This window comes from Lactuca virosa, chromosome 7 (assembly GCF_052849685.1).
Source record: "Lactuca virosa cultivar CGN04683 chromosome 7, Lactuca_virosa_CGN04683_v6, whole genome shotgun sequence".
NCBI classification, from domain to species: Eukaryota; Viridiplantae; Streptophyta; class Magnoliopsida; order Asterales; family Asteraceae; genus Lactuca; species Lactuca virosa.
The window spans coordinates 9,945,452-10,017,148 of NC_136432.1; the positions used below are offsets into that span (position 1 = coordinate 9,945,452).

Genomic DNA, 71,697 nt, shown 5'->3' on the forward strand with positions numbered 1-71,697 from the left:
ATGAGTTTCATTGTTATCTTTGAGTATCTACATACAAATAAATTGACTTGACTGGTCTACAAATCCAATCTTCCAAATCCAATATAAGTAGGGATATAATAGATTCCAATGAAATAAATGTTGTCGCACAAACTACATAATTATCAATTAGGCTCAATTCATTTTAAACTACATAGTTATCAATTAGGCTCAATTCATTGTGGGTGGGGGTATAATTAGAACTGTCAATAGGGCGGGTTTGGAGCAAATCGACCTTGATCCAAACCCATTTAACAAATTTCAAAATCCAATCCAAACCCGCTTCGTAACCCGCATGGTTTTGAATAATCAAACCCATACCCTTATCCACCGAATCAATAGACATCCAAACCCGCTCCATAACCCGTAGGTCTTTTGAATAATCAAACAAAAATGTTTATTTAGAAAACGCATTACATACTCGAGGACTTTCTATTGGAATTAAATTCACTATTGTAGTAACTTCCGATTGATTTTTGAATGTCGAATGCGGTGATAGAGAATAACAATTACAAACTTTCTTCCGGTTGATAATGACTTTATTGATTTATAAATGAAATTGGTGATTGCTTCATGAACTATTAATGAAATGATACCATGATTCTTGTTAATAGACCATCTAGAAGTTGTCTCCTCGAATCCTATAAAAAATAGTTTGGCATTTGGCTTTTTCCCTTTGGACTTTTGATTATAATTAAAATTAAACTTTAGACATGATAAAATATAAACATATATTTCTAAAATTTATACGAAGCGGGTTATAAACGGATCGGATCGGTGATGATCCATACCCGACCCTTGTAATAAAAGGGTTAGCGGGTACGGGTCGTTAACGGGTAAACGAATCAAAAAGTATGCTCCAAACCCATATAATTCTTAAGGATTTGGATCGGATCAGGGTCAAAACCTGCTCCATTGCCAGGCCTAGGTATAATTGGTTAAAACCAAACTATTTAAAAAAAATGTTTTCTTTTTTATTGGTTTTTTTTTTTGCAATTAAAAGATAACCGGTTTTTATCAGTATTTTTAGGCTTCAAGGGGATAATATGTCTAACCAGTTTCGGTTATAGATTAACTGGGTTTTTTAAAAACCAGTTTCCTTTAAAGTTGATAAAAGGTTGGTTCAGGTCAATGGGTTTAGAAACTTGATAATAAAAAGAGGCAAATGTATCAGATACACTAAGATACACTATACACTAACTGGAAAATTGAAAATATATCAGAAGTAAACACATCTCATCTTGGAAAATCAAATTCAAATGAAGATCTTCAAATTTAATATCATATATCTAAAATATCCAAAGGGTTTACATAAATTAAGCTTCTTATAACTTGACACCACTGTTATTGATAAAAGGCTCGATTCTGCAAGTTTAGAATAAGACAAAGGGATGAAATCTGCATGTTCAGAATCATACAAAGGGTATGATACTAATTTCATATAATTTTTTTTTATAAAATCAATTGCATTTTAGACATAAATATCATTTTTATATAAAATGTCAAAGGGGTCAGATCACTCTTACCATGAAATAGAAAAACTCATATTTAAGGTGTGTGGTGTCCAAACCATCTTCATTTAATCTCATAACCTGATGACACATGTATATTATTCTGGTTAACAAATTTAAATCTCCAAATGAAATGATCAAATTACATAAAAAATCCTACAAATTAACAAAAAAACCATGAAATCTTTTATTGAAAACACAAGAATGTATGTAATTATTTGGTGGGGGTTGTTCAAGGAGCCATCTTCCTCTTTTCTTTCATGTGCTTTATCTGCACAATAAGAGCAAACCAATATTAGTATGATTATTCTATAATACAAAGTATGATACCATGATGCAAAGTAGGATGAAATTCACAACATAGATAACCATATACATACATATAGCCATAGCCACAGCCAAATACAGAACCACATACACAATTACACACACACAACCATGACCATAACCACACACATACACATATATAATATGAAATAGTAATGTTTAAAAGTAGGATGGAATATTTTTTTAAGTGTTATAAGAAAAAAAGTGATCTTAACTTCTTAACGGTGGATGGTGGTGTTTACCATAATAGACTTTAGGATAGTGGTGTTTAGCGGGAATGGATTTTGGGTTTATTTGGGTCAATTATACATAAATAAACATGGACCAGGTTTTGAATGGATAACAGATGGTGGGAGGGAGAAACAACTGATGATGATGGTTGTGTGTGTGTGTGTGTGTGATAAGAAGCTACCCAGCCCACACTTTCATCCCACCTCGCACAAAAGACAAATACACCAATATCATGAATTCTTTTAGCAATTATTGAGAACCAGTTTTAAACATTTCTAATTTTTAGTGTTTTGATTATAATACGTGTTCCTGGCCATGGTTTTCTTCTAAAACCAATCAAATGCAGCAAAACACATAAAGCATATACACATAAGAGAACCATAACCAAATATCATATTGGTAGCATGTGTGAAGGTGATATTTTTTCCATTTGCAGAAAAATACTGAAAATAAAGGAGCACAGTTTGAGAATTTGACCATCCATTTATGTTATGAACATATATGAGATAACAAAAAAAAAAAAAAAAAAAACCGAGTTTTTTTGAGCAAATCAGGGATGATGGAGCATAACATTTTGATGTTTTTAGCATGATCTCCTGCTGTTTTTTATACCTAAACTAAAAAATTATAGTTGACAAGAAGATGACACAAATCAGTAGAAAATAATAAGAGAAGATAATGAAGGGAACTTACTTTTTTTATTGGAATCAGAACTAAACTTACAGAACCTATAGAAATTCATTACTCTGATAAACAAATCGAGTTTCTTCTAAAAACTCCCCAAATCAAATCAAACACCTAGCAGTCTAAACCTAATGGAATCAAAAAGACAAAACGAACATGTGAGAATGAGACATGAATAAGAAGCGACAACAACAGCAGCGAGTGGAAAATAAGATTAGATGCGAGGAGAGAGAGCCAAGATTCTTGTTGTACTTACCTATGTTCAAATGTTAAAGAAGTTTTTTTCACTTACTTCTGTAAATCAAAAGAGGAACATAGATGGTTATGTGGTTTTCTGGTGACGGTGAAAGTGGTCCGACCAGCCGCAGTCAGCAGGGTGGGGCTAGGGTTTTCAGTAGGATGAAGGAGGCAAATTGTAGACTTCATGAATGATACATATAAAAAATTAGAAGCATGATTATTAAGAGAAAAAAGAAGACAAACCCGGTAAATTGGAAGGTACTTTGAACCTGGTTGGGATGATTCTGCTGATTTCTCCACCAATCACACTTTCAACTCTAAAAAAAAAAAACACAAAGTGAAATCAGAAACAGATATCCACATAGATGGAAGAAGATTAACTTTTTAAGTGGATCGAGAGTAAAAGCGATGGAACTGCAATGAGAACAGGGTTTCTTTCTCTGTGATTTAACGACCACACATACATAAAAGAAGAATAAGGTTCTCGTGTCACTTCTCCAATGAGAAATGTCGACACTTGTGCAAGAATCCAAAAATCGAGACAAAACTTAAAAAAAAAAATATAAACTTAGGGCTAGAAAACATAAATTGATTAGGGCTCTTACCTTGTACTACCGAACATGACATTGTTGTCGATATTTCAACCACAACCACCTGAAGTGACGCAGAGGACGATGCTGGAGTGGCATGGCGGCGCTAGAGTGGGTGTCGCTGACTTGGTTCCGGTGGCGCTTAGTGGTGGTCGTGGTAGCGGTGGTGGGTTGCGCTTAATGGTATGGAGATGGAGTCGGAGAGAGAGTTGAGGGGTAGGAGAGAAACAAGTGGTCATATTGAAGGGTGTGCGGTAACCCAGTTCGTCGTGAATTCGAAAGTACAAAGGAGATAGGCGGAGGTATAACACTATAGAGCAAAGGAAATGACAACATAATGGGGAGTTTGTTGGACGGGATAGGAAATGGCGACCAAGTAAAAAAGCTAAGTCAAACAACGGATTATGTTCCTTGACTTTTTCAACACCAAATAAGGTTTTATATGATGTTTTAAGGATAGTACCTCTTAAAATTCAGCAAAACATGCTAAATGCTTATTAAGCTATATATATATATATATATATATATATATATATATATATATATATATATATATTTCAGCAAATTGTTTACGTTATGATCTATGATAGGTGATTTATTTTGTTAAACAAAATATAAGAAATTGACATGTGAAATTGACAAAAAGCAACGTTGTGCTGATTTATTTGCAAATATTAAAAAAACGATTTTTTTTAAAAAAGCAAATGGGTTATTAATTAGGGAGAGTAGAAGAATGGAAGAATTGGCATGTGGTTAACCCACCCTCACCAAAAAAAGCGCGTCGCATACTGAAAAACAGCACCCATTCTTTTTAAAGTCAATAAACACAGACTCGCTTCAATAATCGAATAGAGATTAATCTGTGGATCACTCTACACCTTTGAGTGCTACTTCACCAATCTCTCCTAACTTTTCCCCTCTTCATATCCCCCAAACCTCCCCACGCAGCTTAATATCCAGCATTGCATTTGGGTTGGGAGATTTGAAGCACGACAGCAGGATACATATTCATCATCAATTCAATTCAATTTGTGCGGTAAGCTTATGTTTTGAACTATTTTCTAGCATTGATCTAGTATTTGGTACACTTGATTAGGGTTTTACCATTAATTTTATCAACTAAGTTCCGATCCTGTATATATGTACCTGTTTATGTTTGTGAAATCAGGGACAAGTTTCTAGCATTTTGAACAGATCATGGAATTTGGAGTAAAATTTTGAATTGTTTGGGCTCTTGCGAACAATTTGATTGTGCTATAGATCTATTGATACCTAATGGTTGTGGGGGTTATGAATCGAAATGTGAGCTACCAAATTTGAATCACTAACTATGTTTCATAAGAAACTTATCTAATCCATATACGTAGTAAAAGTGAGAGATCTCTATCATTAATTAGGTAAGGAATTTGAAAATTCTAGTAAAGTTATGTAATTTAGGGCTTTTGTTCGTCTTCTCGATTGATTTGATTGTGGATTCATGGTGTAGATCTCTATAAAACACCTAAGCTCGGGCTAGTAGGAATTGAAATGTCAAGATCTAGATGAGATTGGGCTTGCATTCATATGGGCTCATGAATGAAAATCCAATGTCCTATAGGCTATAGGGAAACTTGTATCATTTGGTTTGCTGATCCAAAGATAGATATAGAAGCATAGATAAGTTACCTTCTTTTTGTAGATGCCATACCACTGGTATTAAATTTAAAACCATCAATGTTGACAGATGGCTTTCGGTGGTTTTGTATTCTACTGCCTAGTGTCACGTTTTATCGGTTGTGCTTGTATTATATATATTGAGTTGGATCTAAAAACATAGCACCATAGAGGCAAAATTCAGAAGGTTTGATACAACTCATGATTGTTGCATACTCTTTGATTTTACTGATATTACATATCTTGATAATCTGTGTACATTACATTATATATGGTTGTTGTTGTCTTTATTTTATTGTATTTCTTTTATGATGTTTGGTGGCAGTAAGAGATAGATAGAGGATGGCTTTGAATTTGAGAAAACCTGGTTTGATTGCTTTGTTTGATGTTGATGGCACTCTTACTGCTGCACGCAAGGTACACCTTACTATTTCTTACTATCTTAACTGCATTTAAAGACTCTAATAAGTTTTATTTTCCTTATGGAGATTGTTATTTTGTTGAAATTAGTTTAGATTATAGAATTATTGTTTCTTTGGCTTTACTTGTAATTAGTTTACAGTTTTTGCTTCAAAATTGCAGGGGATTACTCCAAATATGTTGAAATTCATGCAGGATTTGCGCAAGGTACATGAGTTTTATTGTTTGATTGATATGTTCTTTCTCTCACATTATTTCATTGTCTTGAGTTTTTTTTTTATTTTTTAATTTTTTTTTACAGGTTGTTACTGTTGGGATTGTTGGAGGATCTGACCTCGTTAAGATATCAGAACAGCTAGGGTCAACAGGTCAACTACAATATCTTTCTCTACATATATGTTTTCCCTCATTCCATATAGGCAGCTTATAAAAATATGGGTATTTGGTGCATAGATTGAAGAGGCTCTTAGATTCGAGTTCTTGAAGTCAACCTTTATAAAAATCTTTGATACGATGTTTATTCAACAATTCATTCTTTATTATGAAAAAATTCGTTTACTCTTTTGATGGCTGCTTTTAGTAACATATTTTTAATTTTTAATTTTTTTTTTGTTCCATATGAATTAAAAATGTAGCTCCAATGTGTATGCAGTAATTAATGACTATGATTATGTGTTTGCTGAGAACGGGCTTGTGGCCTACAAGGAAGGAAAGCTACTTGGAAAACAGGTGGTATTATATTCAATCGTCAGAATTTCAGTTGAAATATTATACAAATTACATTATTTAGACATAAGTTTCCCTCACTAACCCTTGAAAAGCTGAGGAGCTTTGGTTCTCCTTATGTACCTTTTTGTAATTTAACTGATCAATTTTCCCTGACGTGTTTTCTCTTTACAGAGCTTGAAGACTCATCTAGGGGATGAAAATATCAAGGTAAAAAAGAGTTTTTTTTTTATGGATCCACAAAGTGTTTTTAGCAATTTAGGGGGTGTTTGGATTATTGCCTTTTGAAGAATCAAAATTAGATAATTAGATGCTCAGTTAATCACTTGATTGAAGATTACATGTTTTTTTTTTTTTTTTACTTGCCTCTCCAAATATGATATTTTGACCTTAAATAATTAAAAAAAAAACACTTAAATCTAAGTATTGTGATTTCAAGGTGTAATGTAATCAGTTTCAACACACATCTAAAATCTAAAGTCTATATTGTTAATAACTAAACATACATGGTATGAATATGATGCAGGAGTTTGTCAATTTTACCCTTCATTACCTTGCTGATTTAGATATCCCGATAAAAAGGTGAGTTAAAACCTAAAATCTTGCAACAAATTGTCATCTTTTTATAGCATCTTTATAGAGACTCTTAATTTTAGGGGAACTTTTATCGAGTTTCGAAGTGGGATGATCAATGTGTCGCCAATTGGCCGAAACTGCAGTCAAGAAGAACGTGATGAATTTGAGAAGTATGATAAGGTACAAAATCTTCTTATTCCTTTCCAACAATAATCTATATTTTCAAAATTGGTTGTTATTTCCCGATTATGCTTTTGATAATAAATTAAATATTGTAATTTAGGTTCATAATATACGTGCAAAAATGGTGGAAGTTCTTCGAGAGAAGTTTGCTCATCTTAACTTAACCTTTTCAATTGGTGGCCAAATTAGCTTTGATGTAAGTAGCTTCTTTCTTACACATGAAGACATTATTTATTTATATCTTTATTTAATAAATTTTTTTTTTTTTTTGAAAAATGCTTTTGATATAGGCTTTCCCTCAAGGTTGGGACAAAACTTATTGCTTGAAATACTTGGATGAATTTGAAGAGATTCACTTCTTTGGAGATAAGACTTACAAGGTATATAAAAAATAATCTCTTTTTTTTTTTTTTTTTGGTGTTTTAGAGTACTACTATACATTTCACGTATAATCTTCATTAACTTTTTGGATTAGGGGGGAAATGATCATGAGATTTATGAATCTGCACGAACTCTTGGTCACACAGGTTAGCTTCATTTACAATTTTTAATTTTTAATATATCATATATAGTTTAAAGAAAGTGTTTGACTAGTGAAATATCTAAAACACCCTTAGTTTTTCAAACTTAAAGATTCTTGTGAAGTCAACTCAAATGATACAATTAATTTACTTCTACTACCAATGATGGGCAAATAAGTAATTTAACTTATCAAACCGTTTGTTCTTTGCTTTTTTCAGTTACGAGCCCTGATGATACTGTTAAACAATGTACTAGCCTATTTGTCAACAACAAAGTTTGAGTGAAGGGGACAAACATGTAATTTTGGTTTTTGTGAAGCTGTTTTAGGAAGCCAAGTCCTAATATGTTGTAATCTTTTTGCTTCATAGAGATCTTCTACATTTTATATATTTGGTTTTCGTAATTATATATGAAATTTAAAATATGATGAATGCATTTGGTATTAAAGAGATGTTTGGTTTGCAGAATGTTTTTGAAGTTTAAAATTCAAGTGTCATTATTTAATGATGATATAAAATATGATTTTGATTATTGAATATTCGATATATGATATTGTAACAAAAGCACATATTACATTTCATTTTCACTTGCTATTTAGGATTTAAGATGACAAATATATCAAGTCCATCATGTTCACCTGTTATATGATCTTGTAAAAAACTAAAAACCCATAATTTTTTTATCCATCAATTTTATATACCTATTTTGTTACATCAGACTCTATATGCAAGAATAAATAATTTATCAAATCCATCATATTCGTTGGAAGTTTTTTTTTTACACATTTTGACGTACTATATTAAATTTGAGAGCGGGTTTTTGTTTCATTAATTGTTAAATAAAAATTAATAATTAGAGTTGGAAAAAGATTTTTAGATTTGCAAAAATACATCATGAACATATTATGACCATTTGTTCAATAAGTGAAAAGTATTGAAAATGAAATTTATTTTCGTAACACTGAGATTTACTTTTTTTTTTAACGGAAAAATTATATTAATAAAACAACAATGGAAAGCTTGCAGAATATGTTAAACTATATTTTTATTAAATAAATGGCTAAACATATATTAGTTGATATTTAATATCATTACCTTTCTTATTATTATATATACATAAACATTGTAATTCAACTTTTAAAAAGCGAAAAAAAAAACTTTGTGAAATAGAAGTTTATATATAAAAATAACATGTTTTTCTTATTGATTTGTTTTTTACATGACCACTCTCATTTTTCCTATTACAGAATATTGCACTTTACGGCCCAATTAAAGCAATATAGTTCAAATGCAAAGCAAGTTTAATTACTACAACTTGGTATACTTTTAATTATGTCCTAATAACATAAAATTTTGAAAATATAATTTTATAATTAACTAGATGTTTTAGAAATACAATGTTTTAATAAAAAAAAAATTAAAAGTACAATATACAAATAAATGAAAGTAGATTGCTAATTTTTGCATTTAGCCAAAAAATAAATTAAAGAAAACATCATAAATGGTCCCTGTGGTTTCCCAAAATCTGAAGTTTAATCCCCATGGTTTAAAAACATCATAGATGGTCCTTGTGGTTTCAAAACTTTTGACGATTGGTCCTTATTGCTAACTCTGTTAAGTTTTGTCTGTTAACTAAAGGGCATTTTCGTCATTTCACTACCACAAACCTGATGTTTTTGGTTATTTAAAAAAAACTAAATATAATTATTTAATATATAAATGCGTCTCTCTCTCTCTCTCTGCAACTCGATTCCTTCCCCAAACCATGTTGCTGCCATTTCCGATAAACCATTTCTTTCCGTCAATGGCAAATTGAAACTTCAGTGGTCATCAGATAAACCTTACTCTTTAATCACCACTGCCCCTGATTTCTCCTCCTCCCACGAACCAAGAAAGTTCCAAATAATGATCATGGAAACGAAGATATGTGAAAGTTTTCATAACCTAAAGTTTATTGATTACAATCAACCCAGAACCAGATACGAGAAATAAAGAGAAGAAAATAAGCAAAAAATTGACTTTCTTTAATGCCTGCTTGTACCAGTCTTGCTTGCAATCAAACACGTAATGGGAACGAGACTCAACCTCTTCACCAACGAAGATGGATGCGAAGCAATATGGGAAATACGTCAGAGATGTAGAATCAATTTGAGTTCTGATTTTAGGGTTCTAGATTCGATTTCAGTTCTGATTTTAGGGTTCTAGAATCGACTTCAACCTCATAACACACATAGATGTAGCGTTAGATATGGAGGTCTTCATACTCAAAAACCCTTTTGTACATGTTCGTTTATGGTCGTCGGAATCCAATCGAAACCCTAGCAGCTTCTCGCACCAGAGATAGGGGTTTAAAGGGTACGGTGCAAATGGTTTTTGGAGTATTTTCTGCTGGTATATAAACAAGCTACATGATGATGAAGATGGTGGCATGTAACCGAAGAAGTCGGAGATGAAGACGATTTTGAAGATGCAACAATATATGGTTATGTTCTTGATTTTTTGGGACAAACAAACATCGGGAGGTGGGGGATTTCATAGGAAAAGATGAAATGGTCGACATTCCTGGTCTCACACACACAGAGAGACACAGAGAGAGAGAGGGCATTTATATATTAAATATTTATATTTAGTTTTTTTTTAAATAACCAAAAACACCGTAAATGGTCCTGTGGTAGTGAAATGACGAAAATGCCATTTAATTAGCGGACAAAACTTAACGGAGTTAGCAATAAGGACCAATTGTTAAAAGTTTTGAAACCACAGGGACCATCTATGACGTTTTTAAACCACGGGGATTAAACTTCAGATTTTGGGAAACCATAAGGACCATTTATGATGTTTTTTCTAAATTAAATATGATTAAATTCCATAAAAACTATTATAATTTGTTTTTTTTAACCACCATTTTTTTGTTTACGTATTAACCTCTAAGAATTTGTTTATTTTTTATTCACAGTAAAATGTTTTTCAACAATGAATTGCAAAAAAAACCATTGAAACACTGTTTATTTATTTATTTAAATAGAAATTAAAGTTTTATACACTGATTTTCAGAGAAAAAAAATCAATATATAATTGTTCAAATAAGAAAATATTTAATACCTAAGAGTATCTACATGGCATCTTGCAAATGCATTGCAAGTAAATTTTGAAAGTGGAACCAATTTTGTTTTCATGGCAAAACTTTTCTTTATTTTCTTTTTTATGTTTAGCATAATAACTATACATTATATCATAATATTAAATTCATTAAATTTATTAAATTTAAAACGATATACTTTTATGTTTAACTATTAGCTTATTTTAGATTTTTAATTAAAATATTTATAATTAATTTTTATATTATAAAATGAATTAAAACAAGTTAGTGGCATAGTATTAAAATGTATATAAAATATTTCATAATAAATTGACATTATTTGTTTGTACAATAAGACATTAATTTTTTTTTCTATCTAAATTAATATATTTATAATATTTTATTGAATATATATTAAATATATTTATAATATTTTATTGAATATATATTAAATATAAACTAGTAATTAATATATTGTTAAAATGTGTAGGTTAATATTTAAGATGTATGTTAAAATGGAAATGAGGTCCTACAAGACTTTTTGACATCCCTAGATGTAGAAGTAATTGTAAAAGTTACGTGACAAATTTAAAAGATGAATGATAGTTAAGATTATATTTGACATTCCATTAGGATAGATGACCTAAAAGTTACAAACTAATGTTGTTATTGGAAATATACGACTCTCTCGATTAAAAATTAAAAAGTCATAGTTTCAAGTATCGTTTGAAATAATAGTTAAGATATATTAGTTTACCTTTAAAAAAAACAAAACATGTTGTCATTGGAATTTGGCGTAAAAAATCGTTAATCGTTAATTAGCAATAAATTCAGGGGTGAAAACTTTCATGTAATTTTTGTTAATTTTCATTAAGAGACTATAAATAGTGTTCTAGTTAGAGTGTTGATCATAGCCTTGATTCTGCTTGATCATCGGTCGGAGACTGTGAAGTAGAAAGCAGAATCTCACTGCAACCGAAATCTATGGGCGACGATTATAAACCAGTAACTATTCTCCTTGATTTTATTTTAATCAGCCTCCTTCTTCTGGAATCCCTCAGTTTTTCCATTTGTTCCACTTTTATCATGATTTATGCATTAATCAGTGATTACAGTTTCCAGAATGGATTCCAGTTCTTCTTTATATTCAGTACGGTGTAGATTTGGGAAAATTTAGTTGAATCCATGTATGTCTGTAGTTATCTATATATGTTTTGATTCTACAATCCTATGTGTACGTCTCAGTTTAGATTGTAATTTACGAATGGAAACTATTTGTTTGTGATTCTCTGTGGAAGCGTTTGTATGTACTTCATCTGAATTTTTGCAGAATTGAACAAAATCCGATCAACTAAGAGCAATATTGTTTGGAAACAGTTGCTATAGATTCCATGACTTGCAATCTATGTAAATTTAGATATCATTACCTATAATACTCAATTGATTACTTCTTTAAATAATCACTACCTCGTATACCATGATCTAATACAGCTGAAATATCTATAATCACTTTCAAAACGCATTTACCTCCTTTTAAGTAATACAAGTCCACTTGGATATTGCAGTTGTCTGAGGAATACATCAATATTGGTGAGCCAGAGACTCATAACTGTGTGATCAAGCTGGTTAGTAGACTTCATAAACCCTTTCCTTGTTCTTGTATTTATTTTTGTTGGTGATTTAGGTAAAATATGATCTTAATTATAATTTGTTTGAATAAGTTCATATGAACCAATGGATAAACTCTATGGTATTATTGTACTGCAGAGAGTAAGCCCTACGAAGCGTAGGGACAAAGTTTTTGTTGGGTGTGGTGCTGGTTTTGGTGGTGATAGACCATTGGCAGCTCTTAAATTACTTCAAAAAGTCAAACATCTCAACTATCTTGTCCTTGAATGTTTAGCAGAACGCACCCTTGCTGACCGCTACCAAGCGGTGAAGTCAGGCGGTGATGGTTATGACCCTCACAGTAAGTTTTCACATAGAGGGGGGCATTTACGTCTTTTTCATAGAAGAAAGGTCGAGAGTGAGTCCGTGTCCCACCTTTTTGGGTGGGACAAAAGTCAAAAAGTTGAACTTTTGTCGGTTGACATCGGTCTCAGTCCCAGTCCAATGCATGCCAAACACAGTACAACCTGTTCTGTTCTGTCTTGTCTTGCATAACAAATGGGGACTTATTGATCTGTGTATATGCAGTTTCAGAGTGGATGGAGTTGCTCCTTCCATTGGCTGTTGAGAGAGGAGTCTGCATTATTACCAACATGGGTGCAAGTAAGCAACATATTCTTAACATCTTTTTATGCAGGGTCCTCATATTTTCGCTTGTTTAAATGTATTGTTTTTTTGGAAGCAAATGCATTGGGTGCTCAGGAAAAGGTTTTGGAAATTGCAAGCAGAATGGGAATCAGGGTTACTGTGGGTGTAGCTCACCAATTTGACATTGCCAAAGCAGGTATCAATCATGTTATTCTTATAACTAAATTTATGAAGTTGACCTCATTTTTAGCTGTGTCAAACTTTGACCTTGTGTTTTGGTTTTCCATACATATCCAGGTCTTGGTGCTAATCTGAGAAATTTGAATGATGTAAGCATGTGCTTTTCTGTATTTCCATAACTGTTTAGTAGCTAGATTGATAAAATGGTATCAGCATATTAAACTTTAGCAATGATTTTTTCATTTTTAGGGTGTAAGTATATATCTAGGAGCAGCTCCAATTGTGGAGTGTCTTGAGAAGTACAATCCCAATGTTGTCATCACTTCCCGTGTTGCTGATGCTGCCTTATTTCTAGCTCCGATGGTAAAAACTCATCTTTTCTTCTATTTCTATATATAAAAATAAAATCCCTATCTAGAAACTTCCAACAAAGTGTAAAATCATTGATCTTTAATCTTTATTGGTGTACTATTATTACAAGGTTTATGAACTAGGTTGGAACTGGGATGAATACATGTTATTAGCCCAGGGCTCTTTAGCTGGACACCTTCTAGAATGTGGGTGTCAACTCACTGGAGGGTACTTTATGCATCCAGGTGATATAATTATATTAATAAATACAACTTTGGCTTTTTTGGTCATGGTCAAACCTAATAGTATTTTTTATTATTTTGTGATTGCAGGAGACAAATATAGAGACATGCCTTTAGAGAAGCTTCTAGATTTGTCCCTTCCTTTTGCTGAAGTTAGTTATGAAGGTAAAGTGTGTGTAGCAAAGGCAGAAGGGAGTGGTGGGGTGTTAAATTTCAGTACTTGTGCTCAACAGCTTCTTTATGAGATTGGGGATCCAAGTGCTTATATTACCCCAGATGTGGTGAGTCACTCAGTGCTTAAAATTCATAATTACGATTTTGGTCCCTGAGTAGAGCAGTTGATTTTTGCAATTTTTGTCCCAAAAACTTATCTCTTGCAGCTTCAGTTTTTGTCCCTGTTCCAAGAAAATGACTGTATATTTCATATTTAGGATCAAATTTGTAAAAATCGGCTATACTCAGGGACCAGAAATAGTCATTTTACTCGGATCAATGATAAAAAAAACGTTACAAGAACTTCAAATAAGGACAAAAGTTGCAAGTGAAAACTTTTTAGAATCAGAATTTCAAAAATAAAAAACTATACTCACGAGACCAAAAATGTAAATTAATCTAATTTCAAAAATATTAAGATTAGTTTTACACTATTTTAAAGCAGGGGCGGACCCAAGAATTTTCCGAAGAGGGGGCAATTTTTTTTATAAATTTTTTATGGGGGGAAAATTTTTTTGATGAGTCAAAATATATAATTTTGAAGGGTTAAAAAATATTTTTTTTGAAGAAAAAACTCTATTTTTTTTTTGTTGTGGGGGCAATTGCCCCCACTCTAGGACCGCCCATGTTTTAAAGTATGGTTTTTTTTTAATCAGGTGATAGATTTTCGAGACGTTTCATTCCAGCCATTGTCAACCAATAAAATTGGTTGTGATGGAGCAAAACCTGATGCAATATCTGCACCTGATAATCTTTTAGCATTAGGTTCAAAGGTATTACTATTTATTTCACGATGTAAATTTAGTTTCATGTTGAAAATTTAATCTTTTATTTGTTCTAATGAAGCACTGTGGATGGAAAGGATGGGGAGAGATATCGTATGGTGGATATAAATGTATTGAACGAGCTAAGGCTGCTGAATTTTTGGTAACAATCCTGTATTTATTATTAGAGTAAATTACACTTTTGATCCTTGAGTATAGCTGCTCTTTGCAATTTTCGTCCCAACAAGTTTTCTCTTGCAAATTTGGTCCTCATTTGAGGTCTTGTAATGCATTTGGTCCCTCTTCCAGGTTAAATGACTATTTTTGGTCCTTGAGTATAGCTTATTTTTGTAATTTTGATCAACATAGCAAGAGAAAAAAAAATTGGGACCAAAATTGCAAAAATTCAGATATACTCAGGGACCAAAAATGTAATTTAATCTAAGCATGTGTTATCATTTTGATTTGATAGGTGAGATCATGGATGGAAGAAGTACATCCTGGTAGTAGTAAGTGTATAATGTCTTATATAATCGGAGTTGACAGCCTCAAGGCAAAGGCAATTAGGCTTGAAAATATTCCAAGGGCTTTTGATTGTGAAGACATACGGTTGAGAATGGATGGATTATTTGATGAAGAGAAACATGCTATTCAATTCACCAAAGACTTCATAGCTTTGTACACAAATGGGCCCGCAGGTGGCGGTGGTATTAGGTCTGTCTGGATAAAGTGTTGTCTGTCTGCTTGAATAAATGATTTTTATAAAAATAAAATAGAAAATGACCGCATACCTACTTGGGGAAATAAAAGGAAAGAAATAAACGAGGGCAAATTTGTAAAAAAGTTAGGACTTATATTAATACCCTTTCTGCTTAGCTTACAATCTTGTATTTTGAAATGCAGCACCGAACACAAGAAAGAGATCATTCTTGACAAAGGATTGGTATGTAACAGCTTGTTCTTATCTAACAATAAGTTGTCACAATATTTTATTTTAAGTGATCTAAATTTTGGTTCCTGAGTATAGCTGATTTTTGCAATTTTGATCCTTGTTACAAGTAAAATGACTATATATTTGGGACCAAATTTGCAAAAATCAGCTAAACTCAGGTTCTCCTTGGAATAGGGACTAAAAAAGTAAAAGGAACCTCATTTTGAGGACCAAAATCACAAAAAAAAAAGTTATACTTAGGGATCAAAATTGTAATCTTTTATTTATACGAGAGTAAGGTTGTGTTTGGCGCGTCACAGCTAGCTGAAATGCTAGCTTATTTTTCAAGCTTTTTTAAGTTATCGTGTTTGGCAAGTCAAAAAGTAGCTTATAAGTAGCTTTTTAAAAAGCTACTTAGGCTATGTTTGGCGTACTAGCTGAAAAGCTAACTGTTAACTGAAAAGCTAGCTGATAGTTGAAAATCTATCTGTTATATGAAAAGCTAGCTGGTAGCTGAAAAGCTAGTCTAAGTAGTTTTTTTAAAACGCTAGCTTATAAGCTACTTTTTGGCTTGCCAAACATGACAACTTAGAAAAGCTCGAAAAATAAGCTAGCTTATCAGCTAACTGTGGCGTGCCAAACACAACCTTAGACTAGCTTTTTAAGAGCTTTTTTAAAATTTTCCAAATATACCCCTTTAATTAATAATAATACCACATCCTTTTAAATGTCTTTTTATGTCATTTCATATTTTTCAGCTAGTTTTACCAAACATCATTTTTTATCAGCTATCAGCTAGCTTTTTATTTAACAACTAGCTTTTCAGCTAAGAGCTTGCTTTTCAGCTCGTACACCAAACATAGCCTAAGTTATATTTTTTGTCCCGTTTTTTCATTTTTGATCCCAATGTTGGTCCTTATTTGAGATATTTTATAATGTTTTTGGGCCCGGATCCAAGTAAAATGACTACTTTTGGTCCCCAAGTATAAGCTAATTTTTCAATTTTGGTCTGAAAAATATATTCCTCCTACTTGGAGTTAGGATAGAAAAACGTTACAAAAACCTCGCATAAGGAACAAAATTGCAAAAATCAGCTATACTCAGAGACCAAAAATGTAATTTACCCTTTATTTATTTTTAGGTTGGGCGTGAACATATCTATTGGAAAATCTCCGCAAAGCAAAACCAACCAACAAACTCAAAGAAACGAATCGCCATAATCTCTGAAGAAACAACGCCTTCGAATAATCTAAACGAGTTGGTACCAATATCATCTCTTGGGACCGGGACCCACCTCTCCCCGGCCCCATCAAACCAAAAGGTCCGTTTGTATGACGTGGCACATAGTAGAGCCGGAGACAAAGGTAACGATATAAACTTTTCCATCATCCCACATTTCACAGCGGATATTGAGCGTCTGAAAAACATCATAACGCCAGACTGGGTCAAAACAGTCATCTCGCCTCTTACAAATCGGACGACTGATTTGACCTGGTCAGATGATGACATGGAACTGAGAGACAAATGGGTGGATGAAAATGTTAAGGTGGAGGTCTATGAAGTACGAGGTGTACATTCGTTGAATGTTGTTGTGAGGAATATTCTAGATGGTGGTGTTAATTGTTCAAGGAGAATTGATAGGCATGGTAAAACTATATCGGATCTTATATTGTGTCAAGAAGTTGTTGTGCCACCTTGATGCGACAATGATGTATGTATGTAACTGTAAAATTATCAACATTTATTTTTCATGAGTTTGAGAATATGTATGGGAGTACATTATTTTATATATATCTAAATATTTTATAAAACTCATCTTATATTAATCAAAATCAAAATCATGATACCTAAAATATAATACCAAAAAATATGGTTTTATTTTGTGGCTTAGTTAAATAAAAAATTGATATACAATAATACAAAACAAATATATACAATTTTAAATAATATTTAAATGAAAATGACAGACTCAATTTGATTTAAGAGTTGAGTGATCATTAAAAACATCTTTTATTCAGCCTCAATGTGACGATGGCTTTAAGTCAGAGGGGTGGGGATGTTAATTAGACAGAATTAAGGGATTTGGTGGACAATCACTTCAACAAAATATAATTATGTTCAAGAATACAATTTTGTGATCATTTTGGTTTAATACGATAGATATTAGAGAAAAAAAAAACTCAAATTGTTAATCATAAAGATATATCACACATACCTTTTACTAATAATATTAATTTAAAAGCAATAAAAGCTAGCCACCCTTTTTTATTGCATCAAAATGGAATATTATCCGTGTTTTTCTCAAAATTATGAAAATGTCCAATCACGTGTTAGTGTTTTATGAATTCGATTAGAGTTTAACCCTTGTACCGTTGTAAAAAAATAAAAACAAAACGAATTTTGTGTGATTTGTATTAGTTTTTTGTCTATTCAAAAGGAAAAGAGTCTATTCAATTATTTGACATGGATATTTAAGTGTTTGGTAACCCATTTTTGTTGGGTTGCTTTCTTCTTAATTGTTAAGGTTTTTGATCATTCATTTCGAAAGCAAACCGAAGAAGAAAACACACAAAAGAGAGAGAGAGAGAAGAATCAAAAATGTCATTCACAGGAACTTTAGACAAATGCAAAGCTTGTGACAAGACTGTCTATTTTGTTGATTTATTGAATGTAGATGGAATGACATATCATAAATCATGTTTCAAATGTACCCATTGCAAAGGAACGCTTGTGGTTTGTGTCTTCCATCCTTTAATTTCTTCTTAATTTGTTGTCGAATATTCGGATGACTCGTTTTGTAATGATTTACAACGCATATGGCCCGTTTTAACCTTCATGGAGAATCAATGATTATATATCTCATTATGTTGACACGAGATTGATATAGCTCGTATATATTCGTTGTCATTGAGTAACACGTTTTTATATTGATTTCACATGCGCAACTCATTTCCTCTATCCCTTTAGGAATAACATTTTGTAATGTTAATACAAAATGCGGGTGTTCATATTTTATTAGTATCTAGCTAGTCTTTATGATGAAATTTAGTGTCTTTTAAAAAATACCGTTTGTGGATGCTTGTTTTTATCACTTTTTACCGTTATCATCCGAAGAGTTCTTATTACTACGCTTGTCTTGAAATCAGTAATGGAGTTTGAAATCTATGAAAAGACCAAGTTTATAGATAACTTATTGGAAGGATGAAGATTATTTTTCATAAAAAAGAAAAAGCATATCTTTGGCAGAAAGTTATTAGCGCGTTTATTTTCATTATTTTCATTATTTACCCTATGTTGTATGCTTGCATGAAATGTGTTTTCATGCAAAAAAGGTCATGTATAGTAGAAAGTTATTATGAAATTATAAAAAAAAACATTATTTTTGTATTAATTAATGAATTAATATAACTTGTTTTGGCAGATGAGCAACTACTCCTCCATGGATGGAGTCCTCTATTGCAGGACTCATTTTGAACAACTTTTCAAGGAATCGGGAAATTTTAGCAAGAATTTTCAAACGTGTAAGGTTTTTTCAATATATCTATTTACAAGATTTTTCAATGATCTAACAAAATAGCATGATAAAACCATAAGACCGGACATCTCATAATATATCATCCATAAAAGAGATTGTTTGTTCTATATTGTTATTAGCGACACAAAAACATTTTAAAAAGTCACATTTTAGTTTGAGTTTCTGATGCATAACTCTTATGTGACGCTTTTGGAGGATGTTATATGGGGCTAAACTAATCACTTTGCTTCAATTTTTGCAGCAAAAGCGGAAAAAGATTCACAGGTATATATGTTTAAATATTTTATGGGTACATAAGTTTCTTGTCCTTTTATATATTGTTTTTCAAATAACATTACTGTTGTGATGCAGCCAAAGGCACCACCAAGTAAAGTTTCATCTATGTTCTCTGGAACTATAGACAAATGTAGAGCTTGTAACAAAACCGTTTATCCTCTGGAAAAGGTTTGGACATTATTATTTGTTATTAGTTATGAATTTAAATAGAACATAAGGAATATAGTTACTTTTATTTATGCATTAAAAGTTGCATATTTTATTCGATTTGAATCTTTAATAGAAGGGCATGCATGCAGAGATCAATATTGCTTTACATCATAGGAAAAAATAACCACTATATAACTCGAAAGCTGTATACAACTTTTTTTTGCTAGGGATGATCGAACGATACCATCATACTATATTGATTTGAATCTTATGCATTAAAAGTTGTACATCCGACGACTTTTGTGTAAAGAATATTTACGTCGCATTGGATTTAACTATATTTTAATGTTGGATAAACGACACAACATAGGCCATTTGTAAGAAAACATATACCTGTATATATGTACGTATATAACATTGGAGTTTTAGAAGCATAGGAGAATTACATATCCAAGTTAAGCATAATCATGTTATAATGACTTGTATTTTAAGCATGAAAAATTTGTGCCTTATTCATCACAAACATTATATATAATAAGTTGTACTTCATGCATGCAAAAGGTGACCATGGAAGGAGAACCATACCACAAGTTATGCTTCAAATGTGCTCATGGAGGTTGTCCTCTTACACATGCATCATATGCTGCCCTTGATGGTGTCTTATATTGTAAGCACCATTTTGCTCAACTTTTCATGGAAAAGGGAAATTACTCTCATGTCCTTCAAGCCGCAAACCAAAAACATACTGCTTCCTCATCCGAAGAGCAACCACCAGTAGAAGAAGGTGAACACACCGATGATACCCAATCTGAACCACCACCGGAGGCTGAAGAAGAAAAAGAAGAAGAAAAAGAAAAAGAAAAAGAAAAAGAAGAAGAAGAATCCTAAACAATACATCAAATCATACAACCATACACAACCACGTTTTGGCTAATTTTTGTCATATTGATTGTATATTTAAGAAAAATGTTTCACATTAATTCCTATAGAGGAAATACGAAAAACCCCGAAATTATTTCTTATTTTGTGATTTATTTGATTGTCAAATCTATCATGAGTGTCAATGTATGTATGTTTATACAAACGAATGTGTAAATGTTTTGGAGTTCATGAATTTATGACTTATTTTTAAGAATTCACGTGAATTGGAGCAAAATGTGTATTTTTATACATAAATGTGTAAATGTTTTTACAGTTCTTGATCTTACAACTTATTTTCAAGAATTCATATACATTAGAGTGATGTAGTGCAAATTGCAAAACAATGAACGTACAACAACAATACCTAAGAGTCTCGGGCAAATGCAATAAAGAGGCTTTAGCATTACACCCTCAACAAATGAGTATTTATACATAAATGTGTAAATGTTTTTACAGTTCTTGATCTTACACATGCATATGAACGTTCTTAAGTGCCTTTAAACATTCAAATAAGTCCCTTCAATTTTTTTCATACGAATTCTTTTAAATATGTAAACAAATTTCTCCAAACCTCTAGCTAATTGTTTCCAAACTTTGAAATGCATGTGAACTTATATATCCCTCTCTCTCTCTCTCTCTCTTTTTTTTTTTGGACAACCATATGTAATTGTTGCCAAAACTTATTTCAAAATAATAAAAATGGATACAAGGGAGGAGGGAGTCATTCACATCCAACCCACTCAACCCACTATCACATCAAATTTTTTTTTCTCCATTTTCCCAACCCACTCATACACACGAAAACCCTATATTTTTCAACCCATTCAACCCGCTCAATTAAAAAAATACAAAAAAACTAAGGTACAAGTCTTAATTAGCAATAGAGCTACCGGTGGTACCTCCAAGATACCACTCCATCTTCAGTGTGGTTGGGAGTGGTGGGTTGTTTAATTGGTTTCACTAACCCGTTTCATCCTCTCTCTCTCTCTCTCTCTACTTTTTCTTTCTCATTTTCTCTTGTGTCATGTGTTTTAAGACTTGTACCTTAGTTGATTTGTATTTTTTTAATTGAGTGGGTTGAAAAAGATAGGATTTTCATTTGTTGTGGGTTGAGAAAGATGAAGAAAAAAATAGAGACAAAAAGTGATGTGAAAGTGGGTTGAGTGGGTTGGGAGAGAATGACTCCCTCCTCCCTAATGGGCTAATACGAAGCATACCCAAAATGGTATAACTATACATTAACACAAACCCCATATTTTTATGGAAAGGAATGGTTCTAACATTTAATCTAGACTTAAACTCATGAAAACCCCCAATTTGTATTGGAAGGAATTATCTAACATTTAAAATGGACTTAAACTCATGAAACAGAGACAGACGGGATCTATTTGGTGATGATATTGATATACTCAGATCCATTATGTACATGAAGAACTAGAACCCTTCCCAAGGCATCGTGATCACGAACAAGATGCATATTCATTTCTTTCTGTTGTAATTAGGGATGTAAATGAGTCAAACTACTTGTGAACTACCCAAGCTCGGATTGTTAAAAGATCGAAACGAGCCGAGCCCAAGCTCGAGCTTAGAATAAGACCCATTTAATAAACAAGTCCGATATTAAGCCTACAAGTAAAGGCTCATTTAAGCTTGCGAGCTTAAACGAGCTTTCATATAATATAATTTTATTTTATATATTATTATTTATAAATAAAATAAGAAAAAGTAATGAGTTGATCAGGATCTTTAACTAGATTCACGGACAAACGAGCCTTAACGAGCTTCATATATGCTTCACGAGCCTAGATCAAGCTCGAGCTTGTATAACTTTAAACAAACCTGCTCAATTAGTTTAAAGCTCGGCTCGGCTCATTTTCATTTCTAGTTGCAATCATGAATCGAATGATAGTGTTCGTAGGTTTCACTTTTTTGAATCACACAAAGCAAAAAAAAAAACAATAATTCAAAAGTAAACGTTTTGATTCGGTTCATGGTTTTATTTGTTTTCTGAATAATGATAAATTAACTAAATTAGCAAGCAATACAATATAAATCAATGAAAAAACATCACAAATCACATGATATGGAGATATGCCTTTTGGGGCTACTTACATAAGTGAATGGTGAGACGTAAGGGACGTTTGGAGTGCTTGAAGGGTTGGGGCTATTTGCATAAGCGAATGGGGAGACTTACGTCAGTTCATCATTGTTTGTTTCATTATTTTGTCAAAGATAAACATATGACATTTATTAAGGACTTTTTTTTGTTAAATTTTATAAACAAATATTGGACTGGACAAGCAATTTTATGACTATCCATTAAATTCATTAAGCAACAAACAAACACCATGCACCTAAATATATCGATAAAATTATCACACATTAAAAACTAAATTAATCGAAAATAATATAAAACACAAAATCACGTCATATTACCAAACAATGAATCCGAATGTTTATACATTTTATCATACCTTTGATATATGTCGACTAAGTGAACTTTAGATATCTAAAAGCTACACTAACAGAATTTACCAAGTGTTTCTAAAATCATAGCATGATAACATGATGATTAACAAAACAATAAAACATCATTATAATATACTATATTATATTTGTTATACATAATAATAATAATAATAATAATAATAATCAAATACTTAAATTTGTGTATATTTTGTGTACGCCTACATACTAAGAAAATTGTATACACTTATAAATTGATGTATATTATTTTCTTTTGAAATAAATGACATTATCATTGTTTTAAAAACCAATTAAGACCGGTTGGACTGGAAAATAGATCGGTTCAACTAGCAACGATTTTATTTTTATTTTTGGACTTAAACATTTTTTTTAGATTTGTTGGTTTTTTCATATCTATTTAGGTAGTGTTTGTTTTTTGTCTGCAGATCTGCGTGACCTCTTCTGTCTGCGCCGTGCAGACCACTCGCAGACATTAGCCTTCGCAGACTGTTTGTTTTTTTGAAGACTGCAGACCTAAAAATGTCTGTGCGCCCTCTTCTTGGCGCAGATGTGGACCAGAGTCTTCTAACATCTTCAGACATCTTTTAGCCTAAAAAAACATATATATCTTTATTTTTTTTAAGTTTTTTTTTAATTTATTTTTTTTTCAACTTTATTAATGATAAATAATTTGAAAAAAAAATTACAAAACTTAAAAAAAAAAACGTTCGACGATACAAACATGATATTTTTGACAAATTTATAAATAAAGATTTATTACAATAATAGTCGTTGAAATTGTTTATATAAATATGAAAAAAAAATCATAATATATTCTTATATTTTTTTGCCAAATTTTGTAAAACATTATTTAATACAGTATCGTCAATTTCTCGAAAAAAAATATTTATGGTACGTTTTTAATGGATTTAATTGAAAAAATTAAAGTTTATTTCCATCCATTTATGTATCAAATTCTTTGACCACTAATTATAATGTTTAGTTATAACTTTGCAACCAAAGTTGTTGGTTTTTATCAAATATATACGTTAATTAATACCATTTTTATTTTTATTTTTTATACAATAATACATAAAAGTTGACTAGATTCGTTAATTATTTATAACAAAGTCATAAAAATATTAAAAAATCACTTTGAAGTTTAAAAAAATGAGTTTATTTAGATTTCAGTTTATTTTAGTAGCCCGCAGATGTTAAAAAAACAAACAGTTTTCTTTTTTCATACTGCAGACGTTTGGTACACCTCTTCTACTGAAGAGGTCTACAGATGTGGTCCGCAGACTGCAGACATTTTGCCTCAGAAAAAACAAACAACACCTTAGACTTCTGTGTACATCTTTCAGCTTTATTCTTTACAATTCCAAAAAATGACTTTGAGAACCTTTTGAATATGAGATAATCATATTTGAATTGATTTATAATATCCATATTGGCTGAGTTTGTAGACATTTAAAATGACAAAGAACTCCTTGTATTGGATCTTTAATAAGCTTTTCCCTAGCTTAAGTGGTTAGATGTTATGTAACTTTTTGGTACATAAATTATGTAAATTCTGTTTGTTGTTGAAATTATGTAAATTCTAAAAATCGGATTTACCACGATTGAACCGATCGAACTAGAAACTAATAATCAAACCGCTCCAACTAAAAACCCAATATTTAAAAGATTGGTCACTATTAAATCAATCTATTTTAGATTCGGTTTTTGATTCTATTTTGATTCTACCGTTATTTAGACTCCAGTTCGTAGGGGCATTTTGGTACATACACTTCTCTTACTTCCTTCCCTACCACCCAAAGATTTTCCTTTCCATTTTCAACATCGTTTCATCAACCAATCAACGAAATTCGGTTTTCTTTTCTATAAATATCAAAACAGTAGAAGAAGACGGGTTAAGATTTCTCTTTGTTGCAGACAAGCAACAAACTCCGCTAACTGACACTCTTTCGCTCTTACGTTATCAACCGTTCGTCTTTTTCCACTTCTAACCTAATTTCTCCTGGAATAATCCGCCATTGACTGTTCTTAAAGCTTCAGATTGTACTCCTCATCGGTAAGTTTCAATGTCCACCACTTCATCTGCACAAACTCCTAGACAAGTAGTATCACATCGATGTGCATACAATATACGATTGTATGTGGATACTGGATACGTGTGTATGTGTAGTTATTTGATGTCTCTGTTGAGGTAGCATGTGTAATTTATGTTAAGTTCTGAGCAACTATTTGTTGTGATGTTTCTAGGGTACATAATGAAAGGTGCGTGATTAGGAATTGGATTTCACATAGTAGCTTGTATCATGATATTTGCGGTAGATATAGAAATTGAGTTGTTAGAGCAAAATTGGGCTATGATTATGAGAGTGTTAGACTTTAGATGAGTCAAATGGTTCTATTTGACATGTATAGATATGATTAAGTTTGACTAATTGATTGTTGTAAATTGTAATGTTTTTAGGGTAAATTTTGACTAAAGACTAATCAGAAATAGGATTATCAGACTATTAAAGATTGATTGTACAATGTGTAGCTTTTTGAAATGGTGTGTATCATTAATATTTGTTGTAGGTTTAGAGAATAATCTCTTATGTTATGGGAAACTTAATTGACTTTGATGGTACAATTAGTAAATCTTATGTCTAATCTCTTAGATGGTAGAACTCTTTTTGATAGGAAATGTATATATGTGGTTAAGTTTGAGTAATTGGATGTTATGTTTATAGGGCACATACTCACTAACATTAAAGTTCATTAATCAGAAAATTTGTTTCAAATGATTGAAGGTTGATTATAGAACATACGTGTATCGATACTTTTCATGAGTTTCTGTCTAATTTTAATTGGCATGTATGATAGAAACTCATGTAGGTTCTAAAAGTTGAGTTCTTATTCTAAACTTCATTGACATGATTAATTTCCAGACACCCTAGAAAGAAACATTTCAACAATCAAGTACTCAAACTCTGCTTTGACTGCTTGATTATTATAATGTTTCTAAGTTGCATTTTGGCGCACATTGACATCAACTGATTACAAATTGAACCCAGATTTGATTTAGAACAGCAGACACATCAATGCCTGCAGAATCATGTATGTAAGGCTAATTCGATGTGTATGTATGATAGATGCTTATGTAGGTTTTAGAAACTGATATCTTCTTGTCAACTTAATTGACATTCAGGATACATTTAGCATATTTAAGTCTAATTTCAATAATTTGATATGAGAATATTGAAAATTTGTTTATAAGACATGTATACTTGTGTTTATGTTTGACTTATCGATTGTTGTAATGTTTATAGAGTACAGTTTGGCATATATTGAACTCAAGCAATGAAAGTCATTGAGTTTAAATCACACTTTGAAACCTAGTGCTTTTATGATTATATACTTATATTGCAGGTGCTTGAGATTACAACCTAATGAGAGTTGCTTTTACTAGCACCTAGAAATCGAGTAAGCAAGGGAAGATATGAATATTTCATCCAGTTTCCAAATTTGTGGTTGTCAAGGTACTAGTTATGGAACATTAAAGCAAATGAACTTGCAATCAAGTTTTGGTTATAATTTTCTTGTCACATCAAGAGTTGTCTCCAAAAAGAAGCTGATCACTTCCAGTAGTCATGGTTTTAGGCCAAGCTATTCAATCCGTATACTTAAGCCATCAAGAGGAAATTTAAAAACCGGTTGCCAGGGAAACGATTCACTTGCTTTTGTAAATGGGAATGGAAGGGATGTGGAATTTATCGAAGAGAATTCAAAAGAAGAAACTAGTCACAGTCAAGAGAAAAAGAAGGATTCAAAGGATAAAGATAAGGGAGAATCAGCAGAAGGGGAAGCCCCTACTTTGGATGAATTAAAGGAGTTGTTACAGAAAGCACTTAAAGAATTGGAAATAGCCCAACTCAACAGTACAATGTTTGAAGATAAAGCTCAAAGGATATCAGAAGCAGCAATAGCACTAAAAGATGAAGCTTTAAACGCATGGGATAATGTCAACTCGGTGTTACTTTCTATGGAAGAGATTGTGAAAGAAGAGGACCCCACTAAAGAAGCCATCCAAAGAGCCAAAATGGCCCTTTCTTTAGCTGAGGCTAGACATCAGGTAGCTCTTGATTCATTAGAACTTGCAAAAGAGAAAATTGAAAGTGAAGATGAAAATATGAGTTTAATGAGAGAGGAGGAAACTCTATTGGCTGCTCAGAAGGACATGAAGGAGTGTCGTGTGAATTTGGAAAACTGTGAGAAGGCATTGATTCGGTTACAGAATCGAAAAGATGAGTTGCAAAAGGAAGTTGTTATGCTGAATGAACTTGCGGAAAAAGCACAAAATGATGCGTTGAAAGCTGATGAAGATGTGGCGAATATAATGATTTTAGCAGAGCAAGCTGTTGCTTTTGAACTCGAGGCTCTGAAACGTGTTAATGATGCTGAAATTGCATTACAAAAGGCTGAGAAAATTCTTTCTGTATCAATTGCAGACAGTAGTTCGGAAAGTACATTGCTGTTTTCGGACACAGAGACTGACGAAAAGGAAGGAACTTCGGTTGAGATAATTGGTGACATGGACGGTGATGTGGCGATTGAGGAGCAGATACAAGATAGTGTAGGTCAAATGTCTGAAGAGTCTAGGTTTTCTGATGAGAGTGACCAAGAGAACACTGAAAGTGATGCAGAAAAGACAAAACCTGGGGTTCAAGCAAAAAAGCCGGAAACACAGAAGGACTTGACTAAGGATAACACACCGTTGCCTTCTCCAAAAGCATTGTTGAACAAATCATCTCGTTTCTTTTCTGCTTCCTTTTTCTCATTTGCAGGAGATGGCACTGAGTTTACACCAGCTGCAGTTTTTCAGGGCCTTGGTGAATCAGCAAAAGAGCTGTTACCTAAACTGGTAGTTGGATCTTTGCTTCTTGGTGCAAGGTATAAATTTCTTTTAAGTCTAAACAATCAATTGAAGTTTCTTGGCTTATCTAAAGAAGATTCTGGTTGTAGAAAACTTTTCACGTACTGACTTGTAGAATATTGTTGGTTCCCTCTAATCAATAATGTTCACACGTAACGTAAATGACAGTTTTGCCCTTTATGCTAAACAAGAAAAGCGGATTGGTAAACTATTTCAACAGCCAGATATTATCACCACTACTATCGATCAGCAGCCAGACTTTATCACGAGCACTATTGATGATGTCTCATCAAAAGCTCAGCCCTTGGTCAGACAGATAAGAAAATTACCTGAAAAAGTTAAAAAGCTAATTGAGTTGCTTCCACACCAAGAGGTATGTTGTTCCTTAATCCTTGCTCACCTTGTATTTTATAATTTATATTTCTTCTCTTTCTAATCATATATTCATATTGCAGATTAACGAGGAAGAAGCTTCCCTTTTTGATGTATTGTGGTTGTTGCTTGGCAGTGTAATATTTGTGCCTATTTTTCAAAAGATTCCTGGAGGTATTTACAATTTTAGATTATGATTATCCCACTAATAGTGGCTACCGAACAATACCATATTCATCTCTTTTGCTAGTATTACTAAGTTTAAATTACAGAAAAACCATTATATTTTGGGCAGTTTTGCTGTTTAACAACTAAAGTTATTATATTTTTCAATCAAACCATAAAAGTTCCAGTCATTGTTCCAATTTAACATTTTTGACCCGATATAATAGGTAAAACAGTTAATTTGGCAAAAAATGTCTGAAACTTTTATGGTTTGATTGGAAAAAATAAAGTATTAGTGGTTAAAGATATAATAGTTTTTCTGTAATATTCCCTATTAGTATTACTAATGTGTTCTCTTCCATTTGGTTAGGAAGTCCTGTTCTTGGGTATCTGACAGCTGGCATCTTGATTGGACCTTATGGTCTCTCGATTATACGTAACGTCCATGCAACAAAAGCAATAGCTGAATTTGGAGTTGTTTTCCTGCTTTTCAATATCGGTCTTGAGGTTTGAATGAATGAATCCAAGTTAACAGTTTCTTTATCAAATCAAATCTAAACTTGAAACTGTATATCATTTGCAGCTGTCTGTTGAAAGACTGAGTTCCATGAAGAAATATGTTTTCGGATTGGGTTCTGCTCAGGTAACAATCCTGCATTATTCATTCAATAGTCAATTACATTTTTGGTCCCTAACAGTTTTCTCTTGCAATTTTGGTCCGTATTTGAACCTACCCTTTGTTGGTGATACAGGTGTTGGTGACAGCTGTCGTGATAGGTTTAATTACACATTTTGTCTGTGGACAACTAGGACCTGCTGCAATTGTGATTGGTAATGGTTTGGCTTTATCATCTACAGCAGTTGTCCTACAGGTATTCATCAATAGCAAAAATGAAACCACATTTACATTATTTCTTTATTTTTGTTTTACAAAACAAATTTAATTATTGTGTAGGTGTTGCAAGAGCGTGGGGAAAGCACATCACGCCATGGACGAGCCACATTTTCTGTTTTACTTTTCCAGGTATTGTTGAGTTTATGATTTTGAAAGACTTACTTCTTTCATGGCTTTAATTTTGAAACCAAGTAAATTACAAAAATGGCTCCTGTGCTCTCTTCTGCTTTTTACCGTGTTTAGTCCAAAATTTAAACATTTTTTGAATTTTAGTCTTTATTTTATGGTTTCATATCAATTATGGCCCTGGAGCCTTGAAGTAAGGACCAAAATTGATATGAAACCTTGAAATAATGCTGTAACTTTGGACTAAACATGTAGAAATCAGAAGACCATTTTTTTCTATAATGTGCCTGCTGATTGTCTCTTTCTGACAGGATCTAGCCGTTGTTGTTTTGTTGATTCTCATACCTCTTATTTCACCAAACTCGTCCAAAGGAGGGGTAAGTCTGTAAATCAAAACATTCCTCTTCATCTGATGTTTCTAACTTGATCACAAAGGTGAAGCTGTCTTTTTTTTTTTTACATTATTTACAGATAGGTTTCTTTGCAATTGCTGAAGCTCTTGGATTGGCTGCTGTAAAGGCACTTGTTGCTATCAGTGCCATTATTGCTGGAGGACGTTTGGTAAGTTCTGTGCCTTCATGAAATTACTATTTTCAGCTTCTGACACTTTATTATTATTATTATTTTGCAGCTGCTTCGCCCAATTTACAAGCAAATTGCAGAAATGCAAAATGCAGAGATATTTTCTGCAAATACGCTTCTGGTTATTCTGGGTACTAGTCTACTTACTGCTCGTGTAAGTCTACTTTTTTGGTCATTACCTCTGTGATAATTACTGGGCTAATCAAGAATAACCAAAACTGGGGAGGTAATATTATAAAATTACCACCTTTTCAACTTTTATTACAAAATGATTACCTATTTCACGAAACAACTTTTTTCGTGCAATTGCTTTATTGTTGGTCTCCACTAGAAATATTTTTAGAATAAATTTGCGAATTTTGTTTTTACAAAAATGACATCATTTTCTTGAAAAAAAAATTGCGGAATAAATAGAAGGATATTACACGAAATAAATGTTCATTTTGTGATATTACCTTCCCGTTTGGTTATTTTTGGTCCATGAGAGGAGCAGAATTTATCAGTTTTGGTCCCAAAAAGTTTTCTCTTGCAGTTTTGGTCCTTATATGAGGTTTTTGTTCCAAGTAAAATGAGTATACTTTTAGGACAAAATTTGCACAAATCAGGGACCAAAAATAGTCATTTTACTTGGAATAGAGACCAAAAACGTTACAAATAAGGACCAAAAATGTGATTTAGTGTTGTTATTTTTGTGATTAGACCTAGATCTTTCTCTAATTATATCCGTTTAAATGATTAAATGGAACAGGCTGGGCTTTCAATGGCACTGGGAGCTTTTCTTGCTGGTTTGTTACTTGCAGAAACTGAATTCTCTTTGCAAGTTGAATCAGATATTGCTCCATATCGTGGCCTTCTATTGGGTCTCTTTTTCATGACGGTACGCATAATCTTTGTTTCACAATCCAAGATAATTAAGATCATTTAAGTAGTAACGACGAGATTTTTTTTATTGTTTTTCAGGTTGGAATGTCTATCGATCCAAAACTTCTTGTCTCAAACTTTCCTGTTATTATGGGGTCACTTGCACTTTTAATTGCTGGGAAAACCATACTTGTGGCTGCAGTTGGTAGACTTTTTGGTGTCTCATTAATATCTGCCATTAGAGTTGGTCTTTTACTCGCACCTGGTGGAGAATTTGCATTTGTTGCATTTGGTGAAGCTGTCAATCAGGTAGGTCACCAAATTCTTTTCTTATTTAATGTTACTTGGAAACATCTTTTATTAATCTGAGGGGCTCTTTCTTTATCCAAACATATTATTAACCATTCAGCCACTTTATCCATTTAAAATGTAATCAGAAAAAAAAGAAGAAGCGGTAGGATTTTGATATTTGTATCTTTTTTCATTTCAGGGTATAATGAGTCCTCAGTTATCATCTTTGTTGTTTCTTGTGGTGGGGATTTCAATGGCCCTCACACCATGGTTAGCTGCTGGAGGCCAGTTAATAGCATCTCGTTTTGAGCAGCATGATGTCCGTAGTTTATTACCTGACGAAAGTGAGGTAAATTAAATCGGGATTTCTCCTTCTCATCATCTACTCATCCATCTCATACATATTCTCTTCAACTTCAACTTCTTTCAGACAGATGACTTGCAGGATCATATCATCATATGTGGGTTCGGACGCGTTGGCCAGGTCACCATTATTTACACCACTTTTCTTCTTTATTTTATTTGCTGCTTTTCTAACTCCTATTTCCAACCTTTTTCTTCTTTCAGATCATTGCCCAGCTTCTTTCTGAAAGGCTAATTCCGTTTGTTGCCCTTGATGTGAGGAGGTATCAAGTTGAACATTTATAGGACTGAATTTTAATTTTGGTACCTCAGCCTCAGTTTATCAAATGTTTTCCACTTTGGTCCCAAAAGGAATCTGTGTCTAATTTTGCTCCTTATTATTATGATGTTTCAAACGCTGATTGTTTAATGTAACTATACAGCTGTTAGGTTTTTTTTTTAATGGTCATTTTGCCCTAGGACCAAACCTGGAAAAAAACAGTATACCACAGGAACCAAACAATTTTGTAATTTTTTCTATATTTTATTATTAAACCTGGAAAATAATTTAATAATAAAATTAAGAGAACTTTAAATTTGGTCCTTGTGGTGTTTTTTTGTTTTTCAAGTTGGGTCCAAGGGGAAAATAGTAATTTCAAATAATTTAACAGCTGAGTAGTGTAGTACGAAAATTGGTATGAAATAAAACATACATGAAAATAAGGACCAAAATTGCAAAGCAAGTCCTTTTGGGAGCAAAACTGAAAAAAATATGGTGAAGTGAGGGAGGAGATGAAAATAGTGATTTATTGATTATTGATCTGAGGATTGTGAATTGTGATGAATATGATGTTAGTGACCGGGTAGCAGTGGGACGTGCACTTGACCTTCCTGTGTATTTTGGAGATGCGGGTAGTCGAGAGGTGAGTATTAGCAAACTTAAATACATACAATAACAATTACAAGCTTCCTAAACTAGAAACTCATTTTTCCGTATTCAGGTGTTGCATAAAATAGGGGCTGAAAGAGCATGTGCTGCAGCTATAACTTTAGATTCACCTGGTGCAAATTACAGAACCGTTTGGGCTCTCAGCAAGTATTTCCCCAATGTCAAGACTTTTGTACGCGCTCATGATGTTGACCATGGACTCAACTTGGAAAAGGCTGGGGCCACAGCCGTAATTTTACTAATTTCTCTTTCTGTCTCTTTTATTTATTTATTTATCCCTTCCTTCACTTTCAGAGTGACTTAAACATATACTACATTGCTTTTGCTGCAGGTTGTCCCCGAGACCTTAGAACCAAGTTTACAGTTAGCATCTGCTGTTCTTGCACAGGTAAGTATAGTTTTTTCATTCATTTCTGTTTTACTCATTAATTGTTTATACTTTAAATGCTTGTGTTTTTATATTTTCTTAGGCTAAGTTGCCGATGTCAGAGATAGCAGCTACTATCAATGAGTTTAGATCGCGTCACTTATCAGAGCTTACTGAGGTAAACTAACTACCAAACCAATCATCCTCAAATAATATTGGAATTTTTTTAATTTGAATAAATACCAAGTCATGTGTACATTGGCTTGGCTTGAGTACAGCTGTCAGAAACAAGTGGAAGTTCTCTTGGTTATGGGTTCTCAAGGATCATGTCAAAACCTTCTACTAAATCTTCTCCTTCCGATTCTTCGTCTTCTGACGATAACCTCAGTGAAGGAACACTCGCAATATAAATCAAGCAAAAAAAAAAAAAAAAAAAAAAGACAAAGTACAAGAATGAATAAAATGGAATTTAAAGGGGAGTGGGAAGCAAATTTATTGCTCCTCCAGTACAGATTGTACATAAAGATAATAGCTGACAATTCAATTCATTCCATTTTTTTGGTTTCCACATACATATACATGCTCTTATTGTATCATCTCAACATACTTAGTTTAGTTTCTACAGCTGTCAGTTTTGGTGTTAAACCATAAAAATTCTTAAAAAGAGTGCACGACCACGTCACTCATAGACACAGATAAGTGACTTGATGCTTTTCTAAACATGTAAACATCATCATCTCATATAAGCAAATTTCATAAAAACATGCTCAACATGAGTTATATTAGGCAAACACGTTCTACTATGTGGCTAACACCCAAATCAACAAGTGACTCCTGTTCTGTGCATGAATTTCTATTTGTTGAAACAGCAGTGGAAAAACAAAGATTAAATAGAAAAGGACATGAATGAATTCGTTAAGACCCATGAACAAACTTCAAACTATTCGTGTGTTAGGAAACACAAATACAAAATTAACCTAAATGAAAAACTGAAGACATACATACAACAGTTGCACACACAATTACAAAATTCCTGCAAGTGGCAATCTCTCCAAAGTCACATCCAAAAAATTAAGAAAATTTAGATTAGAAAACACTTTCATTTTCTTTAGGGGTGTTCAAAAATATCCGTATCCGAAAATCCGAAGTGAAAATTATCCGAAATCCGGATATCCGATTTTTCGGATTCGGATACGGATAACTATTTTCTGAATTTTCGGATAATTCGGATATCCGATATCCGAAATATATATATATATATATATATATATATATATATATATATATATATATATATATATATATATTTAACTATTTTTTTTAATAATTTTTATTTCAAATTAGAATAAATCATGAGAGTTGAGGTATATAGCTTACTGTGATAACATAAATTACATTGTTTCATTGATATTTTTTTTTAATTCACGTAGTATGATATTGTGTGATAAAATAAATTATATTGTTTTACTTACTCTAATTATATTAGCCAATATATATATATATATATATATATATATATATATATATATATATATATATATATATATATATATATATATGTTCTATAATATAGAAATATCGTTAGTTAATTCAACAAGATGTTTTGGTATACGCTATATTTGTCCATACTATAGAAATAATAAGCTAAAAAAAGACAATAAGTCTTGCGATGATTTTTGCTTTCATTGCTACTAATTATAAAAAATGCTGTATTATATTTTCGTTTTTTGTGTGTAGCAACTCTTGTAGGTGAATTGCGAGATTGAGTTTTCTAAAATGTAAACTACTTTTGCGATATTAAATTATAAATTTTATTTAACTGGCCCAATCATAGATGCACTTGTATCTAATCCACTTCTCATCATACATACTTATAAAGCTAGCATTTTTCCTTGAACCTCATGCATTTGAAACCCCCATAAAAATTTGCAAACACCTCATGCATTTGAAACCTCTTATTTTAATGAATACCACTCAAAAGTCTCTTAATAATGATTAACAATTCAAAGGTTTTATTACTTATATAATATATTTAATAAACAATTAATGGATACTCTACTATAAAAAGGTCAATCTTTTTTAGTAGACACACAAATACAAATCACATACAAAATTCACAAAGAAAACAAGTTTAAAGTTTTTTGTGTTGGTTTGAGGGCTTTGAACAATTTTTCGAGCCATGTTATTATGTTGAAGTTTTTAATTTGTAAGTTTGTTATATACTAATTCTTTTTTGTATTTTTTTTATTTAAGTATTCTTTAAAGAATATCATTGTATGTTGTGGTTGAAATTTTAATGTAAATTAGATTAGATTCATGTTATCGATCATATGTTATGGAAGGTGATATATATAATATTTAATTAACTATTGTATACATGTTTGTATGTTCATGTTGCTTCAAAACAATAATTAATTAAAAATCATGGATATGTCATATTATTCATATTATCCATGTAAGCCTTTTTTTAAAATGCAAATTGTCTATCTTATCACTTTATATTTTAGTATATGTTTAACATTTTAGTTATAATAATAAGTGCTTTTTAAAAGTTTATTTCACTTATTAATAATAACAAGTGGTTTTAAAATTAATAAGCAATAATTATAAATAATAAAATCAAATTACATGGATATGTCATATTATCCATGCAAGTCTCTTTTGAAATGCAAATTGTCTATCCTATCACTTTATTATTTAGTGTATGTTTCACATTTTAATAATAATATTAAGTGTTTCTTAAAAGTCTTCTTTAACTTATTATTAATAATAAGTGGTTTAAAATTAATGAATAACAATTTTAAATGATAATAACATCAAATTATAAATTACATTTAGCTATAAATAAATTGTATTTTAAATGAACATCTTTATTGAAATTAGAAAATGATCACATAAGTAAAAATATAATTAATCAATAATAATAATTGTTAGAAATAATATTAAATAGATAATTATATTTGATTCTATTAATGAGGAATGTGGGTTGATGTCAATGAATATTATTATTCAAAATAATTGAGATATATATATATATATATATATATATATATATATATATATATATATATATTATCTCAAAGTTAATGTCAATAACATAACCATTTTAAACATATATTTTTCAATATTTTAACAATATATTTTTAATCTTCGCTGCGCAACGCGCGAGAATTCGTCTAGTACTATATTATAAAGAAAACATTTTTCTTTCACCACATTCATTTGAAACTCCAAACTTTTCATATTTTCATACAATATGCTTAATTTATTAACTTAAATATGCTTTTAGTTGTAAACATTATCATAAATGAAAGAATTTGTGACTTATCAACATGATATACTTAATTTGTTAACTTCAATATATAGTTAAATAAATAACCTACATTAATATATCAAATAAGCTTAAAAATTTAGTGTAAAATTTAAAACCTAAAGTAAAATATCAAATAATGTTTTAAAAAAATTCAATATATATTTTTTAACATAGTTAAAAGGAAAACATTAAATATAATAATAATAAAAGAACATAAATTGATGAATCGAATTAACTAAAAGGTGTCTGAAAAGTATATTCTAACAATATATTTTTAACCTACGCCGCGCAACGCGCGGAAATTCGTCTAGTTTGCTATGTTTCCTTATCTTTTTGTTATTTTTCAGTAAAAAAAAACGATATATTTTCTCGAAATTTTGGATTTGTTCATTGGATTTAAAACATTTTCTTGAAATTTCAAAATATATATATATATATATATATATATATATATATATATATATATATATATATATATTTGTTTTGCTCAGAAAATGTACTTCTAATGTGACAATAAGATAATCCGAAATAAGTCCAAAATGTCCATGTTTCCGAAATGATAGTTATTTTGGTAAAACTTGAAAAGATTAGGTCAATCACCCCATATTCCCAAACTTCATGTTGTCATTTTTGTGAATATTCCTTTTAATGTTCTACCCATAATCTAAAAAGCAACAACTCTCATCTAAAAAACAATCAAATATGTTTCCATCTCTAACGATGATCTCTCTTTTATACATCAACAACGCTCATTCCTTGTGCTTTCTCAATGCCATTATCTTTCATTAGTCTCCTAACACGTTTAACACCTTCCCATTTGTTCATATCCGCATAAACATTGGATAAAAGGACATAATTCCCACTAGTTTCAGGCTCTAATTTAATCAACTGCTCAAGTGCCACCTCACCAATCTCTAAATTCCCATGGTTTCTCGTTGCACTTAGTAAAGATCTCCATAGAACCGCATTAGGCTCCATGGGCATAGCCCGGATCTTTTCCAAGGCCTCATTGACCCGCCCGGCTCGACCCAAAAGGTCAACCAAGCACCCATAATGTTCAAGCTTTGGCCCGACCCCATATCTGTCCCTCATCGAATAAAAAAACTCACAACCTTCATCCACCAACCCCACATGTGAACAAGCAGAGATTATCAACACCATTGTAACATCATCAGGAGCTAACCCTTCCAACAACAATCTATTAAAGAGATCAATCGCTTCATGCCCATACCCATGAGTAGCAAATCCTCTAATCATTGTGTTATAACAAAATATGTCTTTCTTAGGCAATTCATCGAACACGTGGCGTGCAAACTCCAAGAACCCACAATTCACATAAAGATCAATCAAAGATGTCACAACAAACCGATTAAGCTTCAGATTATTCTTCACCATATACAAATGTGCCCAAATTCCTTCACTAAAAGCACCCAAATCAGCGCAGGCATTGATCAGTGCTACAAAACTGATTTCATTAGGCTTGATTTTTGAACCTCTCTGCATATCACTAAACAAACATAGAACCTCCATTGACAAACCAGTATCGTCAGCACTGGGATTATAAGCGGATAATATAGAATTCCATAAACCCAAATCAGGTTCACTAATTTGATCAAAAAGATACTTACAAACACCAAATTTCCCACATTTTGAATAAAAACTAACCAATGAAGCTTGAACAAACTGATCATACTCGGTGGGGTCAAGAAACTTCAAGACATGTGTGTGTAGGGCTCGACCATGTTTGACCCAAATGGGGTTAGACCCACATGCCTTGAAAAGAGATGGGTATGAGTAAGAATTAGGTTTGATTGTTCGTATACATAGAATTTGATTGTAAAGCGAGAAAGCCAAGTGGGTACGTTGGCCATGGTGGTTATGATGGGTGAGGATTGACGAGATGAGGGTGTTGAAAATGTAAGTGGTGGGGTTAGGCACTCGATCGAAGATGGTTAGTGCGTAGGATAAGGAGGTGGGTAGGGTGGAGGATAAGATCGCTGAGAGGAGTTGGGTAAGGGGGTAAGTGTGAAGGATAAGACCAGTTGTGATGATTTGGGCATGAGCTTGTTGATATGTGTCTAGGGTTTTGCATTTAGTTTGCAGGATTTGAAGAATTGGGTTTCTAATGAATGGATTTGAAGAATTTTTCATGAAGGTAAGAGAGCAGTGGATTGGTTGCCAAATTGATGTCGATTTGGGGATGATGAACAACGGATGCCTTCTCCATTACAAGGACTACAATGTTTGAAAATTCAGTTAACAATGTCAAATTTCATCGGACCAAAGAAGACAAAATTCGATAAGATAGATAAACTACATGAAAGCCTTATATATATTTGATATTTTTCATATTAATTCATAATTTTATTTTATTTTTGAAAAAATACTTTATAATTTTTTTTTATTATTTTTTTTACAGTTTTTTTTTTATTTTTTTTTTTACACAAAAAAGTTTTTTTTTTGAAAAATAAAATAAAAATGAAGTTTAATTCGACACAATATATGGAAATTTTATGTAATTAATTTTTTATTCAAATATAAAGCTTTCATGTGAATTTATTTATCTATGATCCTCTTAATTTAGAAAAATGCCACAAAAACGGTGAAGCCTAAATCATGAGGATGTTTTTTGTTTATTTTCTATATCGGGTTTTCATCTTTTTTAACCGACATAATTACATGTTTTTATCATCTTAACTAGTTGTCATGTCATATTTTATTAGGTTTTTATTCTTAGGGGGTGATTGATTTAGTTTTTCACAGCCAAAAGTTCTTTTTGGAAAAGAAAAAAAAGCAAAAGATGTTTGGCAAAACTAGTTTTAAAAGCTATTTTGGAGTTTTGATACAAGGAAAATGAACTTTTTGGAAAAGTCAGGAAAACCTGACTTTTTGTAACTTTTCCAAAAAGGACTTTTGGGCTGTGAAAAGCTAAGCCAAACACCCCCTTAGTCTTATGGGTGTTTGGAGTTGCTTATGAAAATGACTTATTATTTTATTACCTTTTTTAAAAAATCAATAAATCTAAAAATTATTTCATAAATGAATAAGTGGTTTTAGAAATAATTTTTAAAAATCATAAAAGAAAGTTATAAAAATGTTACAGGCTCCTGGCTTTCCAAAAGTGTTTATAATTTATTCATCTAAAATAACTATAAGCTAATTCAAACATTAAATTTTTTTTTACTAAATTATATTTGCGATTTAAATATAAAACGATCTAAATTATATATTTGAATTTGTACAAAGCATAATACAATAAAAAAATTATGATGGAAAATCAAATGACGCAACTTGAATTAGTTATAAAAGATATAAAATATATTAAAAAAATTAACAATGTTACTATTCAACCAGACAAATTTATATTATTATTTAGATTAAAATAACACTGTCTCAATGATATAATCAGATTTATATGAAAAATTACGTAACAAAAATCTTAATAAAAAATCATACTAAACAAATTAAATTAATCGTAAAGATATAAAAAAAATAATCAATAGAACCATTGTTCAAAACTAAATGGGTATGTTTGGTACACCTGACTAGTAGTTGGAAACTGAAAACTAGAAGCTAGTAGTTGTAAATTTTATTTGTATAAAACTGTTCGACAAAAATAACCAGAAACTTTTTGATGTAAAATTTAATAAAAACTAAAAACTTTGTGTTGTGTTTGATGCATTAGCTAAAAAAACTAACTTTTAGCTTATAAGTTTGTCTATTAATACGTAATGTCAAAATAAATTATAAAAAACTAGTTTACAAGTTATTTTTATGATCTGAACAAATACTAAATTATAATTAACTTAAAAGATAAGCTATTTTATTATAGCTTTACTTTTTTTCATCATTATCATTTCACCAACATTTATACTCTTGCTTCATTATAACCTAATCATTATTGAGTTTATTATTTAATAATTATATTTTTATTACTAACTTTAATAATAATAATAATTTTAAACTTATTTTTTAATAAGATAAAAAATATAACATTAATATAGTTATTATAATATAATAATATAAATAATATTATAAAAAATAAAATTCCAAATAAATTTTCATCAAATTTTTTTATCTTTGTTTTTAGTCGTAAACCCACAAACTTAATACATTTTATTTTTATTTTTCCATTTCCATAAATGTAACATAATTGATTGTAAAAATAATTTATAAATAATATTATAAGAAAATTAATTCTGAACAAATCTTTAGCATTTTTTGTAAATTCCGAACAAACCACAGAGTCGCCGCCGTCGGACAACCCCAACTACCGAGTCACCGCAAAAGAATTTTATTTTTTTAAATGGTAGTTCATCTGAAGTCGTTTAATTTTCAAGAAACAAATATATATCAAAGTATTTATCATATGAAAATTACTAGATTTAAAATTTTAGAATATATATATATATATATATATATATATATATATATATATATATATATATATATATATATATATATATATATATATATATATATATATATCAATTCACTAACTTTTATGTTTTTACTTCGTTATAACCTAATCCATAGACACATGAAGATGCTAGTAATAATGTATGCTCGATCATGGACATCGTTGATACATAGGCTAGTAAATTTAAAAAAATCTTTATTAAATTAACACACATACACACACACACACACATATATATATATATATATATATATATATATATATATCCACTGATACAAATGAAGAGGAAAGATGTTGCACGACAACAGCCAACACCGTTGGACAATCTTTTAGAACCTATCGTTACACAATCTATATAAAGAACGAGATAGTTCGTTGTTGTTTCGTCACTATTTTTTGACCGTTATTCCGACGATGGAGTTTTGGACGCACTTATATGCGGATACTCACGCAGGCTAGTAGGAATGTGATATAAGTTATATAATTATGTGATCATTACATACTACGCTTCTAATAACAATACTTATTTTACTGTAATTTTTTTGATTGGTAGCACGCTATAATGTGGATCTCATTGTCGATCGAGCGTAGACGAGACGATGCTCGGTGGACGATCGTGCCGTCAATATTCAACAATGATACATATGACTGGAGTAACATGATTGACGGATCCGTTTATCCAGCTTGATCAGAGTGTGATACTGTATAATCATGGTTCGATTACGTTACCTAAATAATAGTAATTTATAATATAATGCTATTTGATGATTAACTAGTTCCAACCTTTTGTGTAGTTTTACATCCCTATCAATATGTTGAGTGCTCACTGATTTTTGGTTGCTTTGGATTTGAAAATATTCAAAATGACTATATACGTTAGTCACTGGAAGAACGACTATTGTTCAAAAGACGAGTCTTGGTTTATAGCTATGTGAACCCGCATCCACAAAATCCTAATGAGTATCAAGTATTGGGGTACCAACTGATGTAGTCCCCATTTATATTTTCAAAACGACGCTAGAAAAAGGCCTATACGCACAACAACATATTGACAGTAGAGGGGATTGTATGATGTTTTTGTGTTGGTTCTTGGAGATGTTGATCGCGGGTAAATCGTATTTGATAGAGGGTGAAAGCGATACATGAGACATGTCATATCGTAAACGATTGGCGAAAATATTTTGGGATACGAGAACAAAATCCATTTGAACATTATACTACTAATATTATTTAAAAGAAATCCCTTAAGTTTATGTATTTATTATTTTTTATGTAGAGTTTAAGATTACATTTGCAATTTACATTTTAAAAAAACAAAAATTATAGAAAACAAAAAAAAACACAAAACACAAATTATACATAAACATAAATAAAAAAAATTAACTATTTTGAAACGCTTGTTCAAAATCTTACTCTGTTATTCCAGAAGTATCTTCAGAATGTCATGTTCCGTACAAAATGATTATTTAAAAAAAAAAAAAACTTAGGTTATTTTATTTGAAGAAGACTTATAAGGGTTAAATTACTCAATTTTCAAAAAAAAAAATACCCATTTTGTAGTTTTATTTTTGGGTAAATAGCATAAAAAACACTCTGTTTACACCAAAATTTTAATTTGACACCGTGTTTTTTTTTTATCTCAAATTTGACACTGTGTTTTCAAATTTGTTACAATTCTGACCACTTGACTGGTTAACCAAGTTACATGCTGACGTGGTATGATGACGTGTCAGTTTTGATGATGTGGCATGCTGACATGATATGCTGACGTGTCAAAATTGAATTTTTTTTCCACAAAAAACACTAAGTTTTCACTTTTTTTCGATTTTGACACTAAATTTAATTTTTTCTTTTAATTTTGACAATATGTTTTTTTGTTTCAAATCGAACATCATTTTTTCCAATTTTGTTCAATTTTGACCATTTTCCATTTGAAACCGTATAAATATATTTTTTTATTACATTTTAAACCGTATAAATATATTTTTTTTTGTTTTAAAACCACATTTTTATTTAAATACAAGGTGTTTTTTTTTTTTTTTTTTTTTTACATTCATAGTATAATGTATAAATATGCATTAGTTATATCATGAGAATCAAACTAACCATAAGCTTCTAATAAGATGTGAAAATTTCAGGGGTTGCAAACTTGACATCCGAGTTTTAATCGACGACACGCCTCCAAACCTACAAACTCATTTTAAAGTTGCGTATTTAATATAAAATACGGTTTTTATATAACTAATACATATTTATACATAAAATTATGGTTTGAATGTAAAAAAAAAAAAAAAAAACTTGTATTTATATAAAACTATGGTTTTTAATTGAAATGGAAAATGGTCAAAATTGAACAAAAACTGATAAATGATGTTCGATTTGGAACAAAAAAACATAGTGTCAAAATTGAAAGAAAAAATTAAACTTAGTGTCAAAATCGAAAAAAAAAATGAAAACTTATTGTTTTTTGTGAAAAAAAATTCAATTTTGACACGTTAGCATATCATGTCAGCATGCCACATCATCAAAACTGACACGTCATCATGCCACGTCAGAATGTAACCTGGTTAACCGGTCAAGTGGTCAGAATTGTAACAAATTGGAAAACACATGTCAAATTTGAGACAAAAAAACACGGTGTCAAATTAGAATTTTGGTGTAAACGGAGTGTTTTTTTATGCTATTTACCCTTTATTTTTTTAATGGATTTTTTTACTGGTCAAATTATGAAATAGGAAAGTTTTGATTGTGATTTATCGTAGTATCTGATGCGTTTTAACTTTTGCGAACAGAATGTCTTTATGACTACAGTCTACCGCGTCTATGATAAAACCCTTATTCCCACCCAAAAAGCTTAAACCCTAACTCCAATTCCAGAGCAGTTATAGGTTTGAGTGTTCAATTAATCTGTAAATTACATAAAATGGCTTTAATGGAGATGGCGGCGAGTATGATTTTCACCGATTATTCACCTTCTTCTTCTTCAACAGCTCGACTTCTTCACTTCACTAGCAGCAGAGTTCAGAAGTTCCCCAACACGATTTCTCATTTTCGCCGCTCAAATACCCTTAAGTTTGGCATATCAAACTTTAAATTTCCCAGAACCATTATCACTTACTGTTCATCTGCATCCCCCAGTGGTAACTTCCTCTTACTATTGTCGATATTACTTTCCACACCCTAAATAAAAGCCGAGACATTTCGTATTCTGTTTGAAATGGTTTGTTCTATAAATTCAGTCTTGGATTTAGTTCTTAAGTTTCTTTTTGATAATTTAATGCCCTTGTCAATTTTGAGGTTGAAAATAAGTTTCTTTTTCACTTGCATGCGTTTGATCTCACTATTATCCTCCATAACTGATATCATTTCCTTTCCATTTGATTGATATCACACCGAATCCCTTGACTCTTTGATTGATTTGTGTTATAAAGAAGTAAAAACCTCACAAATTAGTTATCTTGCAGCTGTACAGGTAAGTGAGGAGGCATCTGCAACGATCATTGATGGAAAGCGTGTTGCAAAAGACATAAGGGAAGAAGTTGCTGTTGAAATATCGAGAATGAAGGACAAGATTGGAATTGTCCCTGGGTTGGCAGTTATTCTTGTTGGAGATAGGAAGGATTCTGCAACTTATGTACGTAACAAAAAGAAAGCTTGTGACTCTGTGGGGATTAATTCTTATGAAGTCCGGTTGGCTGAGGATTCTACTGAAGAAGAAGTTGTCAACCACATCTCAAAGTTTAATGATGATCCCTCTGTACATGGAATACTTGTTCAACTACCTTTGCCTCGTGTAAGATTATTATTTCTTTGTGATTATAATCTATATGTATAGATTCTAATTCATTTCTTGGATCAGCATATGGATGAGGAAAAAATATTAGATGCTGTTTGCATTGAGAAAGATGTTGATGGATTCCACCCTGAGAATATGGGCCGTTTAGCCATGCGAGGGAGAGAACCGTCATTTGTTCCCTGCACACCTAAAGGATGCATAGAGTTGTTGCATAGATATAACATTCCCATCAAAGGAAAAAGGGCAGTGGTCATTGGCAGGAGCAACATTGTTGGAACGCCTGCTGCTTTCTTACTTCAGGTATAGCCTTCTACTTTCATCTTTTTTCTTATTAAGAATTTTTTCTTATTAATACACTCAACTTTGAAAAGCCTCCCCAATAAAATAATGGCATCGAGCATTACATTGCTATAATTGTTAGATTTTCCAAAGTACAATATGCTGTAATAGGAAGATATGAAAGTATGTTGCTATTAATTATATGTGTATATTGTTGTTTTGGTTTTAGAGAGAAGATGCTACGGTGACTGTTGTCCACTCAAGAACAGAAAATGCGGAAGAGATCACTAGAGAAGCTGACATCATCATATCAGCAGTGGGCCAACCAAATATGGTGAGGGGTAGTTGGGTCAAACCTGGTGCAGTTATAATTGATGTTGGAATCAATCCAGTTGAGGTTAGTTTCTATTTCATCGCTTTTTTTTGTCCAACTATTCACTGATCTGAAAAGGCCAAATTGCAGGAAATAGCAACATGCTTTACTCTTACCTATAATAGCCATGTACTTATTTTCTTTTACCAATAATAGCAACATTGCTGTACTTTATATCAATAACAGCAAATGTAGATACATTTTGCTACCAATATGGGTAATGTACTTTATTTGTTACATGTTGCTACTATTGGTAAAGAATGTAAGTACATTGCTTGTAAAGAAATGTAAGTGTGTTGCTATAAAGGGTTACATAATCATATTGTGTATTATAGCATCCTACTTTCATTTCGTTCGATTACAATATTATACTTTTACTTTTCTTTTTCTTATCAAGATATCATACTTTGAATAATCTACCCATCTAAAAGCTTTGTACTTCAAATTATATATATAATAAAAACGTTTTTTTTTTTTGAAAAAATGATGAATAGGATCCGGAATCCGCGCGAGGATATCGGTTGGTGGGGGACATCTGTTACGAGGAGGCAAGGAAGGTTGCTTCAGCAATCACTCCGGTTCCTGGAGGAGTGGGCCCGATGACCATCGCTATGCTTCTCTCCAATACTCTTTTATCTGCCAAAAGAATTCATAACTTTAGTTGATTTTCTTTTTCTTTCAAATTGCATAAGTTATGAGTTGTATGGAAGTTTATAGACATTTCCCCCTTGATGCCCCCCTTCGGATACAAAGAGAGATGGATGCAATCTCGTTTTATATTTCCATCATATATTTGTTTGTACTTGGTTTATTTATCATATTTATCTTTCCACTGTTCCGTAATTATGGTTTTAAATGAACATCAAAATTAAAAGCTGCCTACAACCAACATCTCCACCAAATCTCCGATGTATCTTGATTCAAAAAAATATAAAATCCTTGAAACAAAAAGATAACCATCGAAATTAAAAAAGGATTAGAATTTTATATGACAAAAGTTGTTAAACAATTGTCAAGAATATTGTAAGATTTTACCGGAAATTGGTAGCTTGTGGACAGTTGGAAGTATGATATTATTTGTGACGATCCATAGTGATATGTTTTAGATTGAGATGATTCTGGTCAGAGTTGATGATCATATGGAATATGAAAATGTTTCAATAATAGGAGATGATTATAAAATCTAAATGTGAGCCGAAAATTTTAATGCAAGAGAAGTGTACAAGGAGTGCACCTTAAATTTGAGACTTTATAACCATGGAATTGTTCCGAGTAACAAGTTTCAGTCGAACATTTTGTATTATCGAAGGACGTTAGAATCTCGACATCATAGAAGGTCAATGCATGTAAAGATGAAATTCCACTACATCTTAGATAACGATAATGATTAAGAATTGTGAAATGAGCATCGTTGGATTAATGTCCATTCGATCTGTTCACAAAAGAAAGACCATAGAGAGACATAGTATGCATGTTTATAACATGACATGACTGATGTTATTTAAATTCAAGTGAGTGGGTGATTACACGAAACAATCTACAATGAATAAATTCGTAATTGTTATTGTAACTCCTCAAATTTTAAACCATTTTTTTTCATTTTTAATTACCAAAATATTGTTCATAAACCAAGTCATCAAAAACATAAGTGTCAAATACAAATCATCATCACTAAATATCAGAGTATCCCAGAATGCCCTAGTAACAAATCTCCCAGTGAGTGTGTACAATCAGACATTCGCCTTCCCGCGATCCTCAGAAGTACCTGAAACACATATATCAACAACTGTAAGCACGAAGCTTAGTGAGTTCCCCAAGATACCACATACAACACATCATATATAAATAAACAGCTATGGGTTATCAACAACCTTGAGGACTATCAGCTGCCCCAGTGGGCAACAACACGCCATATGGGTTATCAGCAACCCTGGAGACTATCCGCAGTGTCAGTCACACATAAACAACATAATACAAAATAATAGTTAGACCCAACTGATCATCACAAATACAACTAATCTACCACACAGGTAAGAATAAGTGAGGAGACTCACCTGATACTGACGATAAATAAATCTCACACCCAAACTGCCGGAACTAGACTCCGTCTAATAACACAATAATTAACCCTAATTAATAATTAAGGTCCATAACTCAACTCGCGAGTCCAAATCCCACAACTACCCCCCTTAGGGGCAAAAAAACCATTTTGCCCGTCCCATGGACCACAACCCTAAATCTTGACCAAATGTCAAAAGTCAGCAAAAGTCAACTGCCCAGCACATACGCTGGGCGTACTCCTTCTTACGCGGGGCGTACAACTCCAATCAACGACCAACAGGGACGGGCCTGACTACGCGGGGCGTAGACAGGAGTATGCCCGACGTACTCTGCCTGATCCAAATTTACCAACTTTTATGTCTTAATCCATTAAGACACTTATCCCAACTTTAGATCTGACCATAACAAAATGTCTTAACTCATAAAGTCACCGACTTTAAGCCTTTGCATGGCTGAAAAGGACCCAATACACAAAACTCTAACTTCCATCACACTCTAAGTCACTTAACTCATGCATGGGCCAAGGGAAATGATCAAGTACCCATTTTTATGAATCTACAAGACCTAATATGCATGAAAGGATAGCTAATATGCTCTGGAGTGCTCTATACTCACAAAGGTCCAAGATTTGGGACAAAAAGCTCATAAAAACTCATCTATGGAGATCTAAAAGGAAACAAATCAAGGTATAAACTTTATACCTTCAAAATATGCACAAGGTGAAGTGGTTTCTGGATCTACAAGCTTGCAAGCAACACCTCCTTCTTCAATAGCCTTCTTCTTCAACAAATGAGCACCAAAATCACTAATAAGCTCCAAACTCTCAAACACAAAGCTTAGACTCGAGATTAGGGTTTTGAAGGAAGGGTGGCTGATAAGGAATGTCCAAGGGAGGCATAAGGTGGATTAAATAGGGAGCAAACCCTTAAAATTAGGACTTCGAGGCTAAGCTAGTACGACCGACGTACTAAATGTACGCCTAACGTACTAGCATGGCTTCCGCGATCCCGAGCTTCTCACGAGTACGCTGCGCGTACCCTCATGTACGCCAAACGTACGGGGTGAATTGCGATTCTTTAAACAACGAGGGACCAAATGTGCAAACTTTGATTAGATCAAGGGCTAAAAATGAAAGTACCTGATAATCGGATGTTACAGTTCTCCCCCACTAGAATCAGACTTCACCCTCAATGTAATCATCGGGAAGCAGATCAGGATAGTGCTTGCGCATCTCAGACTCGGGCTCCCACATCCACTCTGAGCCTTTCCGGTGTTGCCACTGAACTTTGACCAAGTTCACTACCTTGTTCCTCAAGGTCTTCACTCTCTGATCCAAAATTGCCACAGACTTCTCGATGTAATTCAGGCTATCATCGACCTGAATATCCTCCAAAGGAACCACAATTGTCTCGTCATCTATACACTTCCTTAACTGGGAAACATGGAAGGTATCATGAATCTGTCTCAACTCCTCCGGTAACTCCAACCAGTAAGTCACTTTTCCTATACTGGCTAATACTCTGAAAGGGCCAATAAATCTGGGGCCCAACTTGCCACGCTTCCTGAAGCGAATAACACCCTTCCAGGGTGATACCTTAAGAAGCACTAAATCCCCCACCTGAAACTCTAGCTTAGAGCGTCGCCGATCCGCATAACTCTTCTGGCGACTCTGGGCCGTCAGCAATCTCTGTCTAACTTGTTGGATAAGTTCGGTTGTCTTGAGCACTATCTCCGTGCTCCCCATCACTCTCTTTCTGACATTGTCCCAACAAATAGGATTCCGACACCTCCTCCCATACAGAAGCTCAAAGGGAGGCATGTCAATACTGACATGATGACCGTTGTTATAGGAAAACTCAGCCAACGGGAGATAGAAGTCCCAGCTCCTCGTGAAACTTCTTCCAAAACCTGGAAGTGAAACAAACATCCCGGTCTGACACAATGGAAGTTGGCACCCCATGCCGATCCACCACCTCTCAGACATAAATTTCAACAAGTTTCTCTGCACGAGGGCGCTGGTGCTCGACCTTGACCTTCTGGCAGGTCAAACATCGCTCTACAAACTAGGCCACATCCCTCTTCATACATAGCCACCAATAACTATGCTTCAGGTCGCGATACATCTTGGTATCCCCTGGATGAATGTAAAATATCGACTTTTGGGCTTCCTCCATCAATACTTGTCGAGCCCCACCGGCGTAAGGCACCCTAACCCTCCCATGAAGAGTCAAAAGCCCTCAGCTGTCGATATCAAAAGTTGAAATATGACCGATCACCCGCTCACTTTTCCAATTTTCTTCCTTTATGGCCTCCGACTACGCTTCTTTGATAATCTCCAAAACTGGGGTCATCATAGTCATCCTCATACACACATACCGAATCGGGGGACTAACCGCCCTCCGACTTAAGGCGTTAACCACCACATTGGCCTTGTCTGGATGATACAGAATCTCGTAGTCTTAGTCTTTCACTACATCCAACCACCTCTTCTGCCTCATGTTTAGGTTAGGTTGATCCATAAGATATCTCATGCTCTTATGGTCCTTGTAGATGGTATACCGAACACCATAAAGATAGTGGCGCCAAATTTTAAGAGCAAAAACCACCACACCAACTCCAAATCATGAGTGGGATACTTCGCTTAGTGAGGCTTCAGCTGCCTCGAAGCGTATGCAATCACATGCTCCTCTGCATCAACACAACACCCAACCTTGAAATGGATACATCACAGCAAACCACAAAATCCTTAACTCCCTCAGGGAGGGCAAGTACAGGTTCCTCACACAGTCTCTGGCGAAGAGTCTCGAATGATGCCTGCTGCTCAGCCCCCCATCTATGCACAACATCCTTCATCGTCAACTTAGTCAGAGGAACAACAATCTTGGAGAAGTCTCGAATGAATCTCCGGTAATATCCCGCCAAACCGAGGAAGCTCCGAATCTATGATGGAGATCTCGGCACTTCCCACCACATCACCGCCTCTATCTTGGGTGGATCGACCAAAATACCGTTCTGGTTGACGAGGTGTCCCAGAAGCTGAACCTCACGCAACTAAAAGTTGCACTTAGAGAACTTGGTATAGAGCCTCTCCATCCTCAAAACTCCAAGAATCTCGCACAAATGCTCCTTATCCTGCTGTGACAATTGCCAATCTTAGATCCAACAGAAGTTAAACGAGTCATCAAAAGTCAAATAGTTAGGACATAAAGCATGAATTATGCCTTGCTTTTAGGGTTTTCGGTTTTGGGACCCAAAAACCTTGAGATTTCGGTTGTGATGGACCGAAATCACATGTTGTAACGCTCTAAATTTTCAAACAAAATTTTCATTTTTAAAATCACATAAAACTCCAAATCACATTTCTCAAAAACCCCAATGTATAAGTTATCAAAACACAAGACAACAATTGTTTGATAATATCCCAGAATCCTCAAAATATGAACTCCAACTCGTGTGTACAATCAATTCGGCGCCTTCCCGCGATCCTGCGAAGTACCTAAAACACATTTCACACAACACGGTAAGCATGAAGCTTAGTGAGTTCCCCAAAATACCACATACACAAATAATAAGCCTCTAATGGCTATAGCTCGGCATGGACCCTCCGGTCATGCGTCTCGGTGAGGACCCTCCAGTTTCACGGCTCGGTGTGGACCCTCCGGTCATGTGTCTCAGTGGAGACCCTCTGGTCTCACAGCTCGGGTCGGACCCTCCAGTCATGTAACTCAGTGAAGACCCTCCGGTCTCACAACTCGGTTTGGACCCTCCGATCCTAACTCAGTAAGGCACAGAATAATATAGCATATATCACAAAGACAAGATGCATAATATCACATAACTCAATATAAGCACATAGGACCCTCCGGTCGACAACTCAAATAAGACCCTCTGGTCATGCAATATTACCACTCAGGTAAGTATAGTGAGAAGAGTCACCTCGTAAGCAAAGTAAATATGTCTCGTACTCAACGATCGGTCTCAACTCCGCTTACATATCATAACCATCTCTAATTAACACTTTGAAATAAACACTCTAAAGCTATTAAGCTAACCCTTTTACTAACTCTTGGAAAGGGTGAAAAGACCATTTTACCCTTCCATGGTCTTCAAATCTATCACTTAACCAAACCCTAAAAGTCCACGGAAGTCAACACTCGAGTCAACAGTCCATGTTGACCCAACTCGTCGAGTGCACGTCGAGTTCCTCCTGTTCTCAGAAAAATCGGGAAAACTCCAACTAAACTCGTCGAGTTGTCTCATCAACTCGTCGAGTTGTAGCGCGTCTAGTCTATTAGGGAAAACCCTAACCGACTCGTCGAGTTGGCTCATGCACTCGCCGAGTCCCTCTAGTCAAATTCTCATTCAGACGATTCCAAGTAGAAATAATGTCCCAAACTCTAGATCTAGCCTCCCAAGGCTGAACTACCTCGTAAAGGTGCAAGCTTTACGTCTATGCATGGCACCTAGGGCTCAACATGCCAAAACAAAGCTCTATGGAAGGTTTAATGCTTGGAACATGGCCAATAGCTTAATAAAGCTTGGATCTTTATGCTCAAGGGACCTCATGCAATCCAGATCTGAAGTTTCAACTTCATGGCATGCTCAAACAACCCAAAGGCTCAAAAAGAATTCTAAGAATGGCCATAACTTCCTAGTAAAGAGATCTAACAAATAAGTGATCAAGGTGGCGACTTTTTACCTCTAGATGGTTGCTAAAACAATGTAGATGTTGGATCCAAGGTCTCCTTCTTGTTCCAAGCCTCTTTCTCCTCAAGCTCCTTCAAGGATTTCACCAAGATACACTCTCTTAGCGTCTCTCTCTCTCTCTCTCTCTCTCTCTCTCTCTCTCACACACAAATTACACTAGCTCGTTTAGGGTTTCTCTCAGGGTGTTAAAGTGATAAGGGAGGCAGAAATGAGGGCTTGAGGTCCTTTAAATACGACACAATCCCTGAAAATTAGGGTTTCTCACTCAGCACCTACTTGTCGAGTTGGGTCCACCAACTCGTCGAGTAGACACTAAAAATCATGTGGGCATCTCCATCTCTACTCGGCGAGTTGGGACTTCCAACTCGTCGAGTTGCCCTAACAAAATGCTTATGAATTCACCAACTTAATTGTTGACACTTTTCAAAATCACTTGTATTCTCAGGAAATCAGTAAACAGGTAATCAAAGAGTTTTTGGAGGATGGGGCGTCGCCGCGTCACGTCATTAATTTTTGGTCATATGTATATGGTATTAAGTAAACAATGGTTTGGATACAATGTAAACTTATTATTTATCAATATGATGGTTGTATTGCCTTGATCACTACTATTCATTTGTTATGATACTATACATGAAAGTCATCCACCCCCAGACGTTTCCGCCGTTCTGGTTTAGGGGTGTGACAGATTGGTATTAGAGCATTGTTTATAGTGAACTAGGTATATCAAACCATGTAAGATATACAACTATAAATACAATGGGGCTATAACACTCTGACTAAAAGTATACTTTTAAAATATAAGTATTTTTTTTATACAAGTATACGTACATGCATACATACTAGAATAGCATCGTAATAAGAACCATATAAAAATATTTAGATAAGTTGGACGCTGTGGTTAAGCCTAGATAGTTATGTAATCATATCGGGGATGAATATAGCATGATCAACTATATTTATGCGAGATATGACTAACATCTGTTTGGGAATGTTCGTGGTGAACAACGAATCTAAAACCTACCAACACTATATACCAAGAAACTCTAGAATCAAACATAAAGTTAAAATACTATAGGAGTATTTTAGAATACTATAGAGTCATACATTTATACCTTTCATGCATTTCTTATATCTCTATTCTTGCACAGACGTCATGACAGGATTCCATATGCTCGGAGACCCCTATTTCCCTAACCAGGTAAATGGCGGATGGATCGAAGAGGATCCCGAAGAGGATCTTGAGGAGGTGATGGAGGAAGAGCCCGAAGAGGATCCATAGGAGGAAGAAGACGAGGAGGAAGTAGAAGAGGACTCGGACACAGAGTCCGAGGTCATTAATCCCCCCTATGTCGCCCGAGTTCCCACACATCGTATGGGATACCAGGGACCCATGCCCTATTGGGCAGAGGACGTGGAGAGGTGGAGCCGACAACAACACCAGCGTTCCCCCTACGGCATGGAGCGAGGTTTCTATAACCTCAGTCATGGAGGACCGGCATACAGGGCCCTCCCTGTCATGGTTCAGTGAATCACGAACCTCGGAGACCAGACCAGGGCATCGGCGAATCGAATCTTGGAGCTGGGGGGCTGCTGCGGAGATCACTGATGCACGAGCTCGACGCCTGGAGAGGGACTGCCACCGGACTTGTAGTCTCATTAACAGTCTCCATGAGGACCTTACCACCGCTCGAGCGGAAGTGAGAGAGTACCAGGAGAGGCACTCGGCTCTCGAGGAGAGGGTGATCACAGCTTAGCGTCGGATAGCGGAGATGCATGCCTCCTCGACTTCATCCCATGGCCCACAGGAGACCACCGCCACGAGTAGGGCTCATACTACTCACATTTTGTTATAGTCTAGGTCTACGAGTAGGCGTTGGTGGTACTCTTTCTTGCATGGAGGTACGACCCTATGAGTAAGTGAGTACACTATTCAAGGGATCGTTATGCCGCCAAAATTTCTCTATTTTCTTAATGTATTGTAGACCTTCCTAAATGTCAATTCTCACAAACTATGTACTAAAACTGCAATATCAATGAAATTTGTATTCATTTTATTTCATTGGGGTTGTTATTTGTTATGCAATTAATATTTCTTGTATAGTAATATCCATTTATTAATTGCTTACAAATTTCAATTGTAACACCGTAAATTTTCAAACCAAAATTTTCATTTTTAAACACATAAGACTCATAATTTATTTCTCAAAAACATAATTGTTCAAGTGTCAACACAAATCCACATGCAAATGTCACTATCCCAGAATCATAAAAATAATCTCACTTCAGTGTGTACTATCAAGCCGGTGCCTTCCCGTGATCCTGAGAGGTACCTGAAACACATAACACGGTAAGCACGAATTTTAGTGAGTTCCCCAAAATACCACGCTCATCTCATTAGACACTCATGGCTATACTCGAATAAGACCCTCCGGTCAATGTGTCTCAGTGGGACCTTCCGGTCCCACAACTCGGGTGGACCCTCCGATCCTAACTCAGTAAGCTCAAAATAATACACAACATAAATCACATAGACATAATGCAGGATATCATAATACTCAATATAAGCACATAAGACCCTCCGGTCAGAAAAATTACCACTCAAGGTAAGTATAGTGAGAAGACTCACCTCGTAACAAGCAAGTAATAATCTCGTACACGAATCTCGAACTAGCCTCCGCCTATCACATAGGATAATTATCTCTAATTAATACTCTATTCACAACTATAAATAAACCAAAGGTTATTCTCTCTCTCTCTCTCTCTCTCTCTCTCTTTCTCTCTCTCTTTAACTCTTGGATTGGGAAAAAGACAATTTTACCCCTCCATGGTCACCATGACTCATGACTGGCCAAACCCTAAAGTCAACAGAAGTCAAACTCGAGTCAACATTCCATGTTTGACTCAACTCACCGAGTGCACCTACGTGACTCGTCGAGTCCCCAATGTTCCTCAGAACGTCGCGAAAACCCAACCTAACTCATCGAGTTGTATCCTCAACTTGCCGAGTCACCGTTGTCCAGACTCATCGAGGAAAACCCTAGCCGACTCGTCGAGTCAGCTCGTTGACTCGGCGAGTCCCTTCAGTTTGAATTCTCATTCAGACGTTTTAAGGCAGATCTACTACTTCACACTCTAGATCTAGGCTCCCAAGGCTCGAATGTCACGTAAAGCTTCGATCTTTACGTTCATGCATGGCATATTTTGCTCCAAAATGCCAATGCAACTCTAACGAGGGTGAATAGGCACAATAACTCTTATATGGCTGGGAGTCAGGATGTTACAATTCTCCCCCACTACACTCGGACCCCTTCCGATGCTGCCACTGGACCTGAACCAGGGGCACCTCTTTGTTTCTCAAAACCTTCACCTTCCGATCACTTGTATTCTCAGGAAATCAGTAAACAGGTAATCAAAGAGTTTTTGGAGGATGGGGCGTCGTTGCGTCACATCATTTATTTTTGGTCATATGTATATGGTATCAAGTAAACAATGTTTTGGATACAATGTAAACTTGTTATTTATCAATATGATCGTTGTATTGCTTTGATCACTACTATTCATTTGTTATGATATTGTACATGAAATTCATCCACCCCCAGACGTTTCCGCCATTCTGGTTTGGAGGTGTGACAACTGCTCTCTGGTCTTCGAATAGACCAGAATGTCATCGATGAAGACGATCACCGATCGATCTAACATGGGTCTACAGACCCAATTCACAAGTACTCTATATCTCACAAATAACAGACTACTCTCTCGGTAAACCCCTCACAAGCTCATCTAGGTATGTCCCCTAGATTTTCTCTCGACTCAAAACTCTCTCTAGGTGATTCCTGCTAGATACTATCACTCAGCTCATACTCCAAGCACATAACAAATAGCAGCAACTCCTTGGCTAAGGCATCACAAATCAGGAAACTCTAGTCCTAAAATATGAAATACCTAGCCTATCCTCTAGCATGCATAACTAATATCTCATATCACAAAAAGTACGGGTATTTTGGGAAATCACCGTTCGGGCTCTGGCTGATTGTACTCACTGATCCAACTCGTTTTCTCTTAAACTCTTTCTCATTTTAGAAAAAGCATTTCTTTTTGAAAAATTTTCTCAAATCCTCAGTTTGAGTTCAGACACACCCGAAGGTGCATCCGAATCCCTCTAACCAAGGCTCTGATACCAACTTGTAACACCGTAAATTTTCAAACAAAATTTTTCATTTTTAAACACATAAGACTCATAATATTTTTTATCAAAAACATAATTGTTCAAGTGTCAACACAAATCCACATGAAAATGTCACTATCCCAGAATCATAAAATTAATCTCGCTCCAGTGTGTACTATCAAGCCGGTGCCTTCCCGTGATCCTGAGAGGTACCTGAAACACATAACACATAATACGGTAAGCACGGAGCTTAGTGAGTTCCCCAAAATACCACACTCATCTCATTAGCCACTCATGGCTATACTCGAATAAGACCCTCATCGCTCCAGTGTGACTCTATGGACCTCACAAGGTCCAGATCTGAAGTCTAGTCCTCCTGATAGACTCAATGCACTCAATGTCCCAATAAAAAGGTGGTAAAAGCCCTAACTTCCATAATCATGAGATCTAGCCAATAAGATGAGAAAGGTGTAGGCTTTTTACCTTCCACAAAAGCTCTGGTCGATATAGCACTAGATCCAACAGTTTCTCCTTGTTCCTTGCTGGATAATCTCCTCTTTTCCTCAAAAGATGCACTAGAATACTCAAAGGTTAGCTCTATAACTCTCTTAGCTCACTACAAACGTTTAGGGTTTCACACAGGGGAGTTGGGCAGCTGGTGAGGCGGAAATGAGGACATAAGTTCTCTTAAATAGGCCCCAACCCCAGAGATTTAGGGTTTCATCTCACAGCGCCTACTCGACAAGTCAGCTCTCCGACTCGTCGAGTCGATCACTTAACCCACGTGACCAAATCGAACTCTACTCGATGAGTTAGACTCACAACTCGTCGAGTCATTCATGAAATCCCAACAATAATCAATAATAAATAATAAAAGAAATACTTGGGAGTCGGGATGTTACATCAATAACAACGGGACTTAATACACATATCATCAAGACATTCCATTACGGTAATGCCTGATCCATGACCATTATTAAAGACTTAACATTGTCCCACCTCTAAACTTTATGGCTGAAAGATGCCACCACGAAGAGTTAGAAGACATATCGTCAAACACCGCAACAACACCACCACCACCACCACCTCCACCAATGGACTCTGCTGTTTTTCAGGCCGCTGTAACAGCCACTGTGGCTTCTGCCATGGCCCAAATCAGCAGTAACGGCACGAATGTGAATGGGAATGGAAACGACAACAGGAGCGGGAATGGGACTGGAAATTCCAATCATGGTGACAACCAGGGTCACCAACGGATGTGCTCCTACAAAGAATTCATGAACTGCAAGCCCGTGACCTATCATGGTGACGACGGAGTCGTTACTATAACAAGATGGTTCGAGAAGACCGAGTCCATATTTGAGATCTGTGCATGCCCGGACGAGTTCAAAGTCAAATATGCAACATGTACATTTGCAGACTCGGCCTTGTCGTGGTGGAACAGCCACGTTAAAACTTTGACTCTAGCTGTGGCCAACACCATGAGTTGGGAGGACCTGAATGCAATGATGCTCAAGGAATACTGTCCAAGGAGCGAGATGCAAAAGCTGGAACAGGAACTGTGGGAACATTCCCTGAAGGGTTCCGATATTGCCACATACACTTCCCGATTTAACGAATTGGAAACTCTGTTCCCGGGAATGGTCACCCCAGAGGCCAAGAAATTGGAACATTACATTTGGGGGCTATCCCCTCATATCCAGGGGATGGTCATATCTGCCAACCCGAGCACCCTCGACAGTGCCAAGCGACTGGCACAAACTCTTGTCGACCAGGGAGTTCGTCAAGGCATTAACCCCCACGCCCGAACAACCAAAGAGGGGAGACAACAAGCGGAAGTTCGGAAATAAGAAAAAGGGCCAAACCGCTCAAGACCCGATCAAGAAACAACAAACGGTGGCCGTCCATGCCATCACCGCCCCTACCGCCCTGCACCAGCCAAACAATATGTTGGCACTCTTCCGAAATGCAACAAGTGCAATTACCATCCCCACGAAGCCTGTCGAGAAATGCAATGTAACAATTGCAATAAGAAAGGGCACACCGCCCGTTTCTACAAAGCACCAACACAACAAACCACCCAAGCCGCTAATGCTGGGGTGAGTCGCGCATGCTATGGCTGCAGTGAGACGAGACATTTCAAGAAGGAGTGCCCGAAGGCCCAAAACAGAAATAGCGGAGGTGTGGGAAGGGTTCTAGCATTGGGGCATAAGAAGGCCATGAGGGATCCCACCATGGTTACTGGTACGTTCCTCCTAAACAACTCATATGCATGCATACTATTCGATAGTGGTGCGGAGAAAAGCTTCGTGAACCACCAATTTAAACACTTACTCAAACAGAAACCCCAATCTCTAAATGAAACATTCACCATAGAGATGGCAAATGGAAAAACAGAAAGCACTAAAGATATATACACAGGATGCACTCTAACTCTAAACAACCATTCTTTCCAAATCGACCTAATGTCGGTCACCTTAAGGAGTTTTGATGTTATCATAGGCATGGATTGGTTAAGTCTTCACCATGCTGACATTCTGTGTTACGAAAAGGCCGTCCGCCTTAACCTACCAAGTAGCGAAACCCTCCTCATTTACGGCGACAAACCCGACACAAATCTACAAATCGTCTCTTGCATCAAAGCTCAGAAGCATCTACGCAAGGAATACCACGCCTTCTTAGCCCATGTCGTTGATGGGAAACAGGAAGTGAAAGACATCAAGGATATCCCCGAAGTCTGTAACTTACCCGACGTGTTCCCAGAAGACCTTCCGGGAATACCCCCGTACGCCAAGTCGAATTCAGAATCGACTTAATTCCTGGTGCCACCCCCATAGCCAAATCCCCATACCGCTTAGCACCGGATGAAATGCAGGAATTATCCAGTCAACTGAATGAATTTGTGACATCCCCAATTTCACGGCCAGAAAATACTGATTTCGTTTATGCTTTTTAAAATAAAACCAGAGTAATCATTTGATTGAAAGTGTTGCGGAATTTGTTCCCAGAAAAACATGATAAATATGTTATCAAATCATTTCTAAAGAAATGTATTTTATTCATTTAAACCACTGGGATGTCATTGTCAATACAAAAACATAAGCATAAACAAAACTTACATTCATTTACACTAGTGATCTACTTCCCTTTTTAATCTCTCAGTGTAAAGCAACATCGTATCGATACCTGTGATACAAATAAACTGAGTGGGTCAGGCTTGGGAGCCTGGTGAGCATATAGGGTTTTCAACCCACAATAAATAAATTTATTATGTTTAAACATCAAACAATCAACCCAAATACCAACCCCATTATCTTCTTTATTTCTTAAGGAGTTACCCTAAGAATCATCTATCACTCATTCCTAAGGAATTTTCCTAAGGAATAGGCACGAAGTCCATCGCTGCCCAAGGTTTATACTACAAGCACTAACAAACGTCGATCCCCACATACTGATCCTATACAGTGATCTTACTAGATCTAGCCTAAAGGATCGATATGAACAACCAACTGACGAAACTGCTTCGGAAATTACCTAGCAGCAAACGAGGATCGATAAAGACATCAAATGAGAGGAATGGAATAAGTTTCACCACGAACCTTTGTTCGTAAAAGAAAGAACCACAAGACAATTAAGTCAGGGGTAGTTATCAATGCCTAGCCGTGGTCCGAATATCGTGAGGTATTTTACCCCCAGACTCACCCTATCCAGCATCGAACTTTGCCTAGCAGTGATCTGAATATCGTGAGGTATGTAACCCCCAGACTCACCCTATCCAGCATCAAACTTTGCCTAGCAGTAATCTGAATATCGTGAGGTATTTTACCCCCAGACTCACCCTATCCGGCATCGTGAACGGAAACGCTGACTCATGAAGCTCGTCCGATCACTTCATAAAAGAAATGAAGACTCCAAAGCTCTTCAAAATAAAAAGTATAGGGAAAATACTAATAAAGTACTCCCGTACGCTCTCGTACCTCGACACGTAATAGTGTCAAAAAGAAGAACTATCGGATGAACACATAGTTCAAAAACACCTAATGAACATATAGTTCGAGAACACCTTATGAACATATAGTTCAAACATACCTACCGATTACGAGTCTGCTAACGTTCCACTGGACTATCTAGATTAGTCTGTGGCCGTTGTCTATACTCTGCTAGATGACTAGATCATCTTAAACATCGATACCTCTCATCAATTTTTATTTCATCACACATCATCTAATTCATCTACCCATGTTTTACCCAACATATTTGTAGATAAAAATACATATACAGTTTAAAAACCTATATAAATCATTCATCTCAAATAACTAAGCAATATATATTCACATAACACGTATTTTATATAAAATACTTCATATCTATGTGTAAGATGAAAGTGACTATACACTCATTGATTTAACGATAATCGGGGAACACTTCGTTTCCTAAAGCAATCGTTTTCGATAAAACCAGGATGTTTTATTGAAAATCGGGCCCTGCAAGGGTGGAGCTTCAAACCGAAAAGATAAATTTTTCCAGATCTTCGGGCACTTCGGGGCGTGTTTCGGGTGTTAAAAATAATATCGGGGCTTCGGGGGAAGTGAAAGTAATAAAAATATTGAAAAATGGGTGAAAAATGGCAATTTCTCCAAATTGCCCGAGAAGGCTCGCAGGCCTCCCTTTTATAGGATGAGGATGCGAGGGTCGGCCGAGAAGGAGGTGGCAGCGAAGGCACGTGGCAACAGGAGGCGAAGGCACACGGCGCACATGCGAAGGGCCACCTGTGCGAGGTTCGGACGCTACACGGGGCGAGGCGCATCGGACGCCGGTTGGTTGGGACTTCGGTCGAATCCTGAAGCGGCACGCGTCGACTGGTCGGACACGAGGCTGATCGCGAGAGCGGTGACGTGGCCGGCACTATTCATGCGAAAATTCTCGAAAATTGTGCCCCAATCTTCTAAAATCCATAACTTCCGCATACGGGCTCCGTTTTTGACGTTCTTTATATGCACGCATAGGTAAAATTACGCTCTACAACTTTCGTTTAGACTTCGTCAGCTAATTTTGAATTTAATTTTTATATTATTATTTTTTAACAGACCGGGACATGAAATCCGTTAACAATTCATAAGTTCTTCATCCGACGTTCGTTTTCGTCTGTCTTTTTACCGTTGTAGTACTATTGAAGAGACCTTTGATTCTCGTTTAGGTTGTGTCGGCTAAAAATCACTCGATCTAAAATTCGAGTTTTTAGCTGTTTACCGCTAAGCTGAAACTTAGAAAAATCATAACTTCCTCATACGAAGTCAGATTTGAACGTTCTTTTTATGCATACTCTCGGTTTAGCAAACACTACGAATTTCATTTAGATCACTAAGGCTAAAAAGTAGTTTATCAAAAACTCACTTTTTACGTCATTCGGCACCGTGCCGGTTTTGTCGCGAAACTTCGACATGTCATAACTTCTTCGTTATAACTCGGATTTAAGTATTCTTTATATATCCGGAATCCTTATCACGACTACTACAACTTTCTTAATAGATATCGTCTTTATCTAATATTTATTTTTGACGCTTATTTTTATTCTTAATTAATTAAGCCCTCATAATTAAGCATAAAACACATAATTCACATAATATTCACATAATTCCTTTTCATTTCTTCAAAATGAGTTACAAAGGTTAGCCTAGACTATTAAGTCAATATTAATGCCTAGCCTAGAAACACGGGCGTTACAGAATTGTTGAGCAAATGATTCATCAGACCGAGCTTCTCACCTTGGGGAGCGCCGGTCTTGTTCGTGAAGAAAAAGGATGGATCATTCTGCATGTGTATAGACTACCGCGAACTGAACAAGATCACTATCAAGAACCGTTATCCCCTACCTTGAATCGACGACTTATTTGATCAACTGCAAGGATCGAGCTACTTCTCAAAGATTGATCTAAGGTCAGGGTACCATCAGCTACGAATTCAGGAGGAAGATATTCCTAAGACGACATTCAGAACTCGCTACGGCCAATACGAGTTTGTAGTGATGCCCTTCGGTTTGAATAATGCGCCAGAAGTGTTCATAGACCTAATGAACCGTGTGTGCCGACCTTACCTAGATAAATTCGTGATAGTATTCATCGATGACATACTAATCTATTCACGAAGTGAGGAGGAACATAGTCAACAACTACGGCAGATCTTGGAGATGTTAAGAGTAGAAAAGCTATATGTAAACTTCTCGAAATGCGAATTCTGGATTCGAAAAGTAGACTTCTTGGGGCACGTAGTCAGCGAGGAAGGGATACATGTGGATCCTTCCAAAGTCAAGGCAATTGAAAACTGGGCAACACCAAGAACACCGACATAGGTCCGCCAGTTTTTAGGCCTTGCTGGCTACTACCGTAGATTTATACAAAACTTCTCTTAGATCGCAAAGCCGCTCACTACCTTAACTCAGAAGGGAGTGACTTTCAGCTGGGAAAATAAACAAGAAACTGCCTTCCAAACGCTTAAGCAAGCTCTGTATAGCGCTCCGATCTTGTCTCTCCCAGAAGGGACCGCAGAATTTGTGGTCTACTGTGATGCATCCAAGCAGGGCCTAGGATGTGTGCTTATGCAACGAGGAAAGGTCATTGCCTATGCCTCAAGACAACTCAAGGCTCATGAGGTCAGATATACCACGCACGACCTCGAATTAGGAGCAATGGTGTTTACCCTGAAGATATGGAGGCACTATCTTTACGGTACAAAATGCACCATCTTCACTAATCATAAGAGTCTTCAACACATTCTTAATCAAAAGGAACTCAACATGAGACAACGACGATGGGTAGAACTGCTAAATGACTATGAAAACGAAGTTCGTTTTCATCCGGGCAAGGCCAATGTAGTAGTAGACGCCTTAAGTCGGAAGGAATACTAGGGATGCCGAGTAAGATCATTAAGCATGACCATCCATTCACACCTATCCACACATATCAAGGGGGCGCAACTAGAGGCATTGAAACCCAAGAACGTCGCATGTGAGGCCTTACAGGGAATGGATAAAAACCTTGAAGTTAAGGATGACGGAGCTTATTATCTTATGAATCGAATCTGGACACCGAAATCCGGCGAGTACAGAGACGTTGTCACGAATGAGGCTCACAAGACAAAATACTCCGTTCATCCCGGTTCAGACAATATGTATATGGACCTCAAGAAACTTTATTGGTGGCCAAACTTGAAGGCAGAAATCGCTACCTATGTGAGCAAGTGTCTGACTTGTGCCAAGGTCAAGGTAGAATACCAAAAGCCCTCGGGTTTGCTTCAACAACCGTACATACCCGAGTGGAAGTGGGAGCGGATAACCATGGACTTCATAACCAAGATGTCCAAGATGACGGATGGACTTGACACCATCTGTGTGATCATTGATAGGTTAACCAAATCCGCACATTTCCTACCAATAAAAGAGACCGAAAAGATGGAGAAGCTAACAAGGACGTACATCAAAGAAATTATGTGACTACATGGGGTTCCAATATCCATTATCTCCGATAGGGATAGTAGATTCACCTCACGGTTCTGGCAGTCACTACAAAAGTCCTTGGGGACTAAACTCGACATGACTACAACTTATCACCCTCAAACAAACGGTCAAAGCGAGAGGACCATACAAACGCTAGAAGACATGTTGAGAGCTTATGTGATAGACTTTGGTAAAGCCTGGGATACGCACTTACCACTCATCGAATTCTCATACAATAACAGCTGTCAGACTAGTATCAAAGTCGCGCCCTTTGAAGCTCTCTATGGGAGCAAGTGCAAATCACCTATGTGCTGGGCTGAAGCGGGTGACACGCAACTAGCAAGAGGATAAGTGCCTAATAGCACACTCACTGGCCCATATATCATACGGGAAACTACGGAGAAGATTATGTAGATCCGTGAACGATTAAAGGCATCCCGAGATCGGCAAAAGAGCTATGCCGATAAGCGACGAAAACTCTTGGAATTCCAGGTTGGTGACCGCGTTCTGTTGAAGGTCTCACCCTAGAAGGGAATGATACGATTTGGAAAACGTGGGAAGATGAATCCAAGGTATATCGGGTCATTCGAGATCCTTGCCAGGATCGGGTCGGTGGCTTACAAACTTCGACTACCACAAGAACTCAGTAACGTACACCCCACCTTCCACGTGTCCAAGCTGATGAAGTGTCTGTCTGACGAGACTCTCGTAGTCCCACTCGACGAAATCAAGGTAATCGAGAGTCTACACTTCGTAGAGGAGCCCGTGGAAATCATGGACATGGAGGTCAAAAGGACGAAACAAAGCCGCATACCCATAGTGACGGTCCGTTGGAACGCCAAGCAGGGACCTGAATTCACCTGGGAACGAGAAGATCAAATGAAACAGAAGTACCCACATCTTTTCCGTAGCTCATGAGTACCCACGCAAGAACTAATTTCGGGACAAAATTCCCTCTAAGGTGGGGATGATGTGACAATTGCCAATCTTGGATCCAACAGAAGTTAAACGAGTCATAAAAAGTCAAATAGTTAGGACATAAAGCATGAATTATGCCTTGCTTTTAGGGTTTTCGGTTTTGGGACCCAAAACGTTGAGATTTCGGTTGTGATGGACCGAAGTCACATGCCTAGACCGAAATCATCTAGACCGAAATCATGTTTGATCAAAATCATATCTAGGACCGAAATCACATGTGATTTCGGTGCTTCGTTAGGGAATTCGATGGGAAAGAGAAGAAGGAAGGGTTGACTTTATGACATGAAGTTTCAATTTTTCCAATACCAAAATATTACCCGGCAAGTATCCATACATTTAACCAACAGATAACTAAGCAAATATCCCATCACCTTTCCCTTCTTATCTTGGCCGAGATCATCCCCAACTCCCCCCACTATTTCCATATTTCTTTCAGTTGACTCCATATTCTCTCAAGAATCAAGCCCAAACTTCCAAGGGAAAAGTCTCCAAGTGATTCCTAGAATTTTGGTAAGTAGTTCTTGATTATCTAGTGTTCTTACAACCTTTTCATGTTAGATTCATCTTATTTAAACATATTATTATGTGTTAAACCTATAGGATAAGACCACTTTCAAGGAGATCTTCAACAATTTCAAGTGTTCTAGGCTTAAAGAACTTCACCATCATCTCTTCAAACAAACCACAACCACACTCAAGGTGAGTTCATACCCCCATATTTTCGAGTTTTTCATGTTTTAGGGGGGGGGGATACAAGTAAAGTTTGGTTTATCACAAAAATATTTGCATGTTTCATCTCTATGTTAAATATAAAACATTATTTGCATGAAATATGGTTATCACTAGCTTTTAGACAATTATTTGTGATATATTAGTTTTGAGATGCAAAACTAAAAAAAACAAAACATAAATTATGTTATATAATCATAAGAGAGGCTATGATTACAAAACTACAAGGATTTTGAGACTTTTACCAAAATATAGTTTTTCTAACAAAAATTGTTACTTTCTAGTTATTTCACCATTTTGAAGGGATATAACCCAAAATATGATGTTTTGATCATCCATTTTGAAACTAGACAAGATCACTACTACGTATTTATATAAATGATTATATAAATAGTCTTAACAAACAAACATAATAAACTATAATTGGTATAGTTTGGTAGTCACAAACACTACAATATTATTTCGGAAGAAACATATAATTATTTAAAGGTATAATTATGTTTACACTATGTAACCACTATGGAAGAGTAATATATTCATTTACAAGAAAAAGGGGTTTTTAGTACACGTAGACTGGCTAATACAATTTTGTGAGACATTCGGCTTCACCGTACCCACCAGAGTACACACTAAGTCCTGCATTATAACCAAAGTCCCTTGTAGGGAGAGCGTGACACTTGCGTATAGATCTATATGGGATTGAAAACCCCGCACCTAAGCTGTTAGCTACAGTTAGACCGGCCAGTCTAGGGTGACAAATGTCTAACAGTTCCGACGCTTGAAGAACGTCGTAGTAGGCCAACTAGTCATTAGCATGGTTATGATAACTCACATGTGGTATTAACAAAACATTTGGTTTACGGGGTTAACATACATTCAAGTAGTTTTATATAAAAATAAAACTTCATAATACTATTTTCCAGTACAACATTTCTAACATTTTTAGTCTTGGGTTTAAGACTTACAGTCATTTTTAAAGAAAATATTGGATTTTCTGAAAGCACACTCTCTATTATTTTACAAGGAAAAGTTACCGATTTCTCTCATACAAAACGCTTATAAACTCACCAACTTAATTGTTGACACTTTTCAAAATCACTTGTATTCTCAGGAAATCAGTAAACAGGTAATCAAAGAGTTTTTGGAGGATGGGGCGTCGTTGCGTCACATCATTTATTTTTGGTCATATGTATATGGTATCAAGTAAACAATGTTTTGGATACAATGTAAACTTGTTATTTATCAATATGATCGTTGTATTGCTTTGATCACTACTATTCATTTGTTATGATATTGTACATGAAATTCATCCACCCCTAGACGTTTCCGCCATTCTGGTTTGGAGGTGTGACAACTGCTCTCTGGTCTTCGAATAGACCAGAATGTCATCGATGAAGACAATCACCGATCGATCTAACATGGGTCTACAGACCCAATTCACAAGTACTCTATATCTCACAAATAACAGACTACTCTCTCGGTAAACCCCTCACAAGCTCATCTAGGTATGTCCCCTAGATTTTCTCTCGACTCAAAACTCTCTCTAGGTGATTCCTGCTAGATACTATCACTCAGCTCATACTCCAAGCACATAACAAATAGCAGCAACTCCTTGGCTAAGGCATCACAAATCAGGAAACTCTAGTCCTAAAATATGAAATACCTAGCCTATCCTCTAGCATGCATAACTAATATCTCATATCACAAAAAGTACGGGTATTTTGGGAAATCACCGTTCGGGCTCTGGCTGATTGTACTCACTGATCCAACTCGTTTTCTCTTAAACTCTTTCTCATTTTAGAAAAATCATTTCTTTTTGAAAAATTTTCTCAAATCCTCAGTTTGAGTTCAGACACACCCGAAGGTGCATCCGAATCCCTCTAACCAAGGCTCTGATACCAACTTGTAACACCGTAAATTTTCAAACAAAATTTTTCATTTTTAAACACATAAGACTCATAATATTTTTTATCAAAAACATAATTGTTCAAGTGTCAACACAAATCCACATGAAAATGTCACTATCCCAGAATCATAAAATTAATCTCGCTCCAGTGTGTACTATCAAGCCGGTGCCTTCCCGTGATCCTGAGAGGTACCTGAAACACATAACACATAATACGGTAAGCACGGAGCTTAGTGAGTTCCCCAAAATACCACACTCATCTCATTAGCCACTCATGGCTATACTCGAATAAGACCCTCATCGCTCCAGTGTGACTCTATGGACCTCACAAGGTCCAGATCTGAAGTCTAGTCCTCCTGATAGACTCAATGCACTCAATGTCCCAATAAAAAGGTGGTAAAAGCCCTAACTTCCATAATCATGAGATCTAGCCAATAAGATGAGAAAGGTGTAGGCTTTTTACCTTCCACAGAAGCTCTGGTCGATATAGCACTAGATCCAACAGTTTCTCCTTGTTCCTTGCTGGATAATCTCCTCTTTTCCTCAAAAGATGCACTAGAATACTCAAAGGTTAGCTCTATAACTCTCTTAGCTCACTACAAACGTTTAGGGTTTCACACAGGGGAGTTGGGCAGCTGGTGAGGCGGAAATGAGGACATAAGTTCTCTTAAATAGGCCCCAACCCCAGAGATTTAGGGTTTCATCTCACAGCGCCTACTCGACAAGTCAGCTCTCCGACTCGTCGAGTCGATCACTTAACCCACGTGACCAAATCGAACTCTACTCGATGAGTTAGAGTCACAACTCGTCGAGTCATTCATGAAATCCCAACAATAATCAATAATAAATAATAAAAGAAATACTTGGGAGTCGGGATGTTACATCAATAACAACGGGACTTAATACACATATCATCAAGACATTCCATTACGGTAATGCCTGATCCATGACCATTATTAAAGACTTAACATTGTCCCACCTCTAAACTTTATGGCTGAAAGATGCCACCACGAAGAGTTAGAAGACATATCGTCAAACACCGCAACAACACCACCACCACCACCACCTCCACCAATGGACTCTGCTGTTTTTCAGGCCGCTGTAACAGCCACTGTGGCTTCTGCCATGGCCCAAATCAGCAGTAACGGCACGAATGTGAATGGGAATGGAAACGACAACAGGAGCGGGAATGGGACTGGAAATTCCAATCATGGTGACAACCAGGGTCACCAACGGATGTGCTCCTACAAAGAATTCATGAACTGCAAGCCCGTGACCTATCATGGTGACGACGGAGTCGTTACTATAACAAGATGGTTCGAGAAGACCGAGTCCATATTTGAGATCTGTGCATGCCCGGACGAGTTCAAAGTCAAATATGCAACATGTATATTTGCAGACTCGGCCTTGTCGTGGTGGAACAGCCACGTTAAAACTTTGACTCTAGCTGTGGCCAACACCATGAGTTGGGAGGACCTGAAAGCAATGATGCTCAAGGAATACTGTCCAAGGAGTGAGATGCAAAAGCTGGAACAGGAACTGTGGGAACATTCCCTGAAGGGTTCCGATATTGCCACATACACTTCCCGATTTAACGAATTGGAAACTCTGTTCCCGGGAATGGTCACCCCAGAGGCCAAGAAATTGGAACATTACATTTGGGGGCTATCCCCTCATATCCAGGGGATGGTCATATCTGCCAACCCGAGCACCCTCAACAGTGCCAAGCGACTGGCACAAACTCTTGTCGACCAGGGAGTTCGTCAAGGCATTAACCCCCACGCCCGAACAACCAAAGAGGGGAGACAACAAGCGGAAGTTCGGAAATAAGAAAAAGGGCCAAACCGCTCAAGACCCGATCAAGAAACAACAAACGGTGGCCGTCCATGCCATCACCGCCCCTACCGCCCTGCACCAGCCAAACAATATGTTGGCACTCTTCCGAAATGCAACAAGTGCAATTACCATCCCCACGAAGCCTGTCGAGAAATGCAATGTAACAATTGCAATAAGAAAGGGCACACCGCCCGTTTCTACAAAGCACCAACACAACAAACCACCCAAGCCGCTAATGCTGGGGTGAGTCGCGCATGCTACGGCTGCGGTGAGACGAGACATTTCAAGAAGGAGTGCCCGAAGGCCCAAAACAGAAATAGCGGAGGTGTGGGAAGGGTTCTAGCATTGGGGCATAAGAAGGCCATGAGGGATCCCACCATGGTTACTGGTACGTTCCTCCTAAACAACTCATATGCATGCATACTATTCGATAGTGGTGCGGAGAAAAGCTTCGTGAACCACCAATTTAAACACTTACTCAAACAGAAACCCCAATCTCTAAATGAAACATTCACCATAGAGATGGCAAATGGAAAAACAGAAAGCACTAAAGATATATACACAGGATGCACTCTAACTCTAAACAACCATTCTTTCCAAATCGACCTAATGTCGGTCACCTTAAGGAGTTTTGATGTTATCATAGGCATGGATTGGTTAAGTCTTCACCATGCTGACATTCTGTGTTACGAAAAGGCCGTCCGCCTTAACCTACCAAGTAGCGAAACCCTCCTCATTTACGGCGACAAACCCGACACAAATCTACAAATCGTCTCTTGCATCAAAGCTCAGAAGCATCTACGCAAGGAATACCACGCCTTCTTAGCCCATGTCGTTGATGGGAAACAGGAAGTGAAAGACATCAAGGATATCCCCGAAGTCTGTAACTTACCCGACGTGTTCCCAGAAGACCTTCCGGGAATACCCCCGTACGCCAAGTCGAATTCAGAATCGACTTAATTCCTGGTGCCACCCCCATAGCCAAATCCCCATACCGCTTAGCACCGGATGAAATGCAGGAATTATCCAGTCAACTGAATGAATTTGTGACATCCCCAATTTCACGGCCAGAAAATACTGATTTCGTTTATGCTTTTTAAAATAAAACCAGAGTAATCATTTGATTGAAAGTGTTGCGGAATTTGTTCCCAGAAAAACATGATAAATATGTTATCAAATCATTTCTAAAGAAATGTATTTTATTCATTTAAACCACTGGGATGTCATTGTCAATACAAAAACATAAGCATAAACAAAACTTACATTCATTTACACTAGTGATCTACTTCCCTTTTTAATCTCTCAGTGTAAAGCAACATCGTATCGATACCTGTGATACAAATAAACTGAGTGGGTCAGGCTTGGGAGCCTGGTGAGCATATAGGGTTTTCAACCCACAATAAATAAATTTATTATGTTTAAACATCAAACAATCAACCCAAATACCAACCCCATTATCTTCTTTATTTCTTAAGGAGTTACCCTAAGAATCATCTATCACTCATTCCTAAGGAATTTTCCTAAGGAATAGGCACGAAGTCCATCGCTGCCCAAGGTTTATACTACAAGCACTAACAAACGTCGATCCCCACATACTGATCCTATACAGTGATCTTACTAGATCTAGCCTAAAGGATCGATATGAACAACCAACTGACGAAACTGCTTCGGAAATTACCTAGCAGCAAACGAGGATCGATAAAGACATCAAATGAGAGGAATGGAATAAGTTTCACCACGAACCTTTGTTCGTAAAAGAAAGAACCACAAGACAATTAAGTCAGGGGTAGTTATCAATGCCTAGCCGTGGTCCGAATATCGTGAGGTATTTTACCCCCAGACTCACCCTATCCAGCATCGAACTTTGCCTAGCAGTGATCTGAATATCGTGAGGTATGTAACCCCCAGACTCACCCTATCCAGCATCAAACTTTGCCTAGCAGTAATCTGAATATCGTGAGGTATTTTACCCCCAGACTCACCCTATCCGGCATCGTGAACGGAAACGCTGACTCATGAAGCTCGTCCGATCACTTCATAAAAGAAATGAAGACTCCAAAGCTCTTCAAAATAAAAAGTATAGGGAAAATACTAATAAAGTACTCCCGTACGCTCTCGTACCTCGACACGTAATAGTGTCAAAAAGAAGAACTATCGGATGAACACATAGTTCAAAAACACCTAATGAACATATAGTTCGAGAACACCTTATGAACATATAGTTCAAACATACCTACCGATTACGAGTCTGCTAACGTTCCACTGGACTATCTAGATTAGTCTGTGGCCGTTGTCTATACTCTGCTAGATGACTAGATCATCTTAAACATCGATACCTCTCATCAATTTTTATTTCATCACACATCATCTAATTCATCTACCCATGTTTTACCCAACATATTTGTAGATAAAAATACATATACAGTTTAAAAACCTATATAAATCATTCATCTCAAATAACTAAGCAATATATATTCACATAACACGTATTTTATATAAAATACTTCATATCTATGTGTAAGATGAAAGTGACTATACACTCATTGATTTAACGATAATCGGGGAACACTTCGTTTCCTAAAGCAATCGTTTTCGATAAAACCAGGATGTTTTATTGAAAATCGGGCCCTGCAAGGGTGGAGCTTCAAACCGAAAAGATAAATTTTTCCAGATCTTCGGGCACTTCGGGGCGTGTTTCGGGTGTTAAAAATAATATCG

General features: G+C 35.3%; 6 protein-coding genes and 1 long non-coding RNA gene across 13 annotated transcripts; 5 read left to right on the forward strand and 2 right to left on the reverse strand.

The window, feature by feature from the left end:
* Window positions 1-1,272: 1,272 nt before the first annotated feature.
* LOC145126079 (uncharacterized) lies at window positions 1,273-3,520 on the reverse strand. 7 transcript variants are annotated; one of them, XR_013716294.1, is made up of 5 exons: window positions 3,064-3,520; window positions 2,781-2,899; window positions 1,706-1,800; window positions 1,545-1,610; window positions 1,273-1,416 (listed from the first exon to the last, which is right to left on the reverse strand). It is a non-coding gene; the product is annotated as an uncharacterized LOC145126079 (long non-coding RNA). The 7 variants fall into 7 exon arrangements; XR_013716293.1 differs by having other exon boundaries at window positions 3,028-3,520; XR_013716292.1 differs by having other exon boundaries at window positions 2,781-3,191; window positions 3,281-3,518.
* A 933-nt stretch (window positions 3,521-4,453) lies between these two features.
* PMM (phosphomannomutase) lies at window positions 4,454-8,148 on the forward strand. Its single transcript, XM_079060832.1, has 12 exons — window positions 4,454-4,637; window positions 5,580-5,671; window positions 5,837-5,881; window positions 5,976-6,042; window positions 6,327-6,403; window positions 6,575-6,610; window positions 6,927-6,982; window positions 7,057-7,156; window positions 7,260-7,355; window positions 7,450-7,539; window positions 7,635-7,686; window positions 7,900-8,148. The coding sequence occupies exons 2-12, from the start codon at window positions 5,597-5,599 to the stop codon at window positions 7,959-7,961; spliced, it is 756 nt and encodes a 251-aa protein (XP_078916958.1). The 5' UTR covers window positions 4,454-4,637; window positions 5,580-5,596; the 3' UTR covers window positions 7,962-8,148.
* Window positions 8,149-11,611: 3,463 nt separating this feature from the next.
* On the forward strand, window positions 11,612-17,461 carry LOC145125819 (propionyl-CoA carboxylase). The gene is made up of 14 exons (XM_079061228.1): window positions 11,612-11,764; window positions 12,325-12,384; window positions 12,527-12,728; window positions 12,956-13,030; window positions 13,110-13,211; window positions 13,313-13,344; window positions 13,445-13,558; window positions 13,677-13,791; window positions 13,879-14,069; window positions 14,658-14,774; window positions 14,848-14,928; window positions 15,238-15,479; window positions 15,669-15,708; window positions 16,838-17,461. The coding sequence occupies exons 1-14, from the start codon at window positions 11,744-11,746 to the stop codon at window positions 17,393-17,395; spliced, it is 1,950 nt and encodes a 649-aa protein (XP_078917354.1). The 5' UTR covers window positions 11,612-11,743; the 3' UTR covers window positions 17,396-17,461.
* A 655-nt stretch (window positions 17,462-18,116) lies between these two features.
* Window positions 18,117-20,792, forward strand: PLIM2B (GATA type zinc finger transcription factor family protein). The gene is made up of 5 exons (XM_079060247.1): window positions 18,117-18,429; window positions 19,118-19,217; window positions 19,473-19,495; window positions 19,583-19,675; window positions 20,219-20,792. The coding sequence occupies exons 1-5, from the start codon at window positions 18,295-18,297 to the stop codon at window positions 20,543-20,545; spliced, it is 678 nt and encodes a 225-aa protein (XP_078916373.1). The 5' UTR covers window positions 18,117-18,294; the 3' UTR covers window positions 20,546-20,792.
* A 4,074-nt stretch (window positions 20,793-24,866) lies between these two features.
* Window positions 24,867-33,552, forward strand: LOC145123445 (K(+) efflux antiporter 2, chloroplastic-like). Its single transcript, XM_079058655.1, has 21 exons — window positions 24,867-25,118; window positions 26,468-27,988; window positions 28,140-28,344; window positions 28,427-28,517; window positions 28,879-29,015; window positions 29,092-29,151; window positions 29,261-29,380; window positions 29,464-29,532; window positions 29,841-29,906; window positions 30,001-30,090; window positions 30,161-30,265; window positions 30,860-30,988; window positions 31,072-31,281; window positions 31,463-31,612; window positions 31,694-31,747; window positions 31,831-31,889; window positions 32,462-32,528; window positions 32,607-32,783; window positions 32,886-32,942; window positions 33,025-33,099; window positions 33,200-33,552. The coding sequence occupies exons 2-21, from the start codon at window positions 26,538-26,540 to the stop codon at window positions 33,329-33,331; spliced, it is 3,504 nt and encodes a 1,167-aa protein (XP_078914781.1). The 5' UTR covers window positions 24,867-25,118; window positions 26,468-26,537; the 3' UTR covers window positions 33,332-33,552.
* A 3,288-nt stretch (window positions 33,553-36,840) lies between these two features.
* Window positions 36,841-38,524, reverse strand: LOC145123527 (Pentatricopeptide repeat (PPR) superfamily protein). Its single transcript, XM_079058737.1, has one exon. It carries the CDS (start codon window positions 38,383-38,385, stop codon window positions 36,967-36,969), a length of 1,419 nt encoding a protein of 472 aa, XP_078914863.1. The 5' UTR covers window positions 38,386-38,524; the 3' UTR covers window positions 36,841-36,966.
* A 4,927-nt stretch (window positions 38,525-43,451) lies between these two features.
* EMB3127 (Amino acid dehydrogenase family protein) lies at window positions 43,452-45,945 on the forward strand. Its single transcript, XM_079061337.1, has 5 exons — window positions 43,452-43,794; window positions 44,119-44,447; window positions 44,514-44,750; window positions 44,959-45,126; window positions 45,597-45,945. Exons 1-5 carry the CDS (start codon window positions 43,578-43,580, stop codon window positions 45,765-45,767), a joined length of 1,122 nt encoding a protein of 373 aa, XP_078917463.1. The 5' UTR covers window positions 43,452-43,577; the 3' UTR covers window positions 45,768-45,945.
* Window positions 45,946-71,697: the final 25,752 nt, after the last annotated feature.

Excerpts from the sequence above, each read along its gene's own strand:
- PMM (XM_079060832.1), top strand. The coding sequence starts at position 5,597 with ATGGCTTTGAATTTGAGAAAACCTGGTTTGATTGCTTTGTTTGATGTT. Across the intron at positions 6,983-7,056 it reads TTAGATATCCCGATAAAAAG|GGGAACTTTTATCGAGTTTC; the intron begins GTGAGTTAAAAC and ends TCTTAATTTTAG. Across the intron at positions 7,356-7,449 it reads GTGGCCAAATTAGCTTTGAT|GCTTTCCCTCAAGGTTGGGA; the intron begins GTAAGTAGCTTC and ends CTTTTGATATAG.
- LOC145125819 (XM_079061228.1), top strand. The coding sequence starts at position 11,744 with ATGGGCGACGATTATAAACCA. Across the intron at positions 14,775-14,847 it reads TTTTAGCATTAGGTTCAAAG|CACTGTGGATGGAAAGGATG; the intron begins GTATTACTATTT and ends GTTCTAATGAAG. Across the intron at positions 15,480-15,668 it reads GCAGGTGGCGGTGGTATTAG|CACCGAACACAAGAAAGAGA; the intron begins GTCTGTCTGGAT and ends TTTGAAATGCAG.
- PLIM2B (XM_079060247.1), top strand. The coding sequence starts at position 18,295 with ATGTCATTCACAGGAACTTTAGACAAATGCAAAGCTTGTGACAAGACT. Across the intron at positions 19,218-19,472 it reads TAGCAAGAATTTTCAAACGT|CAAAAGCGGAAAAAGATTCA; the intron begins GTAAGGTTTTTT and ends CAATTTTTGCAG. Across the intron at positions 19,676-20,218 it reads CCGTTTATCCTCTGGAAAAG|GTGACCATGGAAGGAGAACC; the intron begins GTTTGGACATTA and ends TGCATGCAAAAG.
- LOC145123445 (XM_079058655.1), top strand. The coding sequence starts at position 26,538 with ATGAATATTTCATCCAGTTTCCAAATTTGTGGTTGTCAAGGTACTAGT. Across the intron at positions 30,989-31,071 it reads TGGGTCTCTTTTTCATGACG|GTTGGAATGTCTATCGATCC; the intron begins GTACGCATAATC and ends ATTGTTTTTCAG. Across the intron at positions 31,748-31,830 it reads GGTTCGGACGCGTTGGCCAG|ATCATTGCCCAGCTTCTTTC; the intron begins GTCACCATTATT and ends TTCTTCTTTCAG.
- LOC145123527 (XM_079058737.1), bottom strand. The coding sequence starts at position 38,385 with ATGAAAAATTCTTCAAATCCATTCATTAGAAACCCAATTCTTCAAATC.
- EMB3127 (XM_079061337.1), top strand. The coding sequence starts at position 43,578 with ATGGCTTTAATGGAGATGGCGGCGAGTATGATTTTCACCGATTATTCA. Across the intron at positions 44,448-44,513 it reads TTCAACTACCTTTGCCTCGT|CATATGGATGAGGAAAAAAT; the intron begins GTAAGATTATTA and ends TTCTTGGATCAG. Across the intron at positions 44,751-44,958 it reads CTGCTGCTTTCTTACTTCAG|AGAGAAGATGCTACGGTGAC; the intron begins GTATAGCCTTCT and ends TTTTGGTTTTAG.